Below are 60,948 nucleotides of genomic sequence, written 5' to 3' on the forward strand. Positions count from 1 at the left end.
GATTTACCGTTCCGGAAAGAATATACAAAAAAAAATTCAACGCTATATCTAGAAAATATTACGAGATATGTACTCCTAAACATCAGATACAAATATCAAAGTTACACGCACGCACACACGCACGAAGGTACACAATAACCTGAAAGCCGAATGCAGTGGCTGATGTACGAGTAGTGATCAAACTGTTTCTGCGGTTGACATCATGGGACGTCGCGTTCATGTGGGAGCTGTAAAGGTTGGGTGATCAAAAATGCACAATCATGACAATCAGAGCACATATCTCCAACATTTTTTAGCCTCAACAACCTTCTCTCCCCCCCCCCCCCCCCCTTTTTCTTTCTCGCTCAGAAAAAAAGAAAAGAAAAAGAAGGGAGATCATTTAATGGTGCGACTTTTGCCGACGGTGCACGCGCGCAAAAGTACATGTCAATCGCAAAAGTGTTATTTACAAGATAAAGTACACAGGAAGGTGATTGTCGCTTTAGATGTCATTATAATTGGTTTTAGTAGTGCACCCATACAGTAGCCTAACCACATAGTTTTAACCCAACTACGTGAAAACGATCAGTTCTTTTGTTGACCCGTTCAAGACTGGCAGTTGTTGAAATATTTTAGCAAAGCGAAAACCGGGTATCGGCGCAAATGATAATCTATGCGCAAACCCGAGCCCCTGAGACTTCAACAGTGCCTCCGGTATATGTGTGCGTGTGTTCACCTCGATTAGAGAAGTCATTCCAGTTATAGTCACGGCAGTCCGGAAAGTCGAAGTGCTTCCGTCGCATTCCAATTAATGCTCGGAGCCTTTATTCTTGGCTGTAGGTATAGGTTAGGTTAGCTCGCACCTCACGTGTGAACCTAAGAACAAACGATTCCGTCAAAGCATTTTATGCTGCACAGGTTACGCCACCTCAGCTTATCGGATATCAGTGATACATTACAATAGACTTGAGTAGCTCTTGCTGTGTTGCAACTTACAAGCACAAGTAGAGAATTAAAGAAAAAAATATTATCTTCTTTTTTTATTAAAAACGAGCTTGCGAGAGCACGGTTATGGTCTCATCTCATATGTTGCGCTGTAGTACAGCATGGCGACACCACTGATTCAGATACTTTGGAGTTACTAGCGCATCGTAAAACCTCGTTGTCATCGGCGGCTTCCTGAACAAGGTTGCGGCATGACAGTAATATATTATATTGCGCCTACATTGCACTGTTTGCAACATCAGACTGATATTTCATTATCGACAAGCAAACTCTACCTGTAAAAATTAAATGTAATACGAAGAGAATGCCCATAGTTTTAGTAATCAGTAATTTGTAATGTGATAATTATAATTAAGTTTTAGTGATTTTTAAGAAAGGAATCGGTAATGTAAAACAGTTAGTTTTGGAAAATGCTTTTGCCATCTCTCGCCTAGAAGTCTCAAGAGGGCGACTGTACTAAAGTGATTAACCATTTCGAGAAGAAATAATGAGTTGAGAAAAATTAACGCAATATTGTAATTACACTCCCAAAATTTGACGGGTGAACTTGTACTTTAAACTTTTGTTTACGGAAAGGTGGAGTTCTAGTCACCGGTGTAGCCACGTGCAATATGACGTCTAAACGCGGCACTGGTCACTAGTAGGATCTCAAAACGCAATATAAAAATGCAAGGAACCGAAAAAAAAAAAAAAAAAGGCTCTGCTTCGTATTATGGATTTTTGCAGATCTCAATATTTGGAGTTCCGGTCAAATTTCAGAACAAAAACAACGGTCTGACAGCCCCCAGCACTGTTTATTTCAACGTGTGTCCCATTTAGGCAACACCAGGTGGGTTGGGGTAAAAGCACCGGACATGTTAGAGTACGCACGCTGGCATGAATTCCCGTCCCGTAAACACTTTTTGTAAGGCTCGCTACTTCCTCTTCAAGTACCCAGGGTCACAATACACTCTGTAGTACCGTATTTTCCGGACTATATAAGTTTAAAAGTTGAAAATTCACCCGATGCGGACTATCTACAGGTGCGGACAATACAATGATATAATTTTTCTAGATCCTTCACTATAACAATCGTGAAGAATTTTATGAGTAACAGACTATACTAATGTTGATTTACGTACGATAAAGCTTCATCGTGAGCTAATACAGTAGGCGTTTGTCAAGGTCTGCTGAGTATGATACTTTTTACGTTCGGACTAGGTGCTAAGTGCGGGCTTTGCACTGGGTGCCGTTTGTGTACCGGGTGCGGACTATCTAAGCAAGAACTTTTATTTTTGACGCAAAATATTTCCCTGCGGACTATGCACCGGGTCCGGGCTATAGTCCGGAAAATGCGGTAGTTCCTTCGAACTCTAGGGTTCTTGGACGATGGCCCTTAGCTTATGCCCATCCTCACATGGCCTTGGGTCACTTTACATGGACGGCAGAAGCAGTCAAATGCTCGGAGTAGCCAAGCATGCTTATCGCAAAACAAAACAAAAATTCAGAGACAAAACCGAGAGGCTAGGCTCTGAAATGCTGCAGAAAGGACAGTTCGGTTTCGGGCGCTTAGCTGGTATCGCCGGAGGAAAGGGGTCGCTCTGCCTCCCGCCGCAAATCGCCCATTATGCGCTTAGCTTGGCTTATCTGGCCCCGAGATGCAGCAACAAAAGGAGTCTCCCCGCCGTCAAGTCAACTGTGGGAGAGGAGAAAATGGGAAGTGTGGCGAGGGGAACTTTTTTTCTGGTTGAAAAATATTCTGCAGGTTTAAGGTCCAGTATAGAGGGACTTTATGCAGGTTTAGAGTTCCTGTATAGCTACTACGTAGGGAGCCCATACAGGAACTCTATGCAGGTTGGTCTTTGAGCGCCGCGTGGTGGGAAGTTTTGAAACTAGCCCGAATGTCTCGGAATCTTGGCCTTATTTGCCTGTGTATACTTTGCTAGCTTAATTGCTATGTATAGTTACCATTCCATGTAATAAAACATGACCGTTTTATTAAAAACTTGTAGCTGCAAATGTAAATCCACCCGCTATGCTTACATGTCAGCGCTGTTCCGATGAGCCTGATCGCTTCCCGTGCAACATATTTGTTTCCCAGCCCGTCTGTTATTTCCAAACTATACTTTATATATGATGAAACGTGTCTTTATCAATAAATACTATGTTTGTTTTTTTTTTTTTTTTTTTTTTTTTTTTTTACAACGGTATGTTTACGCGCGATGCCTTTTCATCAGCGCCATCTCGAGGCGCCCTGCCCGAAACGATCGCCTCCAGCGGGGACGTCAAGGGAGGAACGCTCCCGCCGTGATATACATATATGTGGTAGATATGCGGAGGCAAGGATAAATTCGTACATGACTTTGCTCGCGGCCTTTTGGGATTTTCGCAAAGAGTGTATTGCTTCCCCCTCTTTATTCCCCACTAACTCCCCCCCCCCCCCCCCCCCCCCCGCCCTCTTTTTCCTTCTCGTTTTCTCGTAGGGTGAAAAAACGACTGTGCAGTTGAAAGCTAGTCTTCTCCCTTGCGAAACGTCTGAATCCTCCAGTTCGAAGTTAAAACGGTTTATTGTGATCTGATGATGAAGATCGGCGGTATTTATGTAGCGAGGAAAACGACCGAGCCCTCCGAGTTTGCCGGAACCTTCTTGTTTATACCCATTCACACGATCATAAAGGTGCCTTTAGCTAAGGGACCTGAATGGTCGGCGGCGAATCAGTTTGCGATCCTCAGCGCGTGGCATACATGTGCTCGCGACTCCAGAGCGCGAGCTGATTCGTCCTTTGGAAAGGATTTTATATTAAAGGTATCTTTATGCTGGTTCATTGAATGGGGTAGAAACAACGAGGTAGAGGGTCTTAGAGCGATGAACTGGTATCCCGTTCACCAGGCAAAAGTGACCCCCACTTGGCGGACGCCATGCTGTACAATTTTGACCACTAAACACGTGACCGTACTAAATCCTCATGCTTTTACGCAAAACTGAGGCGAGATTTGTACTGCGATCACTGTAAAAACATGATGAACTATTTTTTTCAATACAGTTAGCCCCAGAAATCAGTGTTTGGGTCCGATAAAAAAAATAATAATAATGCAGCGCCGCGGTTGACGGTATCTATCGGAGAGATTGCGAAGCTGCCCGAGTTTTTGTAGTAAAAGCCAACTTTTGGACTTAAAACAAACGAAGCGTAACCTATCTCGTCGGTTCTGTTATTAAAGATCAATAATCAATTATTTACGTGAGGTACTTTGTTAAACTCTAGACGTAAAACCATAAGGTCACGTGTCTAGTGGTCAAAAATGTGCAACATGGCGGCGGCCAATTGGGGCTCACTTTCAGCTGCCAGTTTATTGCTCTAGGCCCTCAACCTTGTTGGTTGTAAGTAAACTACACTTTAGAGTAACGACGACCCCGGCCATCTTGGTGCTTAAAATGATTTTTGCTAGACTATTTTATTTGAAATCGCGGGAAATGGTTTTTTGTCTACCAGATACGTTAAAAAAAGGCCGCAGTGGAGCAAAACAATATCGCCTAAGCTTCCGACACCATTTCCAAAGTCTAAGACGTCGTACTCTCCAGTCGCAACTATACGTTGATCTTGCCCACTTGGCACTAGGCAAAAAAATGGCGGCGCCCACGAGACACTCGTCTAAGTAAATATCGATATACGCTGCCTGTTTAGTGACTCTAGCAAGGACGGTAGCCGACGTGCCTTAACCGCCCCCCCCCCCCCCTCCCTTTCCTCTCGTCAATTGATTACATTTGATATCTGGCACTAACTTGATTTCCGCATATACATGTCCTCGTGAAAGCAGCGTTACGGACGCTCCGACCTCAAGGCGTTCTTCATTGCAGCAGTCGACGCAGCCTTGCCATCGGACAGCATCGGAACTCGGCGTTCAAGGAGCTAAGGCTTTCTTTCACTGATTTGCTTAGGTGAAACTTTCTTCGGCGTTTGTGGTTGTGACAAACTTTTAAGATTAGCGCACAAAGATTTTCACCTTTCTGTTCCTTACCAACTGTTGTTAGCATAGGCGCGAGGAAATATACATGTTTGCGCTTCTTCTACCTTCAAGTGATCTGCTCTGCACGCTTAGTCATGATCAGAGTGTTCCATTTGCCTAGAGTTTTTTTTTTTTTTTTTTCGTCTATTTTTAGGGCGATAGTTTTGTAAAAGAACCCTTTACAGACCATGCTTGCTCGCGCCGGTGTTGGTTGCTTGACAAACTTGACGAGTGCTTAAGCCCAAAGTCGAACTGCTCATTAATCATGCAAACGGCACTGTGTTCGCTTCGGACACTCTAAAATGACTTCTTTATACGAAAACGATCCGCGAGCCTTTTTTTTTTTTTCCTCGTGTTGGTTCTGGCCTACGGTCTGGCAGCACGACGTCACACTGTCACGTGACATTCTTTTCTCGCTAAATTTAGCGTGAGAATTGACGTCTCAGTTTTAAGAGGTGGAGTCACGTGACAATGTGTGACGTGCATGTGACGTCATTGTCGCGTGACGACATGGTTTTATTTGACGCCAATATGTCCCGTAATGGTACGTCGCCATTTCCCCGCTAAATTTAGTGGGGGAATATATACGCGAAAATTCGACAGACGGTACTGCTCGTTAAAAATCCAATCAAGTGCTATCACAACTTCATTGCATTTAACGGACTGTCGCTATTTTTTTTGTGTGTGTTTTCTTACACAGCCAGCCCTAGGCATGCATATTCTCCAGCAATACTAGTACTGCTCGAAAATTGTGTTGCGATTCAAAACCGTCCATACAAAAGGTGGCCCTGAAATACTATGAAGTGCTACTATACTATTACCTTTATCAATACGCCAGAAATCAGCCGGAAAAATACGAGCAATAAAACTTCTTATAGTCTGTTGCTGATTAAGAAAAGAAGGAGATGCCTCTCCCAGAAAGCTCTCTGCTGGCCATAATTGGTTGTTTCCTCCTCTCCACTCACCTCCTCTCCAGCGTTTCCTCTGCTAAAGTGGAAAGAGTGGAGGGCTTTGCGGCAGGAGCCTGTCTTGCTGGTCTTAAAGGGGTCCTGCAATCATATTTAAGCGTCTACCTTTTTTTTGCGGTTTCCACGTTTTTTCGGGTTCGGGCAAGCCAGCAGGCACGGAGAGAGTAACTAGATATCAGCCCGTCATAATTTAACCGGACGACGCGGAAACCTCCTCCACCTTCGGGGGTGACCCGCGGTGCGAAAAGCGCGCGAATTGTGACGTCTTTGGTCCTGAGCATAGAGTTATTATAATGTACGCTAAAGGTTCAAGTGGCGCTAGTGTGCTGTTGCAAATTGAAGCAGACAGCAACCAGTCTGAAATTGACTTCCAGTAATGCATTTCTATGGGAAAAAGCGAGTGCATTTTCTCGCTGTGCTCGATTATAAGAGCAAATATCACGAATATTTCGTACGTACTGGCACATTGGAACATTTCTCAGTCACGCAGACGAAATAATTGGTCAGTTACGGCGTTTTTATTGGAAATTCGTGGCATGAAAAACGGTGCTAAAAAAGCTTTGTACATGTATTTATGTGCACTGTCGGACACTGTTAGCGCGAACACGGCATCGGCGCTTTCCACCATGGGGAATATACGTGCCAAACGAACGAAGGACATGTGGAAAACCAAGAGAGACGGCAAGAACTACGCAGTAACACTGGATAAGTAACTCCTTGTGCATGCAGGCGATCAAAATAAATTGAAAGCCACGTATTATAGTCCGATTTGCAATAAATAAGTACTGCTTTATTCTTTCTGCTCATGAATATGTGCAAAGATGCATGTTCTGGGTTCAAATCATCAACCGCACGCTCTAAATATTTGCAAATTGGGAAACATCGGAGAACAGGTGCCCGATAAAAACTGCCCGGCATAGGAAATAATAAAAAGGCACACCTTTCGTAGTCCACGTACTTTATTTCTTACATTCGAATGTTTTTTAACCGTCGTAAAGATGCACGACGGAGTCATTTTCATAGAGTGACCGTACAGGCGTATTAGCAATATATAAGCGCCACCGCATTGCTAGCGAACCTTGAACACACTCTACATTCTTTTCCATCGTTAGTTTGCTTAGAATCGTCGCTTGTTTTTACATACCTGCCATGAAACATAGGTTTGGGCCTGAAATATAGCGAAGCTTAACATCGTTCACTGGTGAAGAAAAATGCTGTAATTAAAGCAATTACACTTTTAAAATATTAATAAATGTACATACTATCCGGTAGAACCGAAATAATAAAAGTTATTCATGTTATTTTCCGGCGAAGAAACAAAATGCACGCGCGTTTTCCCACAGGAAAGCACAGGAGCACCGCAAAAGTAGACTGGTTGCTGTCTGCTTCAATTTGCCTCCCGGAAGTCGCATAGACACTAGCGCCAGTTGAACCTCTAGCGTACATTATAATAACTCTATGGTCCTGGGCTCACTGCTGGTCAGAGCCGCTGAATCTTCTTTTTAGTCGAAATACAAAATATAAGTGGTGCGAGCCGTTTCAATTATTTATAAAAGTAGTTTTTGTTCAGTATATTAGATCAGAAAAGAAACAGACGCAGTTTATGAAGTCCGGAAACAAGAAATGACTCGTCGACATACCCGCCACCAAGCGGTGGAAAAGGCGGCGCATACTAGAAAAGGTGTAGTGGGATCAGGCACCGACGAGCGGCGAGCGTAGAAAAGTCCCAGATGTACGCGGCGGCGCTTCAGTCGAGAATCCGACCGGTTCCGAGCGTTCCGAAGGCCTTCGGCGAGCAGCAGCTTCGGCTTGCGGTTTGGCCCTTTGGCGGCATGGCAGCGCGAAGTGGCTCCCGTTCTGAACTGATCTTTACCCCGTGTTTGCTGTCGTTTGTGGCCAATGAAGTGTCATGTCAAATTAGCGTTTAATCGCGCAGCAAATGCAATGCGAGCCGCCCTGGCCGCCCGTTTCATACAACCTATCCAACACGTGCTTTAGTGGCGCCCTCTCGAGCCGTCGACACGGAGTGCGGCAGCCGTGACTGCTTGCTGAGCTCACTACCCCTCCTCTAGTTCACGGCCACTCAAGCGACCAAGGACGTCATGAAGGGGGCTATTTTTTGCTTGTTTTTGTAATTTTAATTTGGTTATAACTTTCAAAAATAAAGCGAAATTCGAGAAAAAAAAGTTTCTTTAAATACCTGAGCGCACTGCACGTGCAGTGCGCTCAGGTTTGGTGCAAATTAAAAACCAGTAAAAACGTCCTTGCAGGGCCCCTTTAAAGGGACAATGAAGGCAGTTTCGGATATTTTTTTGGCGATTGAACTGGGTTCCCGGCGCGCCTCAGCCCACGATGCCCAAATTTCAGCCGAAACCGGCGCTTGTGTGCCGCGCAAATCAATTAAACAGTCGAGGTAATAATCGTACCGGGATCGATCGAGGCGACGCCCCGAGTGTTGCGGGAGAAACCAGCAGAGGCGGAGGTCACGTGACCCTGCGGGGCCTGGAAACATCACGTCACTAGAGACGTGTCAGCGATTGGTCGAAACGAGAAACGTGCCCTCGGTCACGCTTTGGTTCGTGGTTTTTATGAACACTGTTCTAATTCCACTTGAATAACCACGAAAACTATAAATCGAACCGAAAATGATAACTAAACCGTAAACAAAACATCATAATTATTTTTCTCTTTGCTACACTGCATGCGAAACGGGCAACGAGCAACTATGGGCAAACAAAATATATAAAATAAAGAACACAGCGCGGAGCACGCGGGAGTTTTTTGGTTCTGGGTTCAGACGTCGGTGCCGTGTTTACTTTAGGAACACGGCACTCGAGGGATTCTGCAAAGCGGTAGTCATGCCAAATTTGTGCGCAGTTGAAGGATGTTCAAACGGTCGACTGAAGACCCGTGATCGTTCGGGCGACGCTAGTTTGCACCTACTCCCAAGCGATGAAATGAAGCATTGCGAAGTCTCTGGTTGAACAGCGTTGTTTTGCGCAGAGGTCTCGGCGATGGCGTTAGAATTTGTTCGCTACGTTTTCGGTCAGGAGACTTTGAACACAACCTTCAGGTTAGCCGGAGTCTGGGCGTAGGTGTGAGGCGAATCACACTGGGTCGGCGGCTATTCTGGGGCGTCCTCGTAAAGAGGCATTCCAGAGTTCCGTGTCCTTAGGAGCATCTCCCGTTCTGTTGGTGACAGGTCACTGAACGGGAGCCCGAATTATCTCGCGAGAGCGGCATTGCCGTCCATGTTGGTCCGACGAAACGACCGCGCCACCGCGCTGCTATAACCCACCGCGGTAACCGGAGTCTCGACGCCCTAAATGCTGCCGGTACCGAGAATTCACATGTGACGTCACTCCCTACGTCACCTCCGTTTTCGGAGGCCCAAAAACGAGAAACGCAGATAATTCAGTTTCGGTTTCTTCAGTTCTTTCGTGGGTACAGAAATACGCGTCACAAATGGCTATAAAAAATTGGGCAGTATGCCAGGTTCCCAAGAAGCCTAAAAACACCGTTTAAAAAAAAATAATTAAAATCGCCTTCATTGTCCCTTTAACCTGCAACAGATTATAGTTAACCGTCGTTTGACACCACGCTACCGGAAAATGTAGGGAGCTGGAAGGTCTCTGTTTTGACACCTTTGTGTCTTAACGCCCTTTAGGTTTGCTTCACGACAAGCGTCTTTCTAACGTTTCATAATCTCTGCGGTCCCTTAGCGTCCATCTTAATCAAGAGCGGAAAGATTTCCGTCGTCCGGTTTTTTACCCTAGTAAGCGAGAGTGTTCCGTGGCGAACTCTTTATCTTATAATTTATTAGTTGGCAAACTGGCACGTTATCGCTGAAATCGCAGTTTTATAGGCACGTGGCTGCCACGTGGCGTCCTAGAATAAATCCTGGCATGCTTATCTTAAAAGATAATAGTGGGTACTAGTTGTGCTTGCTCCAAGAAAAATTAACAAGCGACTGACTGTAAATATACGAAAGTGTTCGAATGCAGAAGATAGAGTAGTATCTTCTCTCTTTTTACAATACGCGCGTTTTGACTTCAGAGCAACTTTATTGATTTGGCAGGCGCACCACGGAATAAAACTAGCTTCTATTCTTTTTTCTTGTTGTTGTTGGTTGCCATCACTAGAATAAATGTCCACGTGACGAACTACCGCGACAGCGTAATCTAGATACCAGGTTATTTTCTTTCCGTCGAAACACCGAGAGGAAGGAAAAGCCCCTGCCAAGCTCTCGGTCTTTATCGCAGTGTCACAAGGCCAGCAGGCGTCCCTGGATGTCAGTGTCAAAGTCTCCGTCAACTTCACCAAAGTCAGCATTTGGAGTGTTCACAGTGATAGCAGCCGGTGATGGTCATAATCGATTGTCAGTAGAAGACAGGAGCGCGCTGTTTTCTAAGGCTGTACCAAGTCCTGCTGATCAATGTCGACCTTCAGTTAAACTCGGAGCCGTGTCAATGACAAATTTTTCCGGAACAAGCGAACTCTAATATCACCAGTGGCGATGCTGTTTCTTGCCATATTGGCTATAATCTAAGTGCTCCCTAGGCGAAAACTCAACTCTCCGATTCCCAAGTTTACACCCCAACTCTGGAAACCCTAGAAGACTGTACCAGGAGACATGGACGTCACCAGCGTCATCGGGGACTACGGCAAGTTCCAGAGGAATATCTTCATGTTCTGCCTGCTCAGAGGTTTCCCAAATGGCCTTCACCTGGTGGTGTACACTTTCTTTTTTCCGGTAGTTGAACACTGGTGTGCTCCACCCGATGCACTCTCCGGAAATATGACCACGGATTACTGGAAGACTGTGGCGCTGCCCCGTGAGACAGGCGTCGGAGGCAGCATTGGTTACAGCAGCTGTTCGATGTTCCCGGTGGAGCGCGTTGGAGAGGAGCTTGTAGCTTTTAAAAACGGCACGGTTCCCTGCGAAAGATGGGAGTACGGCGAGAGCTTCTACAGACATTCCCTCGTCCAGGAGGTAGGTACACATGGTGAAGGTCACGTGGCTTCTAGCACTCGGATCCAGGGGCGGATGCGGGAATTTCCTGAGGGGGGGGGGGGGGAGTCAGGTGTTGGTCAGCGTACCATATGTTTAGGAACCCCCTCTTCCTGTCCCTCGTTTCACGCCCTAAATTTTACACATGCAGAAATCAAGAGGGGGGTCAGGACATCCGGACGCCCCCCTCTAAATCCGCCCCTGCTCGGATCCCAACTTTCAAGTTGTCTTCCGCATTGCCGATGCTTTATCTTGCTATAAATCGTACACGAAAAATGGCACTTGAGGGCACGAAAAGCCTATCCGGACGGAATCATCAATTTGGACGCGCGCTTTTTTTTCTTTGTTCAATAGTTGGCACACGTTGTACCTTAGGGTTGTGAGTTCTCAAGTATAAACTGTGACTTGCCAAAACTGATTTTTTTTTCCTTTTCCTTCAGTTTGTCGGCATACCAACACAGGTACTTATTCACTAGGGCACTGTAGAACGACGTACACAAAACATTGCTTTTTATATTCACTGTCAACTTAAAGGGACACTGAAATGACATTTTTTTAAAGGGCATAGGTGGGACACGTATTTTGATAAATTTTCCAGGATTTTTTTTTTTTTTTCGCCGCCGTTAGACGCAATTTAGGAGGAGGTCACGACCCGCTCTAAGCACCGCCCATAATTACTGGATTGGCTTGGCTGCTCGGCCGAACGCGCTCGCAAGCCTAGCGTTTCTGTTTCCTGACATCCGGTACGTCTAGTCTGGCGTCTGTCTGACACACGAGCAAAGGCGTGCCATCCTCCGGAATCGTGCACTGCCCGTAAGACCATAACATAAAATCTGCGCTTCGGCGTCAATTTTCACCTTTGTTCGTCTGCTATTCCGGCCCCGTTTAAAAGCTTCCGCAACGCTCACATGGCGCGATTATGAAAGTGGCGTTCTAGCGTTCCATGATGCTCGAGGCACGGTCCAATACAAGCGTCTGTCGGCGTCTGTAGATGTTCAATAAAAAGCGACCGAGAGGACCAAAAAAATTTAAAATGAATATGCAGTCCTTTCAGTTTTGTGTTCTTTTTTTTTTTTTTTTTTTTTTTGGGGGGGGGGGGGGGGCATGGCACCTGTGAGTTAGGTGAGTGAGCATCATGAAGCAAAATTTAAAGCGCGACCTAAAAATACTGGCTTTGGCAGGCCAGGTGCACTGCAAAACTCGGGAGCTACTTTCCTATCGAAGCGAAATGACTGGAGCATACCTGAACAAACTTGATGCGAGCCGAACGCCCGATTGCCTCTAGCGAAATGTCTCGCAAATTTTAACCCGGTGTAGGTATCTTCTCGGTATTAAAACCGTGGTTGCAATCACCACGGTTGCACAGTTCACAAAGCAGCGGCCAACACCTTTATTCGGCGTCAACACGCGCAAAGAAATAAATCAAGCCCGAAGTTCGTCTGCTCCTCGCACGTGGGTTAAGATGATGTCAAAACGCTAAGCTTTTATCGGCTGATTGAAACAAAAAAATAATAAGTAGACATCAAGGCATCTAGCATTGAGGTCTACCCACTATCCTTTCAATCAAAGCCAATGGGAACTCGGCGTCGTTCTGGTGTCACCCCTGCGCAGGAAGCAGACCACTTTTTCTCCGCATAGGCTCAACAGATGACGTGGGACGCTAGGCCAAGCACCCACACAGCGCGCTTCTGATGGATGGATGGATGGATAGTAATGGTTATACCCTCTGTAACGGGCGGCAGCTTGTGCCCCCTAGCCTAACATTTCGTCATCCTTTTTTTTTTTTAATTTGAAGGCGCGTACTTGCGACAGTTGTTTGATGCAAACTAGGTCGCTTGAGGAGGTCTTATTCTAAACACCGCAGTGAAAGCAGAACGACTCGCAGTTATAAAAATAAATGCGCTCAACGAGTTAGGCTCCCTTAAGCACGCCCCAAACGCCGACAGCCATGGTTGTATTATTTCGTTTAAAATTGAAGCGGAAAAGGCAGTCTCGGGATATATATATCTGTGAAAAAAAAAAATATATATATGAACTCTATCTAGATGATCTGTTTCTCTAACATAGCTATGTTGTCGATAAAAATACTATTACGGCACGAAGAACCAATTTTACAACGAACATTTGACACGTCAATCATCACTCCAACCTGAGAGCCGAAAAACGGTGCTTAGCACAGTGTTGTAGGCGTTACAGAAAACAAAAAGGTAACGAAATACGTTACTGGTTACTGGTTACCTTCGTTACCACAAAATAAAAGGAACGCTTCACCGTCACAGCTACCGATAAAAAATAACGCACGTTACTCCTGCGCTACTTTTTGTTTATGAAATGACATCATTTTTCGACACTGGGACAAAGGGCGTGGTCGTTGGGCATTTCCCAAAGTGAGAGTATTTGCGTGGGAAAAAGAGAGGCGACATTTCGAAGGTATGAGTTTACAAGAAATCATAGGATTTGCCACCTAAAAACACAAAACAATTGGAGTGTAATCTTTTTGTAAGCCTTGGGAAGACGAATAATGAGTGACGTAACTGCGTTACCCATTACTCGAAATACGTAGCAGTTGCTAAATTTAACAAGTACGTTACTACGTTGCCGAAAAATGTAACCTGTTACCGCTAACACTGGAGACTAAGTACCTTTCGTTGCGGGCGGGGCCTAGAGCAGGGCTACCCCCACCTAAATTGCGTCTAACGTCGTAAATATTGCTAAAGAAAAAAAGTTTCTTTAATCGTGGAAACATTAAAAAAAAAGTACCCCAACTAGTCCTTTTCAGAACCGTATATATTGAGAGACTTCGGCAGAAGCATGGAGCTTGTGACCTGCTATATCTAGCTATAATTAGCTGACCTCGTGATAATACAATATGGAGATTCGTTTTCATTTCGCCAGTCCACCCCGAGTGAGCCCACTTAAATTCGCGGTTACAAGTAGCGTTATGAAAACATTTCTCGTTCACTGGTATTCTATTACGATTGTAATTGGTCGCTGCAATCAAAGACCGCTTACGTTTTATCGATCTCCAATATCAAGATTTAGAAACAAGCTTTTTATCTATTTCTTTTTTTTTAAAAACGCGTGACCTTAAAGTTTTACACGTGACCTTAAAGTTTTACGTCAAAGTTTTAACGAAGCACCTCGCACAGATAATTTGTTATTGATGTTTTATAAAACAGTACCGACGATATATCTTATTTTCGTTTGTTTTAAGTCCAAAATGTGATTTTACGAGAAAAGCTGGGACAGCTTCGCAATGGCTCCGCTAGATGCCGTCAGCCGCGGTGCAGTGTTTTGGGTTTTTATCGGAGCTAGACACTGATCTCTAAGGCTAAAGTTATTGAAAAAACTTAGTTTATCAAGTTTTTTTTACAGCAATGCACTACAAATCTCGGCTCCCTCTTGCGTAAAAGCATCAGGATTTGTACGGTCGCGTGTCTAGAGGTCAAAATTGTACAACATGGCGGCAACCAAGGGGGGGGGGGGGGGGGGGGTAACTTATGTCTGGTGAACGGGATACAAGTTTATCGCTCCAAGCCTCTCTCCTCGTTAATTTAAAGATAAAGTCTACCACCAAAAAGAAAATATTACCAAACAAAAACACATCTATCTTGTCTTGTCAGTTCAAAAAAAAAAAAAGAGGTACTTTTTTGCCGCTATGGCATGCCCATACATCGTCCAGAAAACACGGTCTTCGATCCAGACATAAGAGAGAGTTTTAAGGAAACGTTTCTGCACATACGAACTGCGCATGCGCCACCAAAGAAGACTCGCACATGCGCAGTTCGTACCGGAGGGCCCGTCGTACCGTATCGGAGGGCGTGCAAAAACGGTTCCCTAAAACACTCTAATGTGACAGCACCGCCATGCAAGGAAGAAGCACACCTCGGACAGTGTTTGCAGGCGGTCATTTTGTAAGATGTGTATTAGCAATGGAGACCTCAACTTCAATGTAGCAAAAAAAAAATTATTAAAAAAAAAAAAGAAACAAACTTTCAGCCTTTTCACTTTGCTGAAGAAGGAAGACCAGCGGAACTGTACAATGGAAAGTAATAGCTGGCCGCAAGTCGGCAAGCTGCAGAGTGGAAAGGCTGCCGCCACCTATGAGTGACGGCGGCATCCAGATGCGTGGCTTGCCGCCGTCGCTCATAGATGGCGGTAGGTGTCCAGAGTTCGGTGTCGTCCTTTTTTTTGCGGGGGACAGGATCCTGGGAAAACTAGCTCTTAGCAGCTCCGCTGTAGAAAGTCAGGATGGCCAACGAAGAAGGGGATGGTGAAACTGTGCCGCGCGTTCCGTCCAGTGGGACCTGGTCTGCGACAGCGCCTGGATGCGGTCTCTCGTCCAGAGCGCCACCATGGCTGGGATGCTCGTAGGCAGCGTACTCTGCTCTTACCTGGGGGACAGGTGAGATAGCCGCTCTATAGACGCTTTCAGCACGCGCCAAATTGAGCCGCCATAGCCGCCCTTCTCTTGTCTTACCAAGACGCTGAGCCACTGAAGCGGGCGTTGACGAGTCTCCACGAGGGCCTATGCTGGGGAGAAGGACACAGTAGAATCTAAAATGGCAATGAAGCGTCCTGCTCTGGTAATGGTTACGTGGAGGGAACAGAATAAGAGGAAACAAAAACTGAAGGTCGGTTATGGCGGCGCCCATGTAGAGCTGCCTGAAAGCGTCTATACTGTGTCTTTCGATAGATTGGAGATTGGAACGGGCAAAAGGAGTTGGCGCATAACGAGGGAGCAGGCCATAGCGTCGACGGATGGCTTACCATGCTCAAAGCGCAATGTGAAGGCTGGTTCGTACATTTGCGTTTGAGTGCGATCCAGCGCATTCTGACAGCTTATGACCGCTTACGTCTAGAGAACACACTTGCATCATCTATCACGTGGGCAACACTTGCACCGTAGTCAAATCTTTTATTATTCTTTCTTCTTTATTCTTTCTACGGCGTAACCGCGCGTTGCATTATGGGACGTCTCTTATAGGGACGTTACACGTGACATCACGTGCAACGTCAAAAGGGCCAAATTTTCCTGCTATATTTGGCGGGAAATCTTTCGCTGAATTTAGCGGAAAAATTTCTCGCCAAATTCAGCGGGAAATTATACCCTCGTGACGTCACACGTGACCCTCCCCTCCTCCTCCTCAAGAGCTGCGCTCTAATTCGGCAGTACAGAGAATTGTAAATTTTTTTTTACGCCATAATTTTTTTATAGTTTTAAAATTCTCCTTAGCATGTTATTAGTGCTCATTTCTTGCGAATAATGAGTCGATTCGATCTCGCATACATAGCAAAAGCATTCAAACTAGTCAGATGGGTGCATAACAGTTTACTCAAACCACATAAATTGGTGTGGTTCCTCCATGGCATGGCCCTTTATGGAGAAGGAAGTAGTTAGAGGTTTTTGCTTAGGCCTGCCGCCTCCGAGTAAGATTCTACACGTTACAGCAAAGTCAGACGTCGAATTTCATTGATGACGTTATTGCATCGTTTCTCTCTCCTCTGCATTGGGCGCAATTCCAAAGAAGGGATTAAAAAAAAATTATTTCTTAAAAAAAAAAAGAAGAAATATGAGATAGAGGTTGAACTATATTTAGAATCTCTTTGTGGTATCTGCTATTTTCCTTTGAGGGCCTATTTTTTTCGTGAAGCTAGCAGCATTTCTTTCTTTGTTTCTGATACTGCACAAAACGCTATGTAAAAACTGATGGTTTTACATTTTTATGACAAACTTGTGAAGTGACAAAATGTCTATGTGTAGTTTTATCCCGTGAATCTGAATATCGTATTCATTTTCCCTGAAGATGTAACTAAACGCGAGAAAACACCAAAGACCTCCGGCCAGTCGTTATTGCAACATGGATACTCTGGTGGGTTCGGGGCAAATTGCTAGTATAGGGTGTATAGACTAGGCGCCATATTTGAAGGCGATGTTTAGAGCGCATGCTCGGAACGACCTCACATTACTAGGCTGCTAAGACGGGCAATCTCGACGGTGCGGAATGCACGTTGCAGAAGAACTGCGGAAGCTCGCCGTCAGCACGCGCTCAGCAGCCGCGCACACAGATATTGCCGCCAGTGAATACTCCTTATAATGTCTAGTCTTTTTGCACTTTTACGCATTGTGGTAGGCACATCGCAGGGATTTCAGTGTCGGCGTTTGTAGGCTGTCGTCGCAACAGAAATGGCAAAGTCCTTCCTCTCTCCCCTCAAGGCACGAGGAGAGATAAACTGGGTGTTCCCATTGGCCGCGCCGGACGGAGAGGGAAGAGTTAGAGCCCCGGCGACAAGCGCAGCTTTTCCTGGTGTTGTTGAGCGGGGAAGGGAGGGTGTAATGTTGATGTTTAGCAATAAGCGGAAAGGGGGACGCATGCAGAAAAAAAGAGGCGAAGCTCTGCTGGGATGGCGGCTGCACGTCGACGAGCTTTGGCAGAACATATTTTACGTTTCGAGTTGGGTTCATTAAGTAAAAGTGTTATAGTGAAATTGAACGCGGTGGAAGTTTCTAAAACGCTCCAACATTACGCGCAGCAACTGGCAACGTCGGCGCATGTTTTCTTGTCAATGTGTGAAGTAAAAGTGATAGCTGATGTACGGTCGCCCAGTGCGGGCAAAATGGTGTCGTCCCGTCCCGTCCTCGGGTACGTGGCACCATTATGCCCGGTTTGCGCGAGCGTGCCACAGCGATCGCTTTTACCTTTACGCGCATTGTGGGCGAAAAAGGCACCCTTTTTTCATTGTTGAGGTTATACGTTGTAGTTATGCGGCTATGAAAAAGGTTCATGCGTTGCGTGATTGATGGCGTCAGTCTGCCAGCGTGTTCCCTTGTCGAAAGCGGTCAGAAGCGCTGACAAGACACCATTGGCTACATTCAAACGCAAATGTGTGAACCAGCCTCAAAAAATGTGTAGTGAGGTAAAACGCGCTGACACAAACGGCACACCTGCCTCCCAATTTAAAAGCTCGCTGCCGCGACGTCTGTCAATGATTCGGCAGTGGCTCATTCACCCAATGAGCCTGAGTATACGCCAAGGCACAATGAGGCCAACCAGGATTGCCGTTCAGGACAACTCCTTTCAATTTTTACGAACCACCTAGATCAATCATGTTCAGCTGCAGAAAGATGACTGGAGAGCACTGAAATGCACGTTCGGCACTGCTTGATTGGCTGCATCGTATGATTACACCGGATTTTTAAAACATCTACCAAACTCCAGCTCATATCAGTCAAGCTATTGTCTTGATGAAGGACAATAATTCGACTTCTTGTCCCATCGCAACAGACATATGAGTCCGGAAAACTTGTGAGCGCAAACAGAGACGAACACCCAAAACGGCGACACGGACAATCGTTTGTGCATGTACTTTTCTTCTTGTTCGTCCCTGTTAGCGCCTACAAATTTTCTAGGCACAATGGACCAACTAGCCCAACAAGTCTCGTTAAAGGCATATCTGCGTTTGATTGGTGCCGAAACTCACGAAAGGGTATCAGTGCTATAGTGGACCATTTTCGGATATCGCCCTGTTCCGGAAGCTCTTGTAAACGAAAATACGTAAGCATGTGCTCAAGTGTGCTCAAGAAAGATAAATCCTGCGGGTTCTATTGAGCTGGAGTAACCTAGATTGGGCTCACTAAACTCCCCTTTGTGCCTATTGTGACCTATATTTTCGCTGCGAAGTTCGTTCCAACACCTTCCTCCCCATAATTCGCGCATTGTTTCATCCTGCGCGTCGTTGAACTTTGTTTTTGTGTCTCAAAATGGTGGATTATCCGCTCAAATCAAAACCAACATGGGCGCAATTTATTCTTCCTGCGCAGGTTGGGACGTCGACCTTTGATCATCATGTCCTTCACCCTCAGCCTTGTTTGTGGTTTCATCATCGCGGTGTCACCATCCTACCTGTTTCTTCTGGTTGTGAGGCTCATTTTGGGTCTAGGATTGGGCCTGGGACAGGCTTCGTCTTTCTGTTTACGTAAGGGCCAAGTCACGTTTTTTTACACGAAATGCGTTTAGGGCTAGGTTATTGTTTAAAAAATGTCCCAAAGCAGCTGAACGTGAAAGTATACATATAATTTGAATTGAATAGGTACATAATCCCGCTAAGCATAGCGGTGAAATTGAATATATGCTAAAAATGACGCTCACATTCTGTGCACCTCAGCTTTATCATAGGAATCAAGCACGCTTCCATTTTTTTTGTTTTTATAAGGAAGCGATGACTCCTTTTGATATGACGGGTCTATGCACGAGATTCAAATGAGAACCCATTGCTTTAGTATGTTCTCCCATTGCAAGAGCGTTCTCGCAGCTCGGAGCACGCACGTGGTTTCGAAATACCCGCTGCAGAACTATTAATGCGTTAGCATTAGTACCTACATGAGAGCGAAATGCTGACGCCGTCCGTCTGTGGACAAAACACTGGAAAGAGAAGCGCGCCGCGTGGAGAGGACAGTAGTGACGGACAAAGGTGAAAGGGAGGCGACGTCACGGGGCGGAAGCCAATGAGCGCGCGGGAAACACGTGAACAGCGAAAACTGAGTCAGACAGCGGATACCGCTTCTAAGCCTGCATGGTCGGTGAACGAGACAGAGGAGCGGAGGCAGCGCCTACCTCGGCTGGCCGAATTATGCGGCGCAAGAAGCGGCAAGCCGACGCGGGTCTGCGTGCGACAGAGGCTGGTGCGAAGCGGGCTCGAAGAGCCCGCTTCGCCGGAAAAAAAAAGATTAAAGGAAGATTCGTTGGTGGATCTTTAGGAAATACGTTAGCATGACTCTTGGGAAACGCCACACACGGCCCCCTTTGGTAAACGCTAACACTGCCCCCGTAATGAACCCAACAAGAGGCAGCAAAGAATAGAGGAAGCAAAAGAGAACGCAAAAAGAGAAAACCAAAACAAAAAAGTGAATGGATCGGCTTTTCCGTTCTCTAAAGGGAAACGCGTGTGGAGTTTCCAAAGGGTCATGCTAACGCATAACCTAAGTAACCACCAATGAATCTTCCTTTAATTTTGGTTATAGCTATCACAATTCATGCCCCCTTTCTAACTAAATAAGCGACGTACCGGCGTGCGGTAATGTGTCATTGTGGGGTGTACATTAAAGTACCGGGCTCGCAGCCGCACTGCACTCGCTAAACTTGTTATCTGCAGTGTAAGCCTGTATCGCCATACCGTTGCAGACTGACCTCACTCTGTCTAAATATCCAAAGCAGGGGTGGCAAGACAGACATATGCAAAAAGCCATAAAGAAGACGCAGTACAGAGTTTTAGTAAAGAAGTGTTGTGGTAGTTTTTGTTATGTATTTTTTTCGCCTCGGCTGGTGACCACAGCGACTTTCATTGATTGCTCAATATGGATCCTTACTGTGTTCTTCCCTGATCTAAAGTCTAATGGATTTTTTAGTAATTTCAAGCTTAGTCAACTTGTGTCTTTTTTAATCGCTCCACAGGTTTGTTGGTCATTGTGTGTAACTGCAAGAAATATGCTTTTGAATTACGTAGCTTAACATTCCCGCTCGGGTGTAGCTGTAACAGCTTGTCAGTGAATCGCAAATCGCAAGCGTCAGTTTACATTGTCATGGTGCCCGTGAAAATATATTTATATGAATCTATAAATCTTTTATTGTCATCTGAATTAGAATATTTATTCGTGTCCTTTGAATCGGTGCATTGTGTTACAAATACTGCTAAAGCACAAGAGGGAACCTAAAATGGCACACTGTGAACAAAGTCGTAAAAGTACGCTCTTGGGAGTAGCCAACACTCTTTACGATACTTTTTTGTTGTTGCAGTGATGGAGGTGGTTGGGCCATGCAAGAGAACGACAACAGCCGTCGCCTTCTCCCTGGGATTCGCCATAGGGCTTCTAGCTCTCCCGGCCTTCGCCTGGGTTTTCCAAGACTGGAGACATCTGCAGGCCGTCATCTCTGTGCCTCTGGTGATCTTCGTAGCATGGTCTTGGTATGACAATCTCTACTGAAAACACGTTGCGGTTTTTGTAAAAGACACACTATACGTCTCTAATATGCATTTTCAGCCGCGGGTTAAACGAATAACGGTAGCTGTAGACTGGCAACTCACCGGGTAGTTCTAACAATCATCATTCCACACGCTTTCGAGAAAAAGAAAGAGAAGAATTTGCGTTTATTAAAGAATGAGGTAAACCAGCACATACTGCTGGTTCGCTACATTATAAAATCAACGAAAAGGAAAATAATAATCAGATCGAGAAAGGCAAGAGAGAAAAGAGACAGACCAATAAAATACAAGTGTAAGAACAAAAAAAAAATTGCCATAAGTATCATTTCCGATAACAGTGCATCACCACTCACCAGAGTCTCTGTGCAGGTGAGCCTTGTGATATTTTGGAAAAGCTTTCGTAGAGGCTCAATCAGGTCTTATTGCCCTCCTTTTCAGGCTGTATTTAAGCAGTCGAATAAAGCTTGTTGGATGTCATGTGCAATTCCACATGACGCTGCCGACGTTATGAGGTGACAAGACCAATCATAAAGCGTCAGAAATGCAACGTCATGGCATTTGTCATCTTGGTGCGCGTCTGCTCTAATCAGCGACAGAAGTCAGACGCAATAAATGGCCATGCCTTTAGGCATTTAGCGTAGAGTTGTATTGCCTTTGACTGTACTTTGTCTTATGCTGAAACAAAGCATTACACACACAGATATTCCACAAGCCTCGGCTCCCATGCACCTTGGGGCGAAGAGCGCAACGATTGTTTGTTTTATTCCTTTATTAAAGCACTATAAATGTTGCGCTCGTTAGACCTACCAACTTAAGAGGCTTCGTGGCAATAACGTTTTGGTGCCACCCCTGAGATGCACAGATGCACATACAAATTAGGCAGTGTGGGGTTCATATAACGAGCTTTACTGTCTTTTTCCTTAGGTATCTTCCGGAGTCCCCGCGTTGGTTAGTGGCGACGGGAAGGTTGAAGAAGGCACGAAAGGTGCTCCTTCAAGCAGGGGCTGCCAACAACATCGAGATCAAGAATGTGGACTCTATCATCGAGCAACTTCGCCGCAAAATTACGGAGGTATTTGTTGCCCCCACGGAATAACATCACGAGGAACCCGGTACAACATTAAGACGCTCAGCACAAGCGGGCGTAGAGTGTGTACACTTTTCAACCAAGTTCCTTCTACGAGTCGTTAACCAGTTCAAGTTGATGTTTGCCTCTATATACGCAGTGATGTTTTGTCCGCTGACGTCATTTTGCTAAGTTATCTGATGGATGGATATTTCTTGAAAATTTCTTTTCGTTCGTAATCTAAGACGTTACTTGCCCGTAAGGACATAATAACCCACGCTACGCCTCGTAAGAACAATGACAAGCTAGAACGGACCTTGCTTTCCTCTCTAATAACGAGAAGCTCAACTTGAACTGTAAAAAGAGTGTGGATAGATGTGCACTCCAAAGCGGAAAGGTTCAACATTAACGAGTTTACCAAAAAGCTTGAATATCACCAATTTCTTTTTACGGCATCGCAGTCATCATTTTGTTCGTGGCGTGTTTTTGATTTATATTTAATTTACCTAGATACAAAAAGCAAGTCCTTTAGCGATTGATCAAACAAACGGAATCAGTTATGCAGTCCTGAGCCCACTGAAACGGCTGCTGGCCAGTGAGCGCGTAACTTGCACCTTGATACGTTATGGACCCCTTTCGAAAGTCACGAGCCGATTGTTAGAAGTTTGGATATCACTGCACGCCCGCGGGACCAAAGTTCCTAGATAAGAGCCTCCTACAAGTAGCGACATTCTTTGAAGCATCGACTGCTGACCGCGCAGGTCTTAGGAAGCGAAAGGCGGTGCATAGAAGAAGACTGAACTGAATGATGCCATTTTGTCCCAGTGGATTGTGCTTAGTCAATTGTATTGGTTGTAGTTACTTGTAAAAAGAAGTATCAAGGGACTTTAGGTGGGACAACCTACATTGCGGAACGTGCGAGACATCACAAAAGGTGACGATAAAAACGAGTTATCGTTACTGACAGCTCAAAAAACGCAGGGGGCGCCGAGTCCCTAACATCTTCTCGTCACAACACAGCCAGTGAGATTAGCAACGCCCTCTTTTTATAAGCTGCCGGGAACTATAGGCAACCTGCAGTGCTGTTTGGTTTGGCGCTATCTAGCGACTGAAGCAAGAAACATTGGGTATGCTTGGGGAGTGGCGGCTGCATTGTTCGAACGTGAGAAATTACTCTTGTGGCGTCGCTGAGCCCAGTGTAGCGAGAAATACTGGGTAGGCCAAGGAAGCCGTGATCGCATAACATGCCTCTACGGCGGACGCTGCGGCCCTGGCGGGTCAATAGGAACGTGACTACGTAACATCGGAGTGCGCTTTTACTGAGAAGTATCAGGCTTTTCGCTTCGTCATGATCCAATACCTGTGCATTATATTGCGATCGTATAGACCAGGGGTGGCCAGGTTGACCCTGCCTAAGAGCCGCAAACAAAAACACGAAACTTCCAAGAGCCGCTGGAAAAAGGGGGGGGGGGGGGGGGGGGGCAGAGCAAGAAACGAAACTCGAACTATCTTCAATCTATCCGAATCAAAAGCAGTTCAACTGTACGTAAGGTAGCAGTAGCACAAAGCTACCAAAACGCAACCTGTCTTTCAATTTAAAACGCGCTCCATTTCTCTTTTTGAGGAAGTGCTCGGGTGACCGGGAGGGAGGCGGGGGAGTGGGAAGGGGAGGGGGGGGGGGGGGGGGGGAGCGGGGTGGAGTGAGCCGCGAACCGCATTTCAGTAAGCGAAGAGCCGCATGCGGCTCTTGAGCCGCAGCCTATAGCCACCTCTGGTATTGGCCTTTGCATGGCTTATCACCCGGACGAAAAATGTTGAGTCACTGAGCTGTGGATGCATGTGCAGCGTCTGATATACCGCACAGCAGATCAACAGCGCATGCTCAGAAGGCGTTCCACAGCCCAGCAGACAGAGATGGGAGCGCACAGAAGGCGATATTTGCAAAGATTTATATGTATCGCATATCGAAGCCGCCGGCACACAATGTGATGCTTATCGTTCACCCTTTTCCATGTTACAAAAAGTCAAAATATAACCGTTGGCTCTCACTCTGCTGTTGCCGCCTGGCTGTTGCCGGCTGGCTATACGGCATGCAAGTTCTTTTGCTCTTTGCGCATCTCGTACGCTTTTTTTATGCCCCAAATGTGTCCACTTGCCTTTGTTTCAACCTGATCTCAACCAGTGACGTCCCGCGCTGGGCTGCCTCGCCAATGTGCGTTCCCGGCACGTTATCTAGTTGTTCTTCGATTTGAGAGCCCCCTCCTTGCGCATGGATGAGCCAAAGACGCATTTTTCGACACTTGCTCGACGGATAATCACAATACGTCGGAGCGCAGCTGTCGCTAGAAGCCGACGAGTCAATCAAACAGCACCGAAAGCGCAACGTCACTGGGTTTATGACTTTTCTTGGTGTGTTTTTTTCCTTTTGATGCAACCAAACACAGAAAGGTCCTCCGTGGCGTTGAGATCTTAGCCGGTGCGTTTGTTTTGTGTCTGCCATTGTGCAGGGATTTCATAGCTTCATAGCTTACAAACCAAGGCACACTTTTGACGTACGAGGTAACGTGTCGGAAAATATTGTGTTTTCTTCGACTGCAAGTCAAATAAAATAGCTGATTTTGCATTTGTCCGTCGGGAATAGACAGAGATCCTAGAGCCATCGACGAAAACGCAACAGGCGTTGATGTGACGGGCTTCGGGCCCTCGTGCACTTAGCAAACAGCCACGAAGATACTAAATAACATCACGATATGAAAAGATAAACACGCACGTACAGGTTCGCCGCACATTGTTCATAGGCATTTGTTTTTCCAGCAAGATGAGGCGGCGGGCGATGTGAACTGGTTCGATCTGCTGAGGACGCCGAAGGTGCGCCGGTACAGCATCATTCTGGTCTATGCCTCGTGAGTTGAATTTGGAATTATTCCACGTTGTAGAACTATATAATGGTCATCGTGTAATGTTAAAATCGCTTTGAAAAAAGAAAAACTCAGACAATCTAACTTTTATAATAGTACCAGAAAGAGTGCTACCGGACAAGCCTCTTGCTTGTTTCTTGTCACTTAGCTCAAGTGGTTTCTAGCATTCTTCTACCCGAAGCTCTCTCGCTCTTTGTCAATGCGGTGCACTTAATATAGCTGTCACTTCACTGACCTCGGGTCTTCTAAGCGACAAGATGCAGGAAAGAAATTTAGGTCATTAAAAAGTACTGGGAAAATCAGAGTTTTGGACCAAATTCATGTTCCAAAAGTCGTGTTCCGAATTGATCAATTAAATTAGTGGCAGTACATTATCTTAAGGGGTATTGCATTACCTGACAGGGAATACTTTTTGTACTTACAGGGAAGTGGGGGGGGGGGGGGGGGGATCGGTGGCAGAGTCACTTAACGCACCCCAGCTCTGAGCACGTGAAGCGAAAGCCCGTGCTGTAAAACCAAGGAATCCTGGGTTCAATTCTGACCCCTGCCAGTTTCAATCTGGAAGAGCATCGTAATGTCCTGCGGTCATGTATTACTACTTCGTAAGCACGTTAAAGACCCCAAGCTAGCAGTGGTACTGTACTGGTTAGATTTCTCCCCTACAGTGGAGAAGCCAGACGCCCATTGGACTGACATCTTCCCGCGGTCTAAACATAACAACATAATTCCTTTTGTTGTGGCGTTTCCAAAAAAACAAGATCAGTATATACATCGTCCTTATGGCCTTTTCATCATCGTCAACAACACCACCATCAATATTATAATCAAGATAATCATCAACAAAAAGCATGTGATCATCATCAACTTGTTGGCGTGTCCTCGTGTTTTTTTCTGTTAGCTACTTTATTCGCGCGTTTTTGCTTTTTTTTCTGCTCAGCGCATATGAAGCATGTCGCCGCCCAACGAAAAACGTTTATCCGATCATCATGCAGGATGACGTGCGGGGCTGTCTTCTACGGTCTGCAGTTTTCGGTGACGTCACTGGGAGGCGACCCTTACATCAACTTCGTCCTGGCCGCCGCCGCTGAGCTTCCAGTCTGTCTGCTCTGCTACAGCTCGGTGCGATGGTGCCGGAGACGCCGGACCATGCTCGCCATGTTTGGCGTAGCAGGTCTTTGCTCCGTTGCCGTCGGTCTCCTCATATTCGCTGGTAACCACGTCAAACATATCTGGCTCTACAGCGCTGCTTTGCCGGTGGCTACACTATGGTGGCGCACCATATACTTGCCGCCAGTTTTCCTTGCAGTGGGGTGTTTGGAATCCGTGTCTCCGATTAGTGTTTTTAACACGTCTTAAAAAGTGGTCCCTAAATGTCCGCCTGATGATGTCATAAAACTGTCATACTGCCCCGGTCGCGATTGTTGCGGTGTAACAGCAGTGGTGGTCGGATCTGTGACAAACCCCTGTTTTGTGGCAGGCCGCTCTTTAGTTTGTGGGAACCATGAGTTCCCCGTATTCCTATCTAGGTCTAACTCAGGCAGGCCATGGGTGCCGCCGCGCCGGGCCCGCGACCAGGGAAATACGGCCAGAGAACGCCGTATTTCCCTGTAATGGTTCTCCCTCGCTGCCCTTCTCGAGGGATTTGCCACTGGTATACACCCTTCGGGAACATCCATACCTGGACGCGTTTGCCCTATACGGGGAGCAAATCAATTTCCGACTACTCGGGCGCTTTAATTTCCCGCAGGCTATATAAAAGCCGGCCCGAAACAATGGCCGGAAACTAGGGGAAAACACTTACTCCACAAAGCACTGTCTTTTTTTTTTTTAGGCTATTCTTTTTTCGTGAATTCGCCTATAGCGGCAACGCGGAGTCCGATCGGTGATCCTGTCTGAATGAGGCAGCGCCGATACTTCGTACTTTATTGAAGGCAAAGCGTAATGGCATATCAAGCCAATAAACACACGGGCGTCCTGGGCTTTTACGTGGTAGCACCGCAAATGGGGAAACCCACAAGCTTGACTATCCACGGAAGCTCCAGCAGCCGGGAGTTTGGACGGGGCGACGCCAGTGACGCTCGCGTTCGCTCGTACCGTTTGCCGGGACTTTTAGCCCCAACCGCCAGGATCGCAACATGCGACAAGACAGGCCGGCTTCTGCGACGTCATTTGTTGCCACTTCGGGACCGCTTTTGATGTATGGGTAGGATACGACGCTAAACAAACCAGATGGAGACGCTTCCAGGCACTGCAGTGATAATACCAATGGTTCTGAATTCAAGTCAAGGTGGTGGTACTGCCAGTGGAATGTACCTTGTGCAGGTGCGATTTCCTGGACTAGCACAGTACCCATATCTCATGTGGGGAAACACGCTTGCTTATCCAGAAAAAGACGAGTATGCGCACTCAAAAGCAGATGCAACTTAACCAAAGCTTGCCTACTCAGGGAGTTTGGTATTTTCTGGGAGAAGCAATGTGATGGTGTTCGTTGCAGTGCTTTTGTCGTGTCAATAAAAGCAACGACTCTGATGACTTCACAACCTGGGTTAAGCCCATAAAAACGGCGTTAATGCGTCAGGGTTGGTAGAGTTGAGAGCTAACAAAAACATTCCTCCTGGTGGAGCTGTAATCGCGAAAGGTACATGCTCAGTCTAAACTGGAGTGACATAACTAGAACGCAAAACCGCACTTACAACAAACAGACAATTTTAAGTCGCCTGACGGTCAGTTCCTTCCTTCTGGTTGTCTCTTAGCACTGCCATTTTTTTTAAACTTAAAACACATTTTGTTTGAGCTTTAGACACGATTCCAATAGACTTGCCACCACGGTCGACCATTTTGACACAGGTTCGACGGTGGCATGGTTGCGCCAGTGCTTGGGGATCGTAGGCAAACTCGTGGCTTCGGCGTCTCTCACGGTCATCTGGATGTTCGCCGCCGAGGTGTTCCCCACCGTGCTGCGTACCGTGGGCGTCGGAGCATGCCTCGTGGGAACCCGCGTGGGCGCAGCCCTCGCACCTTTCATCGTAGAACTGGTATAGGCGCCTCCTTCGTACACTCTAAGCGCGTCTACTTTCTCGCATAGCTCTTTGGAGAGTCAATCGCTGCACTCTATTGGAAAAAGCGAATGACGAAACCGAAAAAAAAAAACAGTTCTGACCTAAGGAAAAAAAAAAAAACATGCGTTGAGGCATTGAGCATCTGTTTCACAACGCCAACTTTTTTTTTTTTAAATCTAAAATTGCCGCGATTGATTGTACCAAGTGCTTTACGGGAAAGCAGACACATCATGCTTCTTAGTGTTAAATAGCTATTGGTTCTCGTTGTAGGTTATTCTTTCTGCCTCTGTCCCTTCCGCCAGACACTACCCCTTCCTTAGTTCGCCCTTCTGTCAATCAATGTGTGACTCCTTACGCGCGCGTATGCCCGTGAAATCAGTGTCGTCTTCATGGTACTTTCACACTCACACAGAAAAGCTACACCAGCGAGGTGGTGCCTCCGATTATCCTGGGTGGCCTCTTCTTCTTGTCCGCCATCTTGATCCTCCTGTTGCCGGAGACGTTTCGGGTGGCACTTCCGGACACACTTCACGAGACGGAAGGACTCACGAAATCCAGGTGAGGAACTGTTGAGAGCCGGATGCTGATTCCGGGATAGAACGACCCTCTCAACAACCTAAGTCGCGCTCACACTACTAATACACCACGGCCAACTTTCTTGGGCATTCTTTGGAACAAACAGTTTTCAATTAAATATAACAAATTCTAATTGATTTGCGTTGTATGATACCCAACAATTACAGTCCACGGGAACATTACGAACTTTTGTCAAGACAAGCAGAAGTCAACAGATTGGTGAATGTGGTCCGCAGTATACAATGCAAAACAATTTGTAGAGACGCGGAATGAAGTTTGTATGCGTCCAAAAGTTTAATTACTGCTTATTGGTATTTTAAGACTGCCATCTAAAAATATTTCAAGGAAACATTTTGACGTTTGCTGCTGTTAAAACTGAAATTATTATTGCAGTGAATGCGCCGAGGTGTTTGATGTCCGACAAAGTTGGGGATGCACAAGAAAGACAGTCTGCAGAGACTTTTCGATATAGCGGTTCTGTTACATTGGCCATAAAAAAAAAGTATTGACTGCAGACGTGTTTGAAGAAGACAAACGTGTGAAGCAAACATGCTTAGAACATTCTTGACGTGTGTCCGCACATAATATTATGCTCATGTCTGCAGTGCTAACACCGTGTCCGTGTGCAGTTAAAAGCGGGACTGCAGGGAAAGCGTGACTGCCGCCGTTTTGCAAGAACTTGAACAGCTGCAGATTTATCTGGCTTTGGAGATAACTGTGTTTTGCAGTGTGTGTTAAGATATTTTTTTTCGCGCCGTACTTGTTTGTAGGGTGGACGAGAGTCACCAATGGATCTTTCTGCAATTAGTTCACCCCTTTTCTGTACTCTGCCTGTCAGAGTACGTCGATGCCCTTAGACACGGTCATCCATATCGCTCGTGAACCACATCCATTCCGCTCGTGGAAGGAACGGCATCCATATTTCTCTTGGAGGGAACCGCGTCCATCGTTTTAACCAGACACACATCACAGCCCACGCACTGCTGCTATAGAAACCCAGAGCGAAGAACAACCGGCGACGGTAAAGCGGCAACTGAGCACGCCCGAGCATTCCACCGCGCCACGGCGCAAGCACTGCGCCTCCTCCTCTCTCGCTCCACACCAGCTGTGCGCGTGACTAGAGAAAAACGAAAGGGTTCGTTTTGACGAAAACCCGGCGGTAATTGTCAGTTTGTTAGTGACGAATACACACACGCTCGCACTGTCACTTTTTCCGCGTCATTCTTCCGCCGAGCAGCTCCAGACTGGAATGGCCTTCCCCACCACATTGATGCCATCACCTGCCCATCAATCTTCTTCGGAAATGTTACCTATCATCTTTCACCATGAAGACTAGCACCTATGTTTGATTCTTTTTGTAACCCCACCCCTTATGTAGTACCCCCAAAAGGGTTTTTTTAAGGTAATAAAATGAAATGAAATGAAATGATAGAGAGAAAGAGGTTGATGCGTGCTGACGTCAGCGCTTCGGACCAATGGGAGCGTCGCACGCGTCACCCTCATCTCCCTTTTCCCCTTCTTCCCGGCGCTGACGAACGAAAGACACCGCCGGTTTTCGTCAAAACGAGCGTTCTAGTGCTAAAGCAGTAAAACGTGAATCACCCGAAGGCCTCACAGTTCCAACCGGCGTTTAAACAAGAGACTTATCAAGATGCTTCGAAGCGCTGAATAAGCTAAGTTCTTCATAGAAAAACGTAGGTTACAACTCAATGACATCTGGTGAGTTGATTTTCAACTTCATCGTGTCGTTCAGGATTTTCTGTTATGAATCCTTCGTACTTGTCAGTCCTGGATCGCCAGGACAAGTCGCAGTGAATTGGTGAGTTCTGAATCGGAGACGGCAGCGCCACATGTGTTAGTCACGTGGATTTATTGCCAAAATGGCGGCCTGGAGGCGGATACAGTACGACAGCAAAGCCATCTATGGTATGTTGCCGGTTAAGAGTGCAGGACAACATCCTCCCGCAAAGCCCTCCACTCTTTCCACTTTAACGGAGCGAACGCTGGAGAGGAGGCGAGGATGGGGCCTTGGCGAAGGGAGCTGGACCTGCACTCTTAACCTGCAGCAGCCTATAGTTTTAAAGCTAGCGATTTTCAGTAGCCAAGTCGGCATTTGTTGTTTAAAGGACACCGTGCATGTATCTTGTAGTTGGCACACAAAACAAAAAGGAACTTGATATTCTGGGTTGAGTAACACAACTAAAGCTTAAAAATATACGTGAATTTACACCACATCAGTATTTAAATAAGTATGAACAGCGTAACTTATACGAAGGTATTTTACAGAAGGTCTAAAACAATGTTTTCCACGCAGAGCTGGGGATTCGAGGAACAACACTGAAGCGCCATCTATCGCCGTCAAGCAACTACTAATGCCTCTCTCAGCTGAAGGTCCTGCAGGCATGAAAGACGAGAATGACTGAGAAAGCTGTCTGAGTTTATCTGATAAGATGGCTGGTGAAAATATATTCAATAATAAATTGAACGTCTGCCCTTTTCACGCATGGCAAGTGTCGTATTAGAAGATGCTAACGGCGGCGGCAGTGCAGGTAAGATATATCACCATTGTTTATGGTTCAACACTGATTGCAGACATATAGTACACAAATACCAAAGCAACAATTCCCCGTGAAAACCAAAAACAGTACTTGATAAGGAATTCCAATTTTATCGTACCATGCAGAATTCAAGAATTCGGAGTAAGCATCGAGCGGAAAAAACTTACGGAGATTCGCGTTTCTCTTTTGTTAGTTGAATGTTGATTCAAAATCTGTATAAAGGTAAAGTCACTGCTGAGTTTTGACTTGACTAACCACGTGTCATGCAGTCTTGTACACGTTAGTAAGAAAAAGTAATCGATTCCAATTACTATTACTCTTGGCTAAAAACTATTCGATTAGATTACTTGATTACTCGACGGCAAAAGTAATTGGACATTACTTAAAAAGTAATCGTTACTTTTTTTATTACTTTATTGTGTGAAGACGCATCTTTAGCGCTCATAACAATGAACTACTTCAAACCTGTATCTCACTTTTGCACAAGTATTGAAGAAAAACTGGCTCCCTCTTCGTGGTCGTTGCACCTTCACAATGCGGACACAAGCATAGAATTCGTTTGAAGACGTTTAATGATTTGGGCTTTCGCCAGTGTGTGTGTGTGTGTGTGGGGGGGGGGGGGGGGAGGGGGAGTGGAGGGGGTTCTAGATCTTGTTAAGCTTGAGCAAGGGTTGTCACTCAAAGTTTGCGTCGATCATTTTATTATTCACGTGTGGATGAGCTCGCATGTTATACAAAAGAGCAGCAGCTCCAGGATTTGAAACGGATCATGTGTATATAGTATCCATTAGCGGAAGAGATCGCCCCGACCACTTCTCAACTCGAAACATTAATGAAAAAACGGTTAAAGTACAGGCGAGCTGGTGGATATTTACCATGATGGAACTTAACCCGAGACTGGGGTAGAAACAGAAACTTAAAAGTAGAAGGGACAGAGACAAGTGAAGAAGAGAACGTCTCTTCTTCACTTGCCCTTAGCAAAAAGAGGCCGTACTTCAAACGAAGTTGAAATATATTTAGTACGAATATTCATTTTGTATTTATTCTGTATTATTTTGGCCGCATTCGAAATACGCGCGTAATGTATTCAAAATACATTATAAATATGAATCAAAAAATATTTTAGATATACCAAAAATATTATCTCTTCACACTCAAGATGCTATTTGTGCATTAAAAACCGGCTTCACAATTTTTTTTTTATTTAGATTGTGTCAGCAAATGGCGTCCCTGTGGTATTTGAAGGCACTACTAGATACATCTTACAAAGCTACATTAGAAACGAACACAAACACAAACACCATGACGCACTGAACAGCTCATTCACAGTCCCGTTGACTGCTCTAGAGCCTTATATAGCCTACATATTGAAGGTAATCATTTTTTCGGTGACCACCTCTGCGCTTATTAAGGTTCCAAGTATTCGATCTTCTCCTCGGGAGTCTGTCAAAGGGGAAACAGTGTTTTGAAGTTCGTGGACGATATCTCTTAGTAAAAGGCATTGGTACAACTAATAACAATTTGGCGCAGTTCTTAAAACAATATCCACACAAACGGCTCATAAAATACATGTTAGTGCTTCTCTGCGTAGCACCACTCAGGACGAAGCGAATCAAGGCAGTATCTTCACTTTAAAATACTGTAAACGACTTTATTTTCGTGAGGACCTAATTCTCGCAAAGTTCGCGAATCGCCTACAATTCCGAAAAATAGGTCCCGTGAACAATTCCGGCAAAATGCAAAAATATTAAAATCTATATTGCGATCCCAGCGCGTCGCGAAAATTAGAATTTGCGAATTATTCCAAAACTCCAACTTTGACCTAAATCGCGAAATATTGAGCCCGCGAAAAATAAATATTTTACAGTAATTGTTTTGCCTTTCCATTTTAGTAGTTGACTATTTAATATGTTAGTTAATATAACTATATTAAAGTCACTATTCACATCACGTACAATGGTGAGTATACACGTTCAGTGAATTAACATTGTGCTAACAAAACCACTCCAAACGTATCTGTTCACAGCACCTGCTGAAGCTTTCCAGCATCAGCAAATGTTGTAGTTGTAGTCCCCGAACCCCGTTTGTGATTGGTGTGCAAGAAACTGATCAGGTGTGTCCTTGGCAGAAAAAAGGAAACAATAACATAAACTGGGCTGATTTATCAGTGCGATGCTCCGCAATTCAGTTGACAAACTAATCAAATGTTGTATTTAGGCGCTTCAGTGTACTTCATATCTACTTGAAGTGAACTTCTAGAAGGGGAGCTTTTCAATATTTTGGTAGTTTAAGTCAAACTACCAAAGTATTGCAGTCAAAAGGTACTTAGAGTATAACACAACAGTATTTACGATTTTCAGGTATCTTAAGAGTATTCTGCACGTATTTTTGATTGCTCCATTTTTTAGGGTTGGAGTATATTTTGCATGAATTAAATAAATATTTCAAGGAATATACGTGAAAGGTATTTTGTGCCTATTAATTTAGTATTTACATATTTCAAAACGCATGAAGGGAACTTCAAATGTAGTTTAAGTAAAGGTATTTTAAAATGATTTTTAGAAGTATATTTTAGTACTAAGTAAAAAAAAAAGAAGTTTATATTTTCGGTCTATTTTTCGTGTACTTAAAATTATGAACTGTATTTCAAATACACTCAAATTAGAATGTGGTATATTTCAAACGTATTAGTTTTCGCTAAGGGTGTCTCTGTTCCTTCTACTTTTAAGTTTCTGTTTCTACCCCAGTCTCGGGTTAAGTTCCATCATCGAAACATTGCTTGTCACAAAGACCACGTAGGGGAAACGGGGAAATATTTCAGCTGCCTTTGTTATATTTTGCATCCGCTTTAGGCATTCTTCGGTTCTGGTTCTCCTACGGGCTGCGAGTAGGTACCCTAAGCAGGATTTTTTATTTATTTTATTTCTGTGTGTGTGTGCGTGAGGGGGCTAGTTTGAACGAAGGACTCACAAAGCTACATTCTGCTTCCTCGAACTTCGCCCTGAATGGCCTTTGTCACGCACTGTGGCTTTCCTGGGGCTTCCCACTCCCAGTCCCAGCTCGAAAAAAACAAAAAACGGACATTGCACAGAAGCTGTACATAGAAAGAGATTGACCTCGTTTCCTACAGCTCCTCAAAAATCTTTCTTTTTTCCGTTCAAAAAAAAAAAAGCAAATTTTATTTTTGTTTTTTCATAAAAAAAAGGCGTGTGCCCGGGGGGGGGGGGGGGGGGGGGGGGGGGGCCGTGGACAAATTGTAACGGTTACAAGTAATTTTATTACTTCAAAAGGTAATCAGATTACTCTTGTGATTACTGCCTAAGAAAAGTAATAACCTGATTACAAGATTACTCCAAAAAGTAATCGATTACAAGTAATTTGATTACTTGTAGTGCGTACGGTACAAGTCTGGTGTCATGTAAGGAATTGCAAAGTTGTACAGGTTAATCAAAACAAGTGGAAAAGTTGTGAAATTCCCAAACTATTCTGCATCCAGCGCTTGTTCGAAGCGGATGATGAGCAGCGAAGGTGTGCTCAATATAGGCAGAGGACGCAAAATAACCGTTTTTGATTTACCTGATCATGCGACCGTGTACGCGTATACTATATCTGTTTTCACCTTAAAGGGAAACTCCGGTAAATATTTTTGAATTTTAAATTACGAGTGTTTTCAACTAAAGCAGGGTCCCTGAATTACAAGGAATATTTTGTTTTCGATATTGTGTGTATAGTTTTATAAATATCGCGTGCTCTAAGTTTCGTTTCGGGCGTCTACGGCAGAACCGAAACTGTCTCCTAGATGAATGGCAACATTGATCATCAGCAGTTAGACCGCGACGTCACGTCACAAGTCTGCTGCGGTACGCGATACAACCAATCAACCGCAGCTCTACCGCGACGTGACGTCACAAGGGTGCTACGCCAGTGTTCCTTGACTAAAAGCTAACCCGCCTGCCGCTCGCTACAGAGCAGCTGGTTGGATCCCGAAAATCGGTTTTAGTAAAGTGCGCAACTTCACTTTGACGTAATATTTCGGCTCTGAAAAAAAGCACGAAAGGCCTCGTCGGCCTTTCGTGCTACGAAAGAGACACCAGTCATTCATTTCGGTGTCGTTTTCGACCCGGAGTGGCCCTTTAAAGGGATGCTGAACCGAAATCGGGATTCCACAAAGCACGGCGACAAAAGCGTGCGACGGTATGCTACAAACATCAAAACATCACTCATACAACAATATATGGAACGGATGGCCGTATTTAAAAAAAGAAAAAAAAGAAAGAAGCGCATGTGACAGATATGTTTACGTCTTGTTTCTCTGAGGAGAGGGAACGGCCTCGCGTCTTCTCCGCCTCGCCGCCTTGAGGGGGCAAAACGAAGAGAGGAGGAAACGAGATATCTTGACGTCACGCGCCTCGTCGGCCTCGTTCAAGCTCGACCTTTTTTTCCCAAAAATGCGGCCGTCGATTTGAGATATCGCCTTACGACTAGTGTTGTATAGATTGTAGCGTCCCGCCTGCAGCCTCCTGCATTGTTTTTTTTTTAATCCTAATTTTGGTTCACCATCCCTTTATCTTTAAGTCAGAGCACGGCCGACGCTACAAGTTGCTGGGGCCAATCAAAAAGCTCCAAAAGTGATACGTCATGGCATTCATCATCTTGTGCGAATGTTGACATATAGGCGAAATTGATCAAGCGCAGTGAACGCAGCGTGGGCGTATGATTTAAGAGAGAGACCCGAGAGAGACCAGACCGGTTTTTAAGCCTCTTGCGACGCCTTAGGACCGAATGCGCTGCAGCGGAGCTGGTCCTAAAACGTTGCAAGAGGCTTAAAAAGCGGTCTGCTCTCTCTCGGTCTTACTCGGTCGCAAGAGTGTGAACGGTCCTTTACTTAGAAGGACACAAAATATAATACTTTAACCGCGAAAAAAAATCCTCCCTTGAATTTGCGTGGACACCCTCGCCTTACGACAGCCTTTCAACTGCAGTAGAGAACCAGCCGCAATGTTTAAAATAACACCCCACGATAAGCGAGATCTAGCGAAACTGAAACTTGCTTTTGTTTTAATTTTATTTTGATGTAACATAATGCTGCGTTTGTTGCAAAAGCAAAAATGGCATCCAAATCATTAAATTATTTGCGATGTCGGGTTCGTCGTCGCAGTATCCTCAATCCAACTCGTTCCGCCAGACACCGGAACCAACCTGCACACGGTGTAGATGTCAGATGAAACTTCAGGGCCAAGGTTGGAATCGTTGGGTCTTTGGAAGAAAACAACAACAACAACAACAAAATTTGAGCTATGTGTGTTTAGACATGGCGATGTGGCAGAGGATACATTCTTATATGTTATCTCGCCAAAATGGAACACATTTCAAGATCTTTTTACGAGGAACTTCAAAATCAGTGTATATGGAAGGAGTTTAGACCATGGTAGTATGATCATTCTGCGAGCTGTCTAGGCTGCGGGATATGTTCCGGGCAAGCGCAATAGCTCTCTTCCGATAAACACCGTACGCCACCCATCCGCCTACAGCCAGGTGACTGCATATTTTCCCCCGGTCATACGCGATAGAAAGGAAATTAAAAACAGCGCGGAAAGACGAGGACCAGACAAAGAAGTGACACGGACGCAGCGCTACGTCCGTGTCACTTCTTTGTCTGGTCCTCGTCTTTCCGCGCTGTTTTTAATTTCCGAAGTATGTACCAACTCGCCCAAGCCTCAACTTTAGCGATAGAAAGAACGATTCCAGCAATTGCCTTCTGCTGGCTGCCATCTTTGTCCACGGGTAGAGTGGAACGTGTTCCCAGCAAGCACAGGAGTTCTTTTCTGCAGGCAAACAGACGCCGAGCACGCGTCCGCTGCACGGTGACTCGACACATTTTACCCGGATGATATGCGATTGAAAGGGGCATGCGTTCTGGACACCGTAATCTTTAAAGCCACATTCACACTCCTCATACATCATACAAAAAACATGGTATTTTCTGCAGCATAGCCTCCTCTATATTCACAAAGCCTGACAGTTCGACGACGGAGCCATAGAGCGCCCGGTCGCGGATTTGAAGCGGGAGGATCTGGTAGCAGAAAGCATCAAAGAGCCACTACTCGGGGAATCTGGACGTCAGCGCTGAGCTTTTGTAACGGCGAGGACCCGAAACACACTCGTTCGCTCGGGAGAAGTGTGTTTCGGCGTCTCGACGCAGCGGGGCGCCAGTCACGTGGCTCTCCTCTCATCCGTTGTCTGCCACTTCACCTTTTTCGTTTCGGCGGCCGCTTCTCGTGGCTATCTGCCAGGCTTTGTCAGTATATAGGAGCCTATAGCTGCAGGCATGATGACAAAATTTTCTGTGGGACAAGCCTGCGAAGCTCGCTTGCTTCGTATACATACAAGGCGAGGAGGACGTGTGAACCAGTACATTTAATTGGCACGCCTTGGAAACTTTCGATTTGAAACGCACGCACCTGAAACTAAGTACGCGAATGTCGTGTCGCAAGGAGTTTTATGCGTAATTTTTTTCAGAGCTCTACTCTGAGGGGGTGAAATAAAAATAAAGCAGAAACAGTGGCCGTGCATTTCATATGTCCTATATACCAGCCTGTTCGTCGTCAGCTCACCGGTTCGCGAGCGAGCTCCCGGGCGGCTTGCTGAACGCAACGACTCTAAAAACGCCTGAGTAGAGGCCGGCGACAAGCGGCATAATCGCGATAGGCAATAATCTGAACGAAATATATGAGCGATAACCATCCAGTGGGCATCCGACTAACATCCATTAAGGGATATTAAAAGTAAAATGCACGGCCGCTTTTTTAAAAATTATTTTCAATATTTCACCACCTGGGAGTTAAGGTCCCTACGCACATTTCGCGTTTGAGAGCGTTTGAGTGCGTTTTGTCTGCGTTGCGTCGAGAAACGAAAAGCAAGTCACGGGCACACATCTGTGCTTCGTATGAAGCGTGGAATCCAATTCAGTGAATAGTTGGGCACACGACATAAGAAGCAGGGATGTCCTGGTTTCTCGCAGCCGGAGCGTATACATCACCACCACCTGCGTGTGGAGGGGCTACCGCCAACTGCTGGTTGCAAATAAAAGTTGTTCACCACCACCGGAGCGTATAGTCAAACGCTCTAAAACGCTCTCAAACGCAACTGCCCGTAAGTACCTTTAAGCTAAAAAAAATAGACATAAAACTTCTTTCGAAAGAACGTTCGCGTGCCAAGCTTCGTGCAAATATGTACGATCAGAATGAGGATAATGCAAGGCGTGGAAACTGTGCTGGCCTTTACCGCCTCACCCTGTATGTATGCTTCGAACACGTGTAAAGGCAGTTTTTACAGCAGCACTCTAACAGGACCGTTAATCATAAAGAACCACGCTCCACACATTGTCTACAGACTGTCTCTTGTATGGTGTACGTAATAAGCCGCAATCACGCTCCTCATACATCATACAAAAATCACATTGCAGACATGATGACGTAATTATCTGCGAGTACACCTCAAGCATATCTCCGAAGAATGTTTTCTCCATACATGTTCCGAACATGTCTGGAGACAGTTTTGTATGACCAATCTGGCAGGACCATCAGACAAGGAAGAAACATGCCTCGGACAGCGTCTACAGGTCGTCTTTTTACTGATGCATCAGCGGCGAGACCGCGGCTTTACCGTTGATGTTATAGTTGGGGGTTCCTTTTGCATCGTCATCGCCTACCTCATATCCTCACCTGGACCGAGTAAGTTCCACGGTCTCCCGGATAGTGTCGGGCAGGGCGACCCGAAACGTCTCGGGCAGGAGAAGCACCAGGACGGCGGACAGCAGGAAGAGTCCTCCCAGAATCGACAGGGGCACCGCTTCGTTCGTGTAGTTCCGCTGAGAAAAATGATTCGGTCTCATCAGAAACGTGTAGCGAACAGACGGATTTCGTCGGTTGTTTTACCCAATCCGCCATCCTTTACTGATGCGTTCACCGCAATATTTATTTTTTCCTGTTCCTTTTTTCAGGTCGGTGGCTCAATATCACCTGCACGACAAAGGCATTCGCCCTTCCCTTTTCATCCCTAGCATCTTATTATCGCTCTGAAATCATCAAGATTGCGGCAGCGGCAGATATGAAGTCCGAAGATCGAGTCTTGAAGCAAGAAGCAGCGCATCGACCGCTTTGTGACATATATACCCTTGTCGAGCATGCAGCGTATTTGCCGCTCGGGTGGGTCCCAGATCCACCAATGACGACGTATTATGCAGGCCTTGCGTACTTGCACGTTCCACAATGTCAGTTGTTCCGCCCATCTAATTATCGGCACGCGAATTTCGAAAGGGGTGTATAAATGTCTTTGCCTCTGTACACACTGCCGAACGTCGAACTCTGGCGTTCGGTGTTCGAACGCCAGACGCTACGCGAGGACCGGATTGCGCTCTTGGTCGTTTTGAATTGAAGGAGGCAGCTAGCCTTTGGGTGTACCCGTTAATCCTCCCAATCATTGCTAGGCGCTCTGACGTCACAAGACGCTCTCATCCCCTCATCTCCCTGAGTTTATTTCCGTATAGACGTTTGTAATTGCGGCCTCTGGGCGCCGCCATCTTGGTGCTGGTGTAGGTAGATCGTGATCGTCTGATAGCCAAGCATTGTTGAGGCGTACCTACGGCCTTAGTAAGGCTTGACTATCAGACGACCTACCCGCACCAGCAGCAAGATGAAAGCGCCCAGAGGCCGAACTTACAAACGTCTATACACGTTTGCAAGAAAGGCTCCTGTCCGCTGCCATTTTGAGCGATGCTGGCGCCCCGTACCGTTTCCGCCATGCTGGGGTGCGCCAGGGGCACGTCAGTGGGGTGCGCGATGACAAGATGGTGCCGTTTGCTGCATCGCCGATGGCTAAGGTTAGCGGCACACTTACTGTCTCGGAACGCAGGAGGAGGTATCCACACAGAATCGTAGCATTACATATTGTAGGACGGGGCATCTTTAAGGGTTGGAGCTGACTCTATAACGATCGCAGCCTCTGTTCCTGCATATTGTGGAAGCCAGAGCTGCCTCAAGCGCAGCCATCATTGATGCAAAGGCCATGCGACTTGTGGCGGATTCTGAAGAGCGCCTTAAGACTTTAGATCTTTTTGAAATTTTTCGATTTGTTACCGGTTTAGGCATTTTATTTAATTATCCGTGCTCTTTCGCGGTCGAAGACGACACGTGTACGTTTTATAGTTATTTTTTTTTTAATTTCTTTCTGCGCTCAGTGGTGTGTGCTTCGGCGAGAGACGCTTGGCAACATTGTACGACAACCAGCGAACGTCCTGGCTGGAGAGTAGGTCCTCCTCACCTTGGCGCGCGGTTCGAGGTTAAGCCGGGATCCCACTTGCAAAGGTGCATAGACCAACCCGTTGCTTTCAAACAAGTCCGCGTTCGCCCACACCAGGTTTATGCACTGCGCACGTGCAGAGACTACATACAGATGCACGCGAGATGAAGCGCGTCCGCACGCGCCACGCTCCGACACCAGCGCCACCGCAGCAGCGCGACTCGGCGTGGTCCGGAGGTGCTCACCAGCTCGATGACGAAGGGCACCAGGGCCGAGCCCACGCTGGTGCCCATCAGGCAGGCGCTGACGCCCACGGTGCGCACCACGGTCGGGAACACCTCGGCGGCGAACATCCAGATGAGCGAGAGCGAGGCAGAAGCGAGCAGCTTGCCGCCGATGCCCAGGCATTGACGGAGCCACACCGTGTTCGAACCTGCTCCGCGCGAAGAAGGTATATACCGGTTGCAGAGCGCGATTTGGTGAGGGGCTTTTGGTGTTAACGAGTAACGCGCAAGACGGTAGTGACGCCAGCTGGGCTACAAAAGGGCGTTCGCCCAATCATGTATCTGAGAAAAACAGCGAAGAGCGTCGCCCAAAAGCCGCGGCCACATTTCTAGTACATCAAACAAAAGACAGTGTGCAAACACTGTCTGAGGCGCTTTTTTTCTGCATGAATGAATGGAGGTTAAAGACCGACGACCAGTTCGCGCTTTCCACTTTTTCCTCGCTTCCCCCTCTCCCCCCTTTTACCCTGTCCACCGTTGCCTCTTTCCTCCTCCCTCTCGATGGGGAGGATCTTCTGCCTTGCAGAATCTCCAGTCTGGTCGTCCGCCTTTAATGACTATACCCTTTGTAACGGGTGGTAGCTTGCGCCACCTAACCTAAGTCTTGTACGACTGTCTGTCCCGTTACATTGGTCACACAAAGCCTGTCTGCAGGAATGCTGCAAGCATGTTTGAAGCAAACATGCGTCAAAGATGCTTGAGACGTGTCCGCACATAATTTTGTCGTCATGTCTGCAGCGAACTTCATGTCTTTTGTTTGATGTATGAGCAGTGCGACTTAGAATTTATTTCTCGTTATTCAGCATGCTTAACGCTGAAACATGCTGAATGAGTGAAGCCGTGTTTTGATGTATGTTTCTAGTACAACTATAAGTTTTACTTTGAACAACCCAGAAGTCTTTTGACGTGCGGCCGAAATCTGGGGATTCACCTGCACTGTCACTCGAAAGTCGAATGATTGTGGCTCAGGCGGCTCTGGAAAGATATAGATTTGATCGCGAGTTTTAAAGTTTTAAAAGCTTAACGGCACGAATTAGTGCAAGTCATCAACCTCGGAAACTATTAAATCGTTCATTTCTTAACAACCAGTGATATCAGTTGAAGCTTTGAATCCATAGCACCCGCTAACGCATGATACTAATGATAAATGTTTTGGCGACAAATGCGGCAAAAAATGATGTCAAAACAGGCGACAGAGAAGACATATGACATAGCCGCAATGTTAATAACTACTCTTAAAAAAGCGACGGCAGAGCACACGAATGAGCGTCAGGGCGGACAGGTCAACAAGCCAGAGGACGCTCCCGCCTCCAGCACGCTTTGGTTACCTTGCGGGCTTTGGCGGCACGTTCCGCGGAGTCTTATTAAAGGGGCGATGCAACTATTTGTTTACTTCGTGCAAATAGCCTTAGAACAAATCCCTGATTTTAAGAGCCTATGAAACACTCCTTCGTTTTCCACCGCACGCAACAGAAGTCACAATAGAAATCAAAGAATAATGAGTAGGGTTCACCCCCTCAACTCGCAGCCATCGCAGCCAGAACAAGCGGCCGTCCACACAAAGACCTAAACAGACGCGAGGCTTTTGAATTGAAGCCCATACAAACACAGGCTTTCCTAAACGTGTACACCACTTTCATCTCTTCTTTCCTCGCAGCTACCGAGGCACTTGCTCGGGCTGCAACTCCCCGAATCCCACATTCTGTCACTGTAACTGGGCCTGTCCGACTGCACTCGGAGAAGGGATTCGACCAATACCAAATCCTTCCATATCCTCCTGGGAGACTGCCCTATTCGGCCCGGGCCCTGAGCAACAGCGAGAGCTGATCGCTCGCCCTGGACTTGGCGACCTGAACATAGGGGGGCCAGGTTGTGTGTGTGTGTGTGTGGGGGGGGGGGGGGGGGGGGGTACTCACAAATTAAAACTAATTAAAGTTTTTACCACCACCAACAGACGGCCACGTGAGCTGGAGCCAATTATAAGCCGCCAATTTGATCATATGCACGCGCTGTGGGTGGCAGAGCACAGGTCACGCGCTGAGCTCCAGACATCGTTATGGTTCGGCTATTGTCGTCACTGCAACGATTGGACATGGGCCATCACCCGAATGCTTGTCGAGCTATTGATTATCACCAGACCAAGTCCAAGACCAAGCTAACGCAATGCTCGGGTCCAATCTATGAGCCGCATTCAAGCATCGTCGGGGTACTGCGCCCCCCCCCCCCCCCCCCCCCCCCCCCAGCAACTTCATCAAGTTTTGCGGAAGAGAGATTAAAAGAAAACGCTCGCTTTAAGAAAGTTCGCTCTCGAAATGGAGTATCTACTGTTTTTCTAACCTCTAAACGACTATAAAATAATAAAAGCCAGTGCACAGTTTGGGCCTCCTCACAATGAGGTCGAACACAGACACAAATTGGACACGAGCGCCGCGTCAGCGTTCAGTTGGGCCTCGTGTTCATTCAATGCGTCAAAGGGCGCCTAGTGTCAGGTTCGGGCTCAGCCAACACCTTCCAGAAAGCTTTCAAGCCTGCGCGTCACGTGACATGACGTCACTTCCCGGAGGCCTGGACGGGCGCTGATTGGATTCGAGAGCCGCGTCAACCTTCGCGTGGGACTATGATAGGAAACGAGTCCCACGCGAACGCTGACGCGGCACTCGCATCCAATCAGCGCCCGTGCAGGCCTCCGGGAAGTGACGTCATGTCACGTGACGCGCAGGCTTTGAAAGTTGCCTAGGAGGTGTTGGCTCAGCCCAGTTGTTCAGTTGGCGCCATTTTAGCGCAACAACGTTATGCGGAGGTAGTGCACGTTGTTCACAGGCTCTGATTATTCCACATTACCCACTTTTTGGAATATGCGGTGGGATAGAAAGTCTACAAGGAAATATAAAAATACTGTAAGTAATTTGCGTTTTATGGTACCCAGGAAATTACAGTCATTGGCAGCATTACGATCTTTCAAGAAAAACATAAATTGGTAATTTTGTAAATGTAACCCATGGGATTTAATGAAAAAAAAATGCAGAGCAGTGGAATAAAAATTATACACGTCCAAAACTTTACTTACTGCTTATTTACACTTTATAACTGTCATTCACAATACTCCCGGGGAACATTGCGATGTTTGTTGTATTTGAGTTGAAATTCTAATTTTAGTCCATGCTTCGGGGCGTTATTAGAGAGTTTTAGTAGATCGTTCCCATGACTCCGATAACGATACCCGATACTCCGCCACCGCCTCCCTTGCGCATGCATAGTACCGTTATCGGGGCTATCGGAGGTATCGGAACGATCTACTAAAACTCTCTAATGTGCAAGAAAGCTGGGGACGGATGGTCTTGGTTAGGATCGCTGGCGTCAAATCGTTCCAAGCCGTTACAACCGAACTTCCCGTAAGTGGTTGGCTGGAGTGCGAGCATGAGCAGAGCAGGTGTGATGCTTCATTTCAGACTAAGTCCAGACGCAGCCTCCGCTAAACCAATCAAACAGTATCAAAAGCGCAAGTCACTGAGCCTTCCCGCACATAATGGATTCAGCGATGCTAGAAAACGTACAGAAGAACGACGGACATTATGTTGGTACGCTTTTCACGCTGTGTGATTAGTCCCATCAGCTCGTAGCGTCGGCTACGTCCTGACTTGAAGGCCCGCTTACAGTATCGTCTTCTGCCGGGAAGAAAATCGGTTCCCTGTTTTCCTCTTTCCACCTCCTCTTGCCCTCTTCTCTCCTCCTCTCCCTACAGGACTGGGTCTCTGAGCTACTCTCTGCAGAAAGGAGGAGGGTGTCCAGTTTTCTCGAGTGGTAAGGGCGATTCGACGTCATGAGAGACAGTTTCCTCTCTGGCTGCTCGACCGTTTTTAAGATGAAACAAAGTATAGGTCAGCTCCGCCGCCGCTGCCTCTCCTCCGCCAAGGTCGCGACGATCTGACACCAGTTGGAGATGCGTTGCGGGCACCGTGCAATGACCAAGGCGAGAGTCGGACAACGCGTGTTTCTTAACATGATTACCGGCGAATAGAAGGAGGCCAACGGCTATGGAGCAGGCGCCACCCAGAGCGAAGGTGACGAGCATGGTCTGGCGTCTGCGGCACCATCGCACCGTGCAGTAGCAGAGCAGACAGACCGGAAACTCGGCGGCGGCCGCCAGGAGGAAGTTGATGTAAGGGTCGCCTCCCAGTGACGTCACCGAAAACTGCAGACCATAGAAGACGGCTCCACACGCCGTCCTGCGCACAGAGATGGCCGCCATTTCTAAATGGCTTCTATACCTCTAGATGGTCACCGCTTTTATAAGGAGCATTCACTGGGCGCCATATTTGTGGGTGATTTCTAGAGCGCATGCTCTGAACGAGCCCAGAATAATAGGTTGCTAAGACCGGCAATCGTGAGGGTGCGGAATGCACGTTACAAAAAAACTGTGGAAGCTCGCCATCAGGACGCGCTCAGCAGTCGTGCACACAGATATGGCCGCCAGTGAATACTACCTATAAGGATGCCGTTTTCAGTGCATACATTTATAGGGCAAGCCATTGAGTCGCCGTCACACTCAACGTTACTGAAGCAAGCTCAGTTTCACAGCTCCGCCTGCAACGTGGGCTCAGTGGCGGTCACGAGAACTAGCAGCGCTGCAGTCGAGTCTTGCTTCCGGATTGTCTAGCCCACCAACTTTGAATAGCAATACTTGAGCTCGGGCGAGTTGTTGATTCATACTAACACTTCACAGCGCAAGGAAACAGACGCACACAAAAATAAATTCCAAACGCTAAAAGAAAGAACACTGACAATGCGCTGACTCTGAAGGAAGAAAAAAACAAGAAAAGAAAGCTCTCAACGCAGCGGTAACAGACAACGCGCGAGACATGGAAGCAAGATCCGACTGCAGCGCCGCTAGTTCCCGTGACTGCCACTTGGGCCACTCGCCTCTGCAGGCGAGAATAGGGAGCTGCGAAACTGAGCTTGCTCCAGTAACGTTGGTCACACTGCTCGCCACTGATCTCTATTGTAGTAGGCTGGATCGCGGACCGCGGCCTCGGCAGCTGGGCCGTGCGTCACCACCGGCGGCCATTGATTGACACGAGCGCATGGGACTTTATGGGAAGAACGAGAAAAGTGCCGTTTTCCCCGTTTGTAAGCTTGTGTCGGCGCTGAAACTTTTTGGCTGCTTTTCAATAAGCCCGTCAAAGAACTTGCATACAAACATTATAACTGACAGCCCTCGCAGTTCTTATAAATACATATTTTGTGATCGAGAGTGACTCCGCTGTAGTGCAGCTCAATGAGGCGAGAGTTACCTAGATTTACCGCGGAGTCGATGGCGGTTTTGTTGAGTTGGGTTTAGCGGCAACAAGCTCGAAGGCTTTGCGACGCGGAATTCGCTCACTCCCGGAGAGCCGCTTTCGAGATGGAACCTCTTTGTCATTCATCAACTTCTGGGCTTCCCCGAGGACGGCCTCATTGACGGCAAGTTCCTTTGTTTACTCCACTAGGGGAGTTAGCTTGCCAGCTCAGCCGTAGATGCTCCGGTACGTTTGATTGTTTTAATCGGCGTTCGAACGTTTCACAAATACCGATTCGATCTCCAAACACCCGACATAAGGATCGCAGCGCACCATAAAATACTCGCCTCCGAGCACAGCATACATGCTTCAATAATCTTACTTTTGTGCGTTTCTTGAGTGTATTGCTCAAGCAATGGCCGCCGGTGGCGACACCGACGGGCTCCCGTTCCGCGATCTAGCCTACTACAATAAAGATCAGTGCTGCTCGCACATCATACAAAAGACACGGTGTTCGCTACACATGTAATGATGATGATGATGACTAATAAAAGAAGTATTTGCGGACATGCAGCATGCTCCAAGAACGCATGCTTCAAATATATCTGTACAGTTTCTGCATGACAAATGTTAATCCTGGAAGGAAGAACACACACCTCTGACTGCCTGCAGACTGTTTTTGTACGATGTATTAACCGTGTGAGCGTGGCTTTAAGGTGTTTCTGTCCATGCTCATATGTAGCCTCAATAGAGAGTGACGTCACGTTGGCACGTGACGTGAACCTCGTGCACACATGACGTTACACCGTGAAGTCAGGTAACACCATGACATGCCGTTGTGACGTTACGTCACATGACATCACGTGACAACCTGACGTCGTGTGACATATCAACATCGGTCTAATATTATGGATTTGTGAGTGCAGGATAAGTTGACAACACCTCGTGCAAAAAACAAGTCTCCACTATCAGACAAACGTGAGTACCCCAACACCTCGAACAAACGCCCACGTCCGAAATTTCTTTCGGCTCATAATTCTTGTAACGCAGATGTGCGTGACAAAGGCAGCTCTCATATAGTATTCCAAGGTTGGTGGAAAATACCACGTCAGATGTTACTTGCCATAATACGCAAACGACGGTCGATCCATACAGGTAACAACGTACAGTCGGGGACAAAAGTCTCCAGGACACGCGAGCTGCGACTGAAACGCATTGCTCTGCCATCTGCCGGTGGGTCGCCTGGTTTCGAGATCACAGAAAAGCGCATGCGCGTCCTATTGTGCCTGCCAACATGTGCGCTTTCCCGCTCTTCTGCGGCGCGGCGCCTAACTCGGAATCGGGCGCGTGGTACCGCCTCGGAGATAGCGCTTACTGACATGGCACCTATCAAGCAAGAAGTCACGGCATCTCAACTGAGCGATAAGCTCAACTGGTTATAAAGCAAGGTGCGCTGACACGGCGAAATGCGGCGAATGCCCCAGGCGGTATCTCGAGTTTCGGAATGTTTAGCAGACGCTCGTCAGCCGCCAGCGCTATCTTCGAGCCGGTACCACGCGCCCGATTCCGAGTTAGACACTGTGCCGCAGAAGAGCGGGAAAACAGACATGTTTGCAGGCAGAGTAGGACGCGCATGCGCTTTTGTGTGATCTCGAAACCAGGCCACCCGCCGGCAGATGGCAGAGCGATGCGTTTCGGCCGCAGCTCGCACGTCCTGGAGACTTTTGTCCCCGACTGTACTTTCAGAAACTCTGGGCAAGGTTTCGGGGGTGCTCGCTTATTGTTGCACTGTAGTCGTCCGCATGCGATTCTTGAAGTATGAAGCGTAAACTGTTTGTGTTACAGCTAAGAAAGTTCGGCATAGTATGCGCGTGATATCATGACGTTGAAGTGCATGAAGTCTACTTATGGTTGATATTTTCTACATCACCAGCAAGAGCACATGATGCGGGCGACAAGATGCGATTTTCGCTTTTATACTCACGAGATGTAGATGAGGATGATGCTGTATAGTCGAACTTTTGGGGTGCTCAGTAGATCAGAACACTTCACTTGTCCGTCCTCTTCGTTTTGCTGGAGCGGGGGCCAAGAGAAGAAGGTACGGTCATACTGCAAGACATCCTTTGTAACAACTGCTACGATATTTTTGTGTAAATAGGCTCAACCTGGCGTCAACTATCATGTGACTAAATTTCTGTTTCCTAACACTGTAGTAATTATTTTCATCAGGATTTTGTAAATACGTTTACTTCGCTACTACCCAAATGGTCGACAAGGCTCGGCCTACAACACCTGGATACTGACAAGGTCTGTTTACTCTCCACCATGACGTGTCATTTTCGATGCGTTATCACGCAGCCCGGCTGTTGATTGACCCCTCCCTCTCTTTCACTTATTTTTTAAAATATTTTAACTGATCTTAATAGCGGAGCGAACATCCAGCGGTGTTTGGGCAAAGAGTGTGACTGTTGATGTAGAGAGAAAACCGTCTAAAGGACTTGTATCTATGTGGTGTTCGTATGACCCGGGGGCCACGAAAGCGTCATGTGGTGCTCAGATTTGTTCACTTACGCCGCTGGAATAAATTTTAGTTGCACCACAACTCATTCAAGCGCTCCTGTCGACGCCTCAAAAAGGTTCTTTGGGACAATCATGCGAACCGAGTACCTCTGTGATCTTTTTATAGAGCTGTTCGACGACAGAGTCCACGTCCTTGGTGTCAAGCTTGTTGGCAGCTCCTGCTCGGCGGATGACCTTACGCGCCTCCTTCAATCTGCCCATCGCAATCAACCAGCGCGGAGACTCCGGAAGGAACCTGTCGACGAAGACAAAACAATTTGTTGTTGTGGTGCAATCAGACAAGAACCTGCTCTCTTGGTCGTTCTTTTATCTTCAGCTATACATGAGGAGTTTTAGTTGCCGAAGAAAGTTTCCCGAACTTAGGGAGGCAGAGACCGGGTGCAAATGGTGTTACAATTGATTGACTTTTTGAGCTCGAAAGAGAGAGCCTAAGCAAAGGTGATGGTACAGAATTCGAGATATCTGAACAAACGAAAAAGCGAACGAGATTGAGGCCACGGCCAACGGACGATTGAGCGCGGCAAGCCTCTTTAGATTCAATTGTAAATACTGTAAATAAGTTAGTTCGCTTAAATTAACGTTACCATGTTCAGAGCTTATTGGCAACAATAATGGCTCGGAATCACCCCTGGTGGCTGGTTGATTCGTAGGGCTGTTTCACAGCTTTGAGTGTGATTAACAGCGTTGAAACCGCTTATCATCGTACATTTTATTGAGCTTTTAAATCTTTCGCTCGCCTAACCCGTAGCTTCTTTGTTTGTCAGAACGGCAAGCTCTTTGATATCAAGTATAGTTTCGGTCCTTCACCGCAGCAAACATGGAAGTAGAAGCTGGCAACCAACATCTGTCGTAAATGTCTGTAAATCAAGGCCTTATAAAGGACTATGTTTGCAGATTACGTCATGGCTAGTAGATCCTCAATGTGTGTCTCTGCGGGACTATGGTGCACGGAACGCGACTCCGAGTGGTGTGTTTACCGCGTCCTAAAAAAGTGGTCCCCCGATTTTCGCTTCAAGACGCCATAGAGGTGTCCCGATGTCCCCGCGCCGCGAACCCTGCTCTGTCACAGCGGCAGTGGTGGATGCGGAAGACGCCTGTTCTGCTGCAGATCGCTCTCCGGCTTGGCAGGCCACGGAAGCTTGAGCAGCAAGGAGTTTAGACTCCGCGACTGATGTCACTGGATCCTGGAAAAGTGGCGCCAAGCTTCCCGCGTGGTCGCCATTCTGGCTCATGGAATGAGCAGTTTCTCCGTGACCTTTCCGTTCTTGGTGAGCCGGTCTACATTCCCTGGTGACGAATCACTTTACAGAGACGTTTCTTAAATACCGAGATTTTGTTAATTACACACCGGCGAAACAAGCGCACATCTTTGCACCGCCACCATATGCGGCGCCGGTGCTTGGCAGCATTGAAAATTAACGAACAGAACGCAAGGGCGCAAGGGAGCTGATGTATTCTGAACATTTTGAAACAACCCGAGACTGAGGGATTACGAAAGTTGACACCAAGAGAAGAAGAACATCCTTCTCTTACCTTCGCTTCTCCTTCTTGGTGCCGACTTCCGTATTTCCACAGCCTCGGGCTGCTTCCAAATATTGACAGTTTTATTTCCTGTCTTTAAATACGAAACAAGAACAATACCGTTGTAGGAGGTCTGTGCAGGTAAGCATTATTGGTATGTGGATTGCATGCACACCACCAAAGGCGCTTATATTGGCAAGAGACGCTTTAGTACGATGATGCTCCATGGCGGTTTGGTGCGACTTGTGCAGAACGACTCTTTCGAAGCTTTGAAGATTTGAATGGACCAAAATGGCAATTGCCATGGCAAATAAAACCGATCGGTTAAATGGCTGTTTTTGGAAACCATGACAACTGAGACCGATCAGCCAACAGATGACCAAACCTTGAGAGGTTTGGTCGTCAGTATGATAGTATCTGTTTGTATATGGCTAGCAGGCAGAAATTACAATCGCGCTACTTTCCCGGGATCCGGTGACTTTATTCGCGACGACAGCGACGCTCACGTTCGCTCGTACTTTTTGTCGGGAAGTTTTTGCACCAACTGCCAGGATTGCAACATCCGACAGCACAAACGATACTGCTTCTGTGGAGTCATTTGTTGCCACTGCTGGGCAACTTTGGGTGTATGGAAAGGATAGGACGCTAAACACACCAGTCGAAGTATGGTTATTGGCACCTTATAGAAGGACTCAACTTACCAGGCCCACACGGCGAGGACGACGAGAGGCACGGTAATGGCGGCCTGCAGATGCCTCCAGTCTTGTAGGATCCAGGCAAGTCCCGGGAGTGCCACAAGCCCGAGGGCAAATCCGAGGGCGAAGGTGATGGACGCCGACGTCCTCTCCTTGGGTCCGATCACTTCCATCACTGAGCAACAGCCATGGCGACATGACGAAGGAGAAATAAGAGCTCGCCCATATCGCCCGTATTCCGCTACTGATTCATCCCGCCCTGTATAAATATTTACATCGCTTATCTCTCAGACCAATTTGAAGGAAGATCCATCGGGAAATCCTTACGGAGTGCGTTAGCATGACCCCTGGGAAACGCCACACACCTCCTCCTTCGAAAAACGCTGACGCTGACCCCTTCACTTTCTGTTTTGGCTTTCTCATTTGACTCCTTTATTTTTTGCTGCATCTTTCTGGCTTTCTTACAGGGTCAGTGTTAGCGTTTCCCGAAGGAAGAAACTCTAACACTGACCCCGTAACAAAGCGTTTCCCAAGGTTCATGCTAACGCATTTCCTAAGGATCCACTAATAAATCTTCCTTTACTTTTGGGCCGCCTGCTTGGACCAGAGCTGGTACTTGGTTCACACTCCATTTTGTAGCACCAACCAAGACATAGGCCCTCCGCACACCTGCAAATTCAGACTCGCCCCAGCATCCACGCGCGCATTGACTTCTGCCCCGTGACATCGCATCCCTCTCGCCTTTGTCCCTTCCCTACTCTCCCCTCTCTACGCGGTGTGCTACCCTTCCCACTGTCTTGTCCACAGACGGACGCCGTCAGCTTTTCCCTGTCATACGGGTACTAATGCTAACGCATTAAAACAAAATGTTGATTCACGCCGCTATGTTCGGATGCCTGAAGTATGATACTGCGCGATAGAGATCAACTGCACATGGTCAGAACGCGTTCCACAGACCAGCAGATGGAAATGGCGTTTTGTGGAATGGTCTATGAGCTTTCTCAATAATTGTCTTCGGCATGCTGTCCCTTTTGTCTACTGGTTGTGCAACGTGATCAGAGCAAGCGCAGTAGATCTCTGCGGTGGAATACCAGATGAAGCGCATACTTGTCAGTTTTCGCCCAGGTAGTAAGCGCTGGAAAGGTGTCAAAATATTTTTTCGCCCAGGGGATAGCGCTGGAATGGTGACAGAAATGATTTTTCGTCCAGGTGATAGCGCTGGAAAGGTGGTAGAACGTGAATGCTGACATGGTTACCTGATATGTTTTGATTTCTTATTTAAGTTATTTTAAGACGGACGCAGGGCATCTTGAAATGATTTTGTAAATTCTTTGCCTCCTCTTTTGTTGCGCCGGAAATGTTCTAGACTATGCCTCTTTTACAAAATCTATCATTCGAATCCTAACCTAAGAGAAAGGCTACTATTGAACCCATCTTACATTTCTTCACGAGTCGATCATCAGTTTAAACATGACGTTAAAATTCCGAGACTAGAAAGGAAACTTGAAAGAAAAAGGAAGGAAACTTGAAAGAAAAAGGAAGGAAACTTGAAAGAAAAAGGACAGAAAAAAGGGGACAGGACAAACGTCTCAAACTCAGCTAACAAATTTTATTCCGTCCACAGCTTTTATAGCCACCTCCCAAGGTCACCGCCAACTCGCTCCATAGCCTCCTCAATACGGAGACAGCCTGGCGCGTCGCGAGAAAAGACGGCCGCCGTAAATGGGAAAGGAGGGGCGGAGAAACGGGAGCGGAGAGAACCTTGCCTGCTAGCGCCCCAAAAGAGCGAGCGGCCAAACACAGAAACAATCTTTTTTTTTCTCTCTCTCTCTCTTTTCTTGTCGCTATCATGGAGAGGAGAAACTCAACGTCCACCCTTTCCCGTTTCTCCCTGCGCCCTTTCGAATCGCCGCGCCCGTTTCTCCCGGAGTACGAAAACGACGGTGACGAAAACACAAAAACAAGCGTGGTTCGGGGAGCGGCCGCTCATGACCCAAGCGCTCGCTGTCTAGGTCTGCCCTTTCTGCTCTGCGCTACCATATTGCTCACCGTTCGGCGCGCTCCTCCTCTCCTTTTTCCTGCGGCCGCGCGCCCTATGGCTCCGTCGTCGATGTGCCAGGCTTTCTCCGTATTAGCCCCGAGAAGTTCGCGTGGCGCCCCCTTACGGCGAACCGGGATGACGTCACGGCGAGGAGAGAATTTTTCCCCGACTCGCCCCGCTCGGCCTGTGGAGGCTGCGACGACGCTAGCTGTCGGCGCGCTCGTTTCTATTTCATTTTTTTTTGGCATGTTTTTCGTAGGAAGTGTCAATTTTTATATGTGCCTTTATTGGGGTATGGCCTGTAGCTAGAGGTGAAACTTCAACCAACATTTTAAGCATGCTTGACAGGGCAGGCAACGCATGAATCGCAGCTGGTATATGAAAATAAAGAAATATGGCCACAATTGCAGGAGCATCACTATAGATCTACATCTCGCACAATAAATGCTGTTGATGGTCTGAATGAATTGGCAGGTTATGTGTACTATTTTTTTTTGTATCTCTGCTTTTAAACAAGATCGCCGAAGCAGAAAAGCTGCATACTCCTCGAGCAACATGCTAAATACAGTCTGGGCCATGGGGAGAGAATCACAAGTAAGACAGCCCAAGTGCAGGAGCAAAGTAAAAAAACAAGGAACATTTATTATATACAGTGCTCGCATTTAACCTTTGCTGGATTCGGATAGTATTTCAAAGGACTACACGGGTGGTATTTGTGGACTTGTTTATATCAACCCTCAAGAAATGTATAACAAACATAAGCGAAGATGTCTAGCTCGTTATTAGTCCCTTAAGCCCTAAAATTGAGACTTTACTTAAATCGAACTGCCCCGAAGCTAAAATACCAGAAGCTTTCTCACGCAGACTGTCGCCCTTCACAGGTTTCACATTTTCTGCTACTAGTGCTGCATCTACCGCTGGACAGACGTTCGAATGCTTGCTTTTACTCCTGTTTTCCTCTGTTGTCAGAGAGTCCAGCTGTAGGGAGTTTGGAGGCTGAGGAAGCTTTTGGGGACCTCCAGCAGTGTCTCTTTCAATTGGATATGACAATTCAGACTAAACGGTGTATTTTTTTTAATATCCAAGGCTGGAATAAAGAATGTCAGGAAAAAGTATAAACATTCCAAATTACGGCACCATTGCTGTGCATATTTTGGGCAGTTCAATACATATCATACAGGCAATTAACTGGGGGCACTTCGGCCGTTTTTGCTGCTACCATACAAACTAATTTTCAGTAATGTTGCATCTTTAAGAAATATGCCTGCATACGTGTATAAACTAGATAATTAATTCACGAAGAAGCTACATTTACGTAAAACGGACCTGTTCCACGAGCACTTCAAAGATCATCAGATGCAGGGTCTTTAAAACATCTGCGAACCAGGGCATGCAGAGTGGAAGCGCAGAGCCGGGGTCGCGAGCTAATTTGCCGACCACCCAAAGGCCCATGATATAAATGCCACTTCAAATGCCTTGAAAGCGGGATGTAATATCGTCCTAAATCATGAACAGGCAAGAAACAGAATTCCAGCGTCTGAAACACTTGCGCCACCGCTTCACCGACCCTTCGCAAGATTGCCTTGTGTCGTGCGGACGGACGGGGAGGTTCATCGGCGGAATTGCCTCCTCCGATAGCTTTCGGGATTTGTAACCCAATTTTAAAGATAAAAGGGGCAAGCAGGTTTTTAAAATGTACGGAAGCGCGTCAATATCGGCCTAACTCAACGTTTTGTACACCGGGTACACGAAGTCCAGCTCCTCGGAGAGCTTCCGAGACACAACACCAAACCGGGAAACCGGTGCTGGGAAGCGAGCCGATGCGAGGTCGCGGAGCGGAGTACTCCCCCTGACGTCACGGTACACCTCACCCAATCAGGGCGCTGCGACCGCAGCGACGCTTGTGTTCGCTCTCGGGGCTAATAGAGGAGGCTATGCTCGCACCGATACGCTTCCCCCTTTCCACAAGGACCTTCTATACACCAAGAGTTCACCATTGTACCTTGTAAGGACGTTCTGAACAAAAGACAAAAGAACAACAAACGTCATACGTGGTACTGGACAGGTTGGGTCGTCATTTGGCGGAGTTGGAGGCGGACGTCGGATGTTTTGGCTTGTCTCTACGCAAGAACTTCATCGACCAGGTTTTATTCAATCATCTTTCAACGAGAGGTATACTTTGGAGAACGAAGAAAAAGATCCTCAAGATCTACCAAGAAGGAACCACCAGGAGGATCCAGGAGCTTCGCGGTGCCTGTGACAAACTTTGGGACCTCATATTGGGGAAAGACATTAACCACCAAAAACAGTTTCATCAATATTTTGAGCGTTTGTTGTTCTTTTGTCTTTTGTTCAGAAGGTCCTTACAGAGTACAATGGTGAACTCTTGGGGTATAGAAGTTCTTTGTGGAAAAGGAGAAGCGTATCGGTGTGAGTTAGCGGTGACCTTGGGACGTGGCTATAAAACCTGTGGACGGAAGAAACTTTGTTAGCCGAGTTTGAGACGTCTGTCCCGTCTCCTTTTTCCGTGTCTTCTTACACTCTTTCTTTCAAGTTTCCGTCCCAGTCTCAGGATTTTAACATCATGATCAACATACACCAGCTCACCTGATCCTTGACAATTTTTTCGTTAATCAGTTTAAAGTTGGAGTCCCTCAGATCCATACCACTGCCTATCTCGATTCATTCATTCCCAGAATATAAACAAAGTGGAACCACTTACCGTTAGTTTTAACATCAATATCATCACTTGATTCGTTTCAAACGACTATTACGAATTATGTTTTTGAAAATGTCTCGTGGCTTTCTTTTTTTTTTTTTATTGCTTTTGGTTTTTGCCTTTGTATTCTTTTCCTGTGTGTGATTATGTGCCTGCCCCCTTTGTAATGCCCGGCAGGGCCTTGAGGGTATTGCAATAAATAAATATTAAATATTAAATATATAAATTTATATTTTTTTATATCCTGGACGCCATCAACGTGCACGATTGTTTTTAAACATCTATGGATCGTTGCTTCAAACCACACTGAATAAACATTACCTTTTAAAGTTACGAAGGAGTAAGAATTAAAACGGGCGGGAGAGAGGCATCACGGTGAGTCTTTGCTTCGGCAAACACTGTCAACGCTTGATCTTTTTTTTTTTTTTGTTTTACATACGCGGCAACATCTACCAGAGTTATGATGGTGCGCGCAGCACTTCGAAGTAAAACAAAGCGCAGATACCATAGCTGTCTTGAGTTAAAGGGTTGCTACAGGCAAAACACTACTACAGTGGTGATTTGGGCTCGTTGGTGTTGTATCTTAAAAGGGTAAAAAGACCACTGCTTTTACCATTTCTTTCCTGTCTCTGTCTTTTTGCGCTGTTTTTACCCTTAAAAAAACCCTACCACAAATATGACTAAAGCATGACTAACCAAAGAATATCTTGCACGTTTTGAATTAAATTGGTTACTCTGCGCAAGGAAGCTACACTCAGGCTACGAGCTGGATGCGACTATAGACCCTATGAGGAATACAGGTTTAATGTAAGCTGAATTAGAAGGCCCTAATACATTAATTACACGCTACCAAATAAATTTTTCTTTGGAAAAACAACGTAAAGCAAGCTCGAACTTTAAAACAAACGACCGCTCTCTTGTGGTAGCACATTACCGAAAGAGACAAATTAGAGAGTACATTACTATTTCTTTTGAAACTATACATGTATTTTGTACGTGGTTAAGAATACCTACTCTAATAGCAAGTGTGACTGTCGCTCTTACGTAGGCAGAAGGAGGATGCCTGTCCAAGGCCGAGTCCAAGGCCCACAACAGACCTGGCGACCAGAAGGAATAGGTAGGAAGGCGACAGGGCAACCGCGATGCCCCCGAGAAGACTGAGCGAGAACGAGACGATGACGATGGGGCGGCGTCCCAACCTGTGCAGCAAAGGCATTTGGTAGCGCTTTATCGCATTAATCAGCGTCTAAACTGCGCTACCACTGACATAGCCCCATCAGCGCAGCACTGTGACACCACCGGCAAAAACTAACTGCTGTGGAAAACCTTTGCAAGTATTCTGCTGTGCACTGGTTCACAGGCTTTTCGTGGCAAACTGGTGAAGGTCTAGGGGTGACCGCCATTTCCACGTGCGGTGTTGTCGAGTACTATCGCGGACAATATGAGCTGAAACGGCGCTCCGGCCTGTGCACGGTACTACCTGCGCCGCCTGTTTCATAGCCCCCTAAACACGGCTCGCCCTGAGGCCAAGATAAATTCTCACTTACGCTCACTGCGCCGCTGCGCTCTTCCGGCCATCTGCTAGCGAAAATATTGGCCGACGGAATCGCCATCAAGTTTTCAGCCAACATGCATTTCAGTGCATTTCAAGAAAACGCCGATGTGAAAAATGCGCTGTCACGCTCATATCTCCTCGAAGAGCGCTGCCTGACGAAGCTGCCTTCGCCCCCAAAAGGAGCCAATGTGAATATCATTGAAAACATTTGGAAGCGCATGAAGGTAGCCATGTCACGGCGTCCCCTCCACCGCGCCACTGCCCACAAATCGTGAAAAGCAATCAGAGGTGAATGGGAGTGGCTTCGGACTGAGCCAGATTTCGTGGCCGTGCTCTTTGATTTCTTACCAGACAGGAGAGCCGTGGTCACGGGTCAGGGGAGAATGACGCGGTAACTATTTTGCAAGTTTTACTGCGCCTCAGGACCCCCTGAACCGGACTTTTGCCGATTGGAACAAAGCTTGATGCTACAGTTGCAACATATTGTTTGACGACTTTAACCACGCATACTTTTGTGGGGTGCTCCTTTATCCCGATTATCTTGTATAGTGCAGTTGAACTTCCGCGCCGACCATTAATATTTTGTGTCTGACATTGTCCTCTGCCAATATTCTTTGATCAAATTTGAATCTCCTTCTCCTGACAAATATATCACTGTTTGTCCCTTCTTATTAAAACTAGGAATTTGTAAACAAAAAAAAAAACTGGTGTCTTGTCAGCAACTTGTGTTGTTTGAAACTCAAGTAGCTGACAAGACACCAGTGGGCACAGTAATAAAGAAATACTATTTTTGAACTTTTTCATACCAATCAAGGTTACAAAACCTTCTTCGTAACATATATGCTTACCGATATTTTTTTTTGAACGTCTGTGATCAATAAAAAAGAGCAAAAAAAAAGAAAAAAAAACAACCTTGGAGCCGGATTAAACCTGGCATACAGATTTTGGCCTATATCTTACGATGTCCTACTTTGTGAATGCCCCTATAATCAAACAAAAGCCACCTTCAACATCTTTAACATCTTTTTGTGTGACCTTCAAAAACGATAATCGCACCTGAAATTTAAGACACTTCAATATTTTTTCTTCACCAGTCAGCGTTTTTTCTACGAGGTCTTGAGCGATAGAGTAAAGTAAATCAATTCCAAAAGAGGGACGACAAGTGTAATCTTTTGTTCCCCTTGCCGCCCTACCACACATGCCCGCTGTCGCACCCGCCGTCTCGCTTGCAGACAGCCGGAAGAGCGCAGTGGCGCAGCGAGCGCAAGTGAGAATTCATCTCGGACTCAGGGTGCGCCATATGTGCGGAGCAAGGCGATAGGCGGCGCAGGTAGTACCGTGCGCCGGCCGGAGCGCTGTTTCAGCTCATATTGTCCGCGATAGTACGTACTGACAGCCAAAGAGAGTTGTTGGCGGACCATCGTGCTCTTAGTTGGTGAATTCGTCTTGATGCCATCAATCAAAAAAGTACTTCGAAGTCCATAATTTTGTTCGTTCGTGAACTACTTGTGATGTTTCTATATAGTACACTTATGCACAAGATAGAATTCCGCTCACCTGTCTCCAAGGGCAGAGCAGAGCAGGTTCCCCAGCAGCATCCCTCCCATAGTGGCGCTCTGAACCCAAGATCGCATCCAGGCTCGGTCGCATACCAGGTCCCACTGCGCGACCAACACGTCGACTCATTCCTAATGCTTACAGCATATCCGGGATGGTCCTCAGGTGGTGGGATAAGGCTTAAGACAAGTTGTGTGGCCAGCCTTATTCAAGTAGGGCCTGCTAGTCAGGTTCACGATTGGCTAGAGCCTTGAAGGCATAACACCCGCAAGATGCGACCCGATATAAGGCGATGTTATCTTTCGCGGCCGTGTTTCATCCTTGTTAGACATAGACCTACTTCTAGTATAGTTAGACGTGGGTTCGTTCGTTGACTTGGTTGAGTGCAAACAAACACCTTATAATTTGCAAGTGGAGAGAGGCGAATGACTCTCTCTCCCTCCTCTTTATCGAAAGGTGTACCTTCACCATACCACCTTTACAGCATCGACTTTCCATTAAAAAAGAAAGGGATAAATAGTAATGATATATGTAGCATTGTGGAATACGCTACATACAAGCAGTGTATAAATGGCGCGTGCTGACGGTGAGCTTCCGCACAGCATTTTCGGACTGTATATTAGGAACAACATTGATATTGTTATTATAGGCACATGTTACACGGAAGCTTGTTTCCAGCATGCGCTCCAACCAGTCAAAGATGACGATCGGCTAAGGCCCCATTTAGCATCGCAGTGATTAACACCCTCAGAATTTTGAAAAGAGAATCCTGCTCGCAGGAGTCCAGGCCGAACTGAAGCGTGTATGGACCCAGCTAGAGCAGCACTTACCTCCTGTACAAGAGAATGTTTGTAGAAGCTCTCGCCGTACTGCCATCTTTTACAGGCAGTCGTGATGTTTTCAAATGCCACAAGCTCAGATTCAATGCGTTCCACCGGGAACATGAAGCAGCTGCTGTAACGAGCGCCACCCCCGGGTGCCGCCTCACGAGGCAGCGCCATCGCCTTCCACTGTTTCACTGTCACATTGCCGGAGAGTTGATCGGGCAAGGCGCACCAGTGCTCGACCACGGGCAGAAAGAAGGTGTACGCCACCAGATGAAGACCGTTTGGGAAGCCCCTGAACACGCAGAACAAGAACACGTTCCTCTGGAACCTGCCGTAGTCCCCGATGACACTGGTGACGTCCATCGAGTCCTGGCGCAGAGTCTTCTATGGCATCCGGGTCAGACTTCAAACAAAGTATTGACCAGTGGAACAACTGTAAACACTGACGATCGTTACTTAAGCGGAAATACGCAATGTTTTAGAGAAGTTTGCATCTAAAGCTCTGCCCCTCTTGTGCCGTCTACGAACCACAGCTGTGAACCACAGCTGTTTACATGTCGTGGAACTAGAGAAATCTGGCAGTGCCGTTTTTATGAACAGTACGTGCGGAGCGAAGGTTCGTCTGCTCTTTGCACAGGGGTTGCAATGATGTCAGAACGCCGAACTCTTATTGGCTGATTAAAAAAAAATAGTGGGTAGGCTTCAAGACATTCAGCATTGATGTCTACCTATTATCCTTCTCATCAAAGCCTTGATGAGAAGGATAATAGGAGCTTGGCGTCGTTCTGACGACACCGCTACCCCTGCGCAAGAAGCAGACGACTTGCTCTCCGCATAGTATTGTCCCTAAGGTTTATCGATTGATTTCGAGTTTAGATAAGGATATTGTTCGGGATTTCCAGAACTTCGAGATAACACATTAAAGCTGCACTAAACCACTTTCTGCGATCTATACGCTTCATGCATCGCATCAGTCTATAGGCTCCAAGCATCGTAAAAAAACGAACATTACATTCTTGCGTGGCCAATTTTTGTATTAAAATTGATATCAAAATTGATTACCTGGAAACTATCGCCGACACCAGAGGGTGCCATCGGACGAGACGACGGGCTTCTCCTTAAAGTACTTTTATACTTCTTTTTACAAGTAACGACAACCAATACAAATGACAGAGCACATTCCACTGGAACAAAATGGCGGCATTCAGTTCAGTCCTCGGCTGTGCGCCGCCATTCGATTCCTAAAACTTGCAGCGTCACACAGTCGGCGCTTCAATGAATGTTGCTACTTCTAGGAAGCTCTTATCTAGGGACTTTACTTCTCCTCTCCCGACGGCGCACTCTGGTGTCTGCGATAGTTCTGGGGTAATCGATCTTTAAAACCGATTTGAATAAAGAAATCAGCCACGCATAAATCTAATGTTTTCTTTTTTTTTTTTTTAGGATGACTAGTGCAGATTGAGTTATGACAATAGACTATTGCAGAAA

The 60,948-nt window shown here is 46.6% G+C and overlaps 2 protein-coding genes across 2 annotated transcripts; one reads left to right on the forward strand and one right to left on the reverse strand.

Moving 5' to 3' along the window:
* The first annotated feature begins 10,569 nt into the window (after positions 1-10,569).
* LOC8029129 (organic cation transporter protein) lies at positions 10,570-30,970 on the forward strand. The gene is made up of 10 exons (XM_040207401.1): positions 10,570-10,929; positions 15,249-15,352; positions 18,770-18,924; positions 20,742-20,910; positions 21,853-22,000; positions 24,809-24,897; positions 25,905-26,122; positions 27,760-27,947; positions 28,384-28,529; positions 30,862-30,970. Exons 1-10 carry the CDS (start codon positions 10,570-10,572, stop codon positions 30,968-30,970), a joined length of 1,686 nt encoding a protein of 561 aa, XP_040063335.1.
* A 7,855-nt stretch (positions 30,971-38,825) lies between these two features.
* Positions 38,826-59,823, reverse strand: LOC8029128 (organic cation transporter protein). The gene is made up of 9 exons (XM_040207404.1): positions 59,464-59,823; positions 58,634-58,737; positions 56,566-56,720; positions 50,768-50,936; positions 48,633-48,780; positions 47,950-48,038; positions 44,698-44,915; positions 40,651-40,838; positions 38,826-38,975 (listed from the first exon to the last, which is right to left on the reverse strand). The coding sequence occupies exons 1-9, from the start codon at positions 59,821-59,823 to the stop codon at positions 38,826-38,828; spliced, it is 1,581 nt and encodes a 526-aa protein (XP_040063338.1).
* Positions 59,824-60,948: the final 1,125 nt, after the last annotated feature.

Source organism: Ixodes scapularis, unplaced genomic scaffold, assembly GCF_016920785.2.
Source record: "Ixodes scapularis isolate PalLabHiFi unplaced genomic scaffold, ASM1692078v2 PGA_scaffold6__148_contigs__length_123643588, whole genome shotgun sequence".
Lineage (NCBI taxonomy): Eukaryota > Metazoa > Arthropoda > Arachnida > Ixodida > Ixodidae > Ixodes > Ixodes scapularis.

Bases quoted from the DNA above. Each gene is read 5' to 3' on its own strand.
- LOC8029129 (XM_040207401.1), top strand. From the start codon at position 10,570: ATGGACGTCACCAGCGTCATCGGGGACTACGGCAAGTTCCAGAGGAAT. The intron at 18,925-20,741 runs GTAAGGGCCAAG...TTGTTGTTGCAG, and splicing joins GGCTTCGTCTTTCTGTTTAC to TGATGGAGGTGGTTGGGCCA. The intron at 22,001-24,808 runs GTATTTGTTGCC...TTGTTTTTCCAG, and splicing joins TTCGCCGCAAAATTACGGAG to CAAGATGAGGCGGCGGGCGA.
- LOC8029128 (XM_040207404.1), bottom strand. From the start codon at position 59,823: ATGGACGTCACCAGTGTCATCGGGGACTACGGCAGGTTCCAGAGGAAC. The intron at 58,738-59,463 runs GTAAGTGCTGCT...TTGGTCGCGCAG, and splicing joins AACATTCTCTTGTACAGGAG to TGGGACCTGGTATGCGACCG. The intron at 56,721-58,633 runs GTGAGCGGAATT...TTTGCTGCACAG, and splicing joins TGCTCTGCCCTTGGAGACAG to GTTGGGACGCCGCCCCATCG.